This window comes from Myxine glutinosa, chromosome 2 (genome assembly GCF_964187855.1).
Source record: "Myxine glutinosa chromosome 2, kmMyxGlut1.1, whole genome shotgun sequence".
In the NCBI taxonomy this organism is placed as follows: domain Eukaryota; kingdom Metazoa; phylum Chordata; class Myxini; order Myxiniformes; family Myxinidae; genus Myxine; species Myxine glutinosa.
Window position 1 is genome coordinate 128,881,593 of NC_136262.1, and position 72,089 is coordinate 128,953,681.

Consider the following 72,089-nt stretch of genomic DNA (forward strand, 5'->3'; position numbering starts at 1 on the left):
AAATGGGGGAGGACATAAGGTGCGGGTTGAGCGAAGAGGTCGCAAAGGGACGCGACGAAGTAAAGCAGTGCGAGGAACGCAGGGAGAGTGAGGTAGAGCAGAGCGCGGCTAAAGTGACCGAGGGGATAGAAATCGCGACTCGGGGTGTGGAAAAGCCGACGGCCGCCGAATTGGACAGGGAAAATTCATGTGCGCCAGCGGTTGTCGAAGAAAAAGAAATCAAAGAAATCGTAGTTGAAATTGGGGCCGAAGAGACGGCAGAAATAGAGGAAATAGCATCGAGGGAAGAAATTAAATGCACTCAAAGTCTGGATTTGCATTGTGATGTCATGCTTCCTCACAAAAATGAAGGTTTGCAGGTGCGGTTGCTGGAGAAGAAGGTCCCGAAGGTGAGTAGGGGTGTGTATGGCGCGAAAGGTTTGGCGCGAAAAGATTTTTGGCGCGCTTGGGATCGCGACGAAACCCGGGCGCGCGTGGAACGTCTGTGGTGCGATGTGTGAAGGTGAATGGCACGTGTGTGTGAAAAAAGTGTGCGCCAGAGCGCGAGTGTGTAACAGGAGAGTGTGTTACAGAGTGCGAGGGAGAATGCACACCGGGGTGTATGTGGGAAGAGTGTGTCGGAGACGAGTGTGAGACAGAGTGTGCAATGGCTGAGGAGAGTGTGTGGGAGTGCACACCAGAGCATGTGATTGGGTGTGTACCAGGAGAGTGCACACCCGTGGACGTTATGGGGTACGTAACGGAGGGGTGTACATGAGTGTGTGCGATGGCCGAGTGTTTTACGGAGTGTGTAACAGAGAAGTGTGTGGTAAGGGTGTGTGTGAAGGAAAAGTGTGTAACGGAGTGTGTGGAAGGTTTGAGTGTGCCTAGGTGTACAGGTGCGAGTGCGGTGTGCGAGAGAGAATGCACACCAGAGGGCGCGAGAGGAGAGCATGCTGTAATAGAGTGCAGGGAGTTTATGGGAGGCGCTGGAGCGCCTCGTTGTGCGAGTGAGGAATGGGTCGCGTGTGTTGAGAACGCGGCCCGAGCATCGACGCAGACCGGGGCAGGGTTTAGCGCGACGTATAGCCGACACGAGCCCTCGGTGCATGGTGTGCTTTGTGTGCAGCGGCGGGGATCGTTGCCGCGGTGGCGTGCACGATTCATGCCGGGCCCCGCCCTGTATGGTCGGTGCCGAGCCTTGGCGGGAAAGGCGATCGGCACAGTTCGAGGGGAGTAAGGAGAGGTCGGAGCGGCGCCCCCTGGCGGCCACGGTGCTCCGACCATGGGCAATTGGGCCATCGCGCATGGGACCGCAAGGCATCGCGCAGAGATGGAGCCTTGAACCTTGGCCCAAGCATGCCTCCTCCCCTGAATCGAAATGCCGGACGGACCCAACCAACAGGCGACCAACCACCCGCATGCATTGTTTGGCTTTTTGAAGCCGAGCTGTGATGCCGAAAATGTATTGCCGCACGGAGAGGCTCGAGTACAGTGGACGATTAGCCATCGTGTTGGCGAATGGTACCCTGTGTGGGGGAGTGGTGGTTTCGCCATTCCTCACACATCTTGGGGCACATGAGCAGTAGATTATGGGGTGGCAGTGTAAACTAGCCGAGGGCGGGCTAGGTTAATTGTTAGGGGTTTAGAAGGATGACAATAGGAGACTGAGAGTTAAGTAGTGACTTTTGTACAGGTAGAGGGGACGTAGTTAGATTAGGTGGATGATAATGGCGAGGGAGTGCTTTGTGTAAGGGAAGATGGGGAAGCACAAGGTCTAGGGGAGAAGTAGTCAGTTATATGATGCTGTGTGTGTGAGGATGAGCTTGAGATTTAGGCGAAATGAGGAATTGGTTGGGGATAACCAGAGGTGGTGTATTGAGGACGAATAGAGTGTGTTGAAGTGAATTGACTTGCATGGTGTGCAAGTGGGGAACAGGTGTGTGAGCACAAGAGGTGCGCAAGAGAGCTTGCTGTGTGTGAGAATATTTGGTGTGGAATGCTTGGTGCGGGATAGAAGGTGTGGAATGCATGGTGCGAAGGAGTGAATGGGGGGAGATGGACCCTTTCACGAATACCCGGGGTGGGTAGTTTAATGTCAGGTAAAATGTCAGGTAAAAGAGGGCTTAGGTAAATTGTTTGGATATTAACATCTGTGGTGCAGGAAGTAGCAGGAAGTGCTTGGTTGGGTGCATGAGTCTGTGGAATGGCTGGGCGTGTGGGCTTTGTTGGTGTGTATGGTTATTGGAGCACTCCGCCACTGGTAGTCTGTCGGCCAGGTGAGGCCGCAGGTAGGCTCTGGGAGCCGGTTAGGGTCGTGAGTAGTGTTCAGTGGGGCCCGAGGATCCCAGGAGAGGACCCGGGTAGCCCAATGCCAGAGAGGGCATCAGAGGGGGTGAGAGAGCCAGGGGGGCCTTCCCCAATTTAGGTATTCGCAAGGAGCAAGGTAAACTCGGGTGGCAACTTCAGTGGCGGAGGTGCGCAGGTAGGTAGACCTGCTAGTGGAGCCACACGACCCAGCCCCGAAATTGTGCAAAGGCACAGTGTGAAAAATTGGGGAGTGAGACCCAAATTTGGAAGGCAACAGGTGGTCGATGGGAATCAGGTTTTTAGAACCACATAGTGTAAAGAAGGCCAATTGGCAGGGCATGACCCCGGGTTAGTTTAAAAGTTAATGTCAACTAGTGTAGCTAGGATTAGGAAAGCCCTTCGCACCATCCACATTCATTCACCAAGGTGACAAAACTCCACACCAGCACCCAGGCTTTGTAAATGATTTGAGTGAGTAAGACCCATCTCGACGTGAGAGTGACATTGTGGTTGTTCCATCTCTTCCTTCCTAGGAGGGATTGGAGACGAATTCGGTTTAGAGGGGGATATGGGAGACAGGACGTAGTGACGAATTTGTAAATACAGGGGAAGGGCAAGGGTAGGGTAAGCTGACATGGTGGGGGGGGGGGGGGGGGGAGGTACAAACGGTTAGGGAGGAGCTTGCTCTGCTCGCTCCCCCGCACCCCTCATGCTGCATTGCCTTGATTGATGTGTACCCTTGCGCCCTTTCCTTTGCTGACTGTGCTTTGTCTTCCTCCCCACCCATGGACCCACTTTGGAGGAGGAGTTGTGCAGCAACCTCGAACTGTGCCGCTGCACCTTGCTACACCTGTGCAGATGAACTGCGCAGTACTTTACTGCCGTACTCTTTATTATAACTTTGCTGCACATGTACAGCATTTGCTGCACCACATTACACATGGACCACATGTTTTGTGGCCTTACACTTTGCTGAGCAGTCATTTACTGCAAACTTACCTTGCATCTTCGGACCACTGGTTTTAAGTGGCATCAATGTCACGCAGTTGGACCACATAGGGTTGGCCCTGCTGACAAATAAAAACGAACACGGGTTCTTGTACATTTTATTCTTGGTGCCAGGAAAGAAGAACTGTAAGTTTTTTATTGCACACAGAAGAAGAAGCAAGAAGAAGATGCGGCCCAGCAGCAAATGGTGAACTGTGAACTCTTTTGATGAATGTGTTTTGTGTATTGGTGCATTGCTGTGCTTTTTCTCCCCTCGAATCTTCTTTCCACAAAAAAGAACAGGTCCTGGGTTATAGAAATGTAAATAATTAGGTTTTGTAATTGTAAATAAGATGCTGCCCACCGGCTTTATGTGTAGTTTGAGAATTATTTCCGCAATTCGGTTAGTTGTGGGTGCGAGTCTGTTAGTTAGTACACAATGCAGTAGGGGGAACATATTTAGTGTTGTAAAACTGTCGCATACATGGGTTAGAGTAAATGTAGAGGGGGAACCATATCTAAGTGTCACACATAATTAAAAGCTAGTCCCAAGTCTTGCTCAAAACCGGTCGTTCTCACTTGGGTAGGTTAGACTCGGGGACGAGTCTGACGAGGGAGGGGGGCAGTGCTGCGGTTTTGAGATTTGTACAGTAAAGTTCAATAAAGGTTAAAGGTTGCCCCCCATAGATAGTCACACAAGCAACATGTAGCCTCATTTGTAGTATTAGTTATGTCATAGTATGTGTAAGTATAGGCCATTTCCCCTAGTAATATCTGCGTTGTGTAAAGACATGAGTTAGGTCCCCTTTCATTTTTGCGTTCACCCTCCAATTCCACCTCAATGGGCATAATTGATCCCGCACCCCATTTGGCTGCCCGCAGCATTTGTTACGCTTTGGCTGCCTGCAGCATTTGTTACGCCTTGGCTGCCCGCAGCATTTTACTGCCCTTTGCTCGCTCACTAGTCGAATAACACGAGGTAGGCCTGAGAAGGAGGAGGAGTGCGGGGTCGGGGTGGGGTGGGGTCAAGGAAGCGCGTCAGAGGCGATGACGGTAAGAGCCACCAACCAACCAGGGCTCTAACGGCATGGCGTGAGGGGGCATGGAGAGGCGCATCTGGTGAGTTCTAGAGGGTTCGCGGGGCGTGCCTATATAAGTGATTGCACAAAGCCCTTGAAAGGACTGCACAGGACTGAAGCGAAGGACTTGAACGGCAGTGGTGAACAGGACTGATTGGCACGAGAGGAGTCGCAAGGGGAGAGTGCACGTGAGAAGACCTGTTGATCAAGAGGACTTTGGAGAACTTGATTCGCAGCACTCGCTTTGGAGGCATTGCACGATATCCCAAGTATAACGTACGCGCCGAAGGAAAGACAGCCAGACGCGCCGGTGGCAAGTAGCGCTTACTCCAGCCACTTGAGTAAACGCGGCAATAGCTGCCAGTGATCACCGCTAACCGCCGAAGTCCGCTCCCTACCAAATCGCCCCGTATTAACCCTTGAGCGCCAAACGACACGCGGAGAGCTCCTGCCCCTCTACTTACCATCTGCATGGGACGAGCCGGAGACCGGAGGGAGCTGCACGAGAGCCATCCCTGGACGTGGTGAACATCATCCTGCAGCTGCAAGCCCCGTGTGAGTGTGTCTGTGTGTGAGATGGGCCCGTTTGTCCTGGGGATTAAGTTAAGACTGTTTTAAGGCTGCACTGTGTCCCCTTTCTCTGGAATCCCTGTGTAGTGTAAATAAATCTTGTTATTCCTTTCTTCCCAATTCGATCGCCTTTGTGATTTCTGCATTGGCTAAGCATACGAACAAGATTGCTAGAACCGGGGTAACCATATAAACGGCACAGATCACGTGTATGCACCGCTCGGCGTCTCAGCACGCGTGATTCGTGCGGGGCTTATTTCCTCGTTTCAGGGCAGCGCAAGTAATTAGGTAATAGTGATTCTAGTCCTAAGACCCTATTTCGCGCTGTCCGGGAAGGACGTCATAGGTCCCGGGTCCCGTCGGCCAGTCAAAGACAAGGGGACTAATCCCCCCCTTGGTAAGGGGAGAAGGCCGGCGCAGAGATCCACAACAATATATATATATATATATATATATATATATATATATATATATATATATATATATATATATATATATATATTGTTGCGGATATGAGGATTGCATTTTTTTGATTGTGTGTATTGTATTGTGGTAAATTGTTGTGTAACATTGGTTGGATATGGCCCCTCCTGCCTCCAGAGTTGTGTAAAGGTAAAAAGGGCGTCCCGGTAGTTAATTCCATGAAACACCACATTGCAGGACACTATAAGACCCTTGTTCAGTAGCTTATATCTTATTATGTGTTTTAGAGTAAGGCCTTGTCTTCCAGTAACATGACACTCCATTGCACCAAGTAAAAGAGATAGATTCCCTTCATTCCCATTCCCAAAAACCTCCATTTCCCCTTTCGTCATTGCCAAGCCTCGATTGCCAATTACATCCCCTCCAAAGCCGCCATTGACCACGAGGCAGGGTTGGGGAAGAAAGGCGGGTCCCCACCTCGTCAGAGAGGGGAGGAGTGAGTCAGCCCCACTCAACCAACCACGAACAAGGGGTTGGACTTGGAGAGAAAGATCAAGGAGGTTCGCGAAGGTTGAGGGGCGGGGCCTATATAACCCGCTGCGGGACGTTCCCCAACAGATCACAGATGAGCTGAGAAAGGAGAGGAGCTTTTACACGAGAGTCGCAAACAGGGTCCAAGAGAGAGCTGGGTTGTGAGGTCCAAGAGAGTTGAGAGTTGCACCGTTATTGCGTGCGAGATACGAAAAGCCTTTGACAAAGAGCCGCTTCAACCAGCCCCGTTTCAACCAGTCGAGTGACCCTGCCGGCGTGCGCTGTAAAGCCGAATACAAGGAGCTGCCGGCGTGCGCTGTAAAGCCGAATACAGGAGCTGCCGGCTCCCCGCTTCGCGCCCGGAGTGGACCCGCTCGCTATGCCCTGTGATCCCACCTGTTCATCCCTCCAAACGATTCCTACCCTTCCATCCATTTGCGTACGTGAGTTTGTTTTGTTCGTGCTGTCCTGGGTAGGTAATTAAGTCCGTATAAGCTAGTAATTTTCACTGTGTCACCTGCGTTTTCATGTCACCTGTAAATAATCGTGACTGCTCTTTTTGCTTATGTGTGTGTAAATAATAAACCCCGTTACTCTTCTGTACGTCTTCTTCTTCTTCCTCTTTGCATTCGTCGTCTTAGTCTTTTCCACATTGAATATCTGTGGCGCGATACGGCCAACGTTTGGGTGAATCGGGTTTAGTCGGGGAACAACTGTTCGGCCGCGGTGCCTTCGCTCGGCAAACAACATCCTTATCCGCGGACCGTAACAATATATATATATATATATACACACACATATCTCTCTATATTATAAAAGAAAGTTTTTGTTTGTTTGTCTGCGCAAGCTAATCTCCTGAACGGTGAAAGATAGGAGGAAATTTCTAATACAAAAAATGTCGGGATGGGCCCCGGGAAGGTTTTAGGCTAGGTGGCGAGGCCGGTTGAGGCCGCTTCGGCCGGCCCGGGCCCATTTCGCAATTAAAAGCTGAGCTGAATTATCGTAGGTAGTCAATCTTCTACGGCCGCGAGTAAAAGCTGAATTATAGTAGTAAATTCATTCACAAAGAACCAAAAATGTCGGGACAGGCCCCGGGAAGGTTATAGGCTAGGTGGCAAGTCCGGTCGAGGCCGCGTTGGCCGAGCTGGGCCCATTTCACAATTAAAAGCTGAGCTGAATTATAGTAGTCATTCTTCTATGGCTGCGAGTAAAAGCTGAATTATAGTAGTAAATTCATTCAAAAAGAACCAAAAATGTCGGGACAGGCCCCGGGAAGGTTATAGGCTAGGTGGCGAGTCCTGTCGAGGCCGCGTTGGCCGAGCTGGGCCCATTTCACAATTAAAAGCTGAGCTGAATTACAGTAGTCATTCTTCTACGGCTGCGAGTAAAAGCTGAATTATAGTAGTAAATTCATTCAAAAAGAACCAAAAATGTCGGGACGGGCCCCGGGAAGGTTATAGGCTAGGTGGCGAGTCCGGTCGAGGCCGCATCGGCTGGGCTGGGCCCATTTCACAATTAAATGCTGAGCGGAATTATAGTAGTCAATCTTCTACGGCCACGAGTAAAAGGTGATTTATCGTAGTAAATTCATTCAAAAAGAACCCGGGCAATGCCGGGTGCTTTCGGCCAGTCTCTCTTCTCTCTTCTCTCTATATTATAAAAGTTTTTGTTTGTTTGTCTGCGCAAACGAATCTCCTCAACGGTGAAAGATAGGAGGAAACCTCTAATACAAAAAATGTCGGGACGGGCCCTGGGAAGGTTATAGGCTAGGTGGTGAGTCCGGTCGAGGCCCACCTCGGCCGGGCCGGGCCCATTTCGCAATTAAAAGCTGAGCTGAAATATAGCAGTCAATCTTCTACCGTCACGAGTAAAAGCTGAATTATGGTAGTAAATTCATTAAAAAAGAACCAAAAATGTCGGGCCGGGCCCCGAGAACGTTATAGACTAGGTGGCGAGTCCGGTCGAGGCCGCATAGGCCGGGCTGGGCCCATTTCGCAATTAAAAACTGAGCTGAATTATAGTATTCAATCTTCTACGGCTGTGAGTAAAAGCTGAATTATAGTAGTAAAATCATTCAAAAAGAACCCGGGCCACGCCGGGTGCTTTCAGCTGGTATACATATATATGCATATGACTGATATGAGCCAATGACACATCTCACTTCTCACTTTATAATGAATTGATCCCAGCTGCGGTTCCGAATCTAGGATTGTGTAATCATCACGATTATTGGCAGAAATTCAGGATGAGCTGCATATCCGGAAACCCGTCGCCATTTCTCACACAAGAGCAGATGAATGGCAATAAGTATCCATCAACGGACTGTTTGTCGGAACTCGGAAGTAAATGTTGAAGCATTTCACGACTTTCTTCCTTTTTCATGATGTGGAAATTTTGGGGGAGGAGTTGGAATTTTCTTGCTCTTCTTGAGTCTATAAATGAAGATCTTTAGTCATCACCGGTTTATTTTTTATTTTCCGAACGAGTCGAATGTATCAAAAAGGTTCTGTCGCGCCTTCAAGACTTGAGGTGTATCGCAGTGATTTGAGGACTCGTTGGCTGATTTCTCCGGCTTATCTTCTCAATTCTGTCGGTTCGGGTTCTTCTCCATAAATCTCTGAAAGCGAATTTCTCTTTCGATTGGAATTGTTTCTCGGAAGATCCTTATATTAAAAACAATCAACTTTGTGTGGAGGAAAACGTTTTAAAATCAAAAACAAGGAAGCGGCACGTAGGTGAGGATGGAGGAAAATAATACAGAAGTAATTGAGGCCGAAAATGAAGACCGGAGACCATCAGGACTGCACGCTGCGGATAAAGTGTGGTTTCGCAAGGCGGACAAGGAACCTAAGAAATGTGAAGCTGCAAGCGACGACGTGGACGACGATTTCGTGGTTCTCTCTGCTCCAGACGCCGCCGACCTGTCTCCTGGGGGACGCCTCTGCGGTTACCTGAACAAGATCGCCGGCCGGGGACCGCTCCGCGCCGCCAAGACCCGCTGGTTCTGCCTCGAGCCGCGCTCGTGCCGCCTGTACTACTACCGGACGGCGCGCGACGCGCGACCCCTCGGACACATCGACGTCGCCTCGGCGACCTTCTCCTACGAGCTGGACGCCGCACCAGGGCACTTTGTAATCCGTACGCCGTCCCGGGACTTTACTTTGCAGGCACGGCACGCACTCATGCACGTACTTGCTTCATTAACGTGGCCGTGTGTAGTGTAGAGTATTGTAGTGTGTTGATGTGTAGAGTATTGATGTGTAGAGTGTTGTGTAGTGTGTTGAAGTGTAGTGTGTTGAAGTGTAGTGTGTTGAAGTGTAGTCTGTTGAAGTGTAGTGTGTTGAAGTGTAGTGTGTTGAAGTGTAGTGTGTTGAAGTGTAGTGTGTTGATGTGTAGTGTGTTGATGTGTAGTGTGTTGAAGTGTAGTGTGTTGATGTGTAGTGTGTTGAAGTGTAGTGTGTTGAAGTGTAGTGTGTTGATGTGTAGTGTGTTGAAGTGTAGTGTGTTGAAGTGTAGTGTGTTGAAGTGTAGTGTGTTGAAGTGTAGTGTGTTGATGTGTAGTGTGTTGAAGTGTAGTGTGTTGAAGTGTAGTGTGTTGAAGTGTAGTGTGTTGGTGTAGTGTGTTGAAGTGTAGTGTGTTGAAGTGTAGTGTGTTGAAGTGTAGTGTGTTGAAGTGTAGTGTGTTGAAGTGTAGTGTGTTGATGTGTAGTGTGTTGATGTGTAGTGTGTTGAAGTGTAGAGTGTTGATGTGTAGAGTGTTGATGTGTAGATTAATTGATGTGTAGATTGTTGATGTGTAGAGTGTTGAAGTGTAGTGTGTTGAAGTGTAGAGTGTTGATGTGTAGAGTGTTGATGTGTAGATTGTTGATGTGTAGAGTATTGATGTGTAGATTGTTGATGTGTAGAGTGTTGATGTGTAGAGTGTTGATGTGTAGAGTGTTGATGTGTAGAGTGTTGAAGTGTAGAGTATTGATGTGTAGATTGTTGATGTGTAGAGTGTTGATGTGTAGATTGTTGATGTGTAGAGTGTTGATGTGTAGAGTGTTGATGTGTAGAGTGTTGATGTGTAGAGTGTTGATGTGTAGAGTGTTGATGTGTAGAGTGTTGATGTGTAGAGTGTTGATGTGTTGATGTGTAGAGTGTTGATGTGTTGATGTGTAGAGTGTTGATGTGTTGATGTGTAGATGTGTAGATGTGTAGAGTGTAGATGTGTAGAGTGTTGATGTGTAGATTGTTGATGTGTAGATGTGTAGAGTGTTGATGTGTAGACTGTTGATGTGTAGAGTGTTGATGTGTAGAGTGTTGATGTGTAGAGTATTGATGTGTAGAGTATTGATGTGTAGAGTATTGATGTGTAGAGTATTGATGTGTAGAGTATTGATGTGTAGAGTGTTGATGTGTAGATTATTGATGTGTAGAGTATTGTAGTATTGTAGTGTTGTATTGTAGTGTATTGTAGTGTATTGTGCAGTGCGTACCAGCTTTTATATTTTCGAAACTTTCAGTTTCATATTTCTCTGCTGGTAGTTTCCAAAAAATGTTGTTTTATTTTTATTTTTAATCACATAACTTATGGCGTTTTACGTGAACAAAACGAGTGATCTGTGTGTTTTCCTCCTGACCGTTGATCACGTAACACGTGTGTCTGCCCTGCTGTTTCCATCAGGCGACCAATCGAGAGATCATGATGTATTGGCTTCAGGAGCTCCAACATTTTCGGAGAGAGTACAGTCTGACTCAATCGTCTGGGTTGACTCCACATGGTGTAACAGCTTCAACCATGGATGCAGAGGGGACTGGTAGGCAAGGTCAGTGTGTTTTGTGCACACTACTTGAAAACTTTGGTAGTCTGTTGCTCAAGCTTCACCGGAGTGGACTATAGGTTTGCTCTCCCTCCGCCTGTCCGTCCCACCTGTGGTGTTCTGCACTTTTTTCCCATACCCGTTAACATATTGAATTGAAACTTGGTCCGTGGCTTTATTTTGATAAGTTACAGAACAAGGTTGAGTTTTGGGACGTTTCGTCAATTTTTTTCCGGAGTTATGCCATTTTTGGACCTTGAGAAAATATCACATTGGTAGGGGACATGTATTGCAAAGTAATTGTCGCTCTTGGTATTACTGAGCTGTGTATAATTTACAATATGGGGCTGCAGGGTGGCCTCCAGACTCTATAGGTATGCCCACTCATCTCGAAGCTGTCGTGCACGGGTTCGAATCCCGACCCAGCTATCGACCTGTAATCATGGTGTTTCACAGTTCGGGTGGTGATTCATCGATGTGTGTGCCGTCCCTCGGATGTACATTAAACATGGCGTCCCGGCTGCAGGCATTCGTTGCTGGGTGTTAAAGATCCCACGGTGTGCTTCATGAAGAGTAGGCGAGTTATCGCCAGCATGCTGAACAGATTCCCAATTCCTGCGCTATCAGTGGAGTATCCTTTGTCGGAGTGGTGATCCTTCTCGGGTTGTAACGTGTAACCCCAGCAAAGAAACTGCTTCGGAAAAACCGACACTTTGTATATCGAGCATGGTGAAATGACCTTTGACCTTTCTTTATTTAAAAAACTTTTCTGCATTTTCTGTGACATTTTAATCATCCAGCTAAATAATCACCTTGATTTTGCTGATAGGTAGGTTAATACAAATAATAAAATATACATTATCTTTATACCCCTTTAAAAATACTTTATATATATATATATACACAAGAGGTAGGGTCTTCGACATATGAGGCGACAGTAGGGGGTTAAAAGGCAACAAACTGAGAGTGGGGCCACAGTCGGATGCAAAATAAGCATCGGAATGAATGAACAAGAAGAGAGGGATGAGGGATCAGCAGAGTGGAATGAAACAGTAACCTGTGAGTAAAATGGTTGGGTAAGGTAGGGTTATTGGGGATACAAAAGGGGAAGGGGGGGGGGGGGGGTGCGTGATGTGAGACGGCGGTGTACCGCTTGATTGAAATTATGAAAGGAAGAGTGCGATTGAACCCCCGCAGGAAGCAAAAATAGTGAGAGCTTGCTTTGTATTCTTCAACATCCAGGAGATATTTGTGATGCTGGGGCCCCGGCTCATAAGAGAGAGAGCGATAGTCCATTAAAGTACAAAGAAAGGCCTTGTAGGCATTGAGTAGTTCTGATTTCTCAATAAATTATTTTGAACAACGGAAGGTGCTCAGTCTGCAGCTGCCTTTGGAGTCTGCCAATAATCGGTCGTCGATGATAGAACCGAGATTTGTATTAGATCTTGTTTAGCTAAAGTAAAAACCCTCACCATGAACCATACGTAACCAAAAGCCATGATGTCACTGCAGTCATACTGGCTGCCGATGATATGAACCAAGTGCAAGCCACAAGTTTGAAACATGTGTGATAGGAGGGAGCGTGTGGGTCTGGGTGAAGTGTTATTCAACGTTAAATTTTACGTTGTTCAACATTTGCTTTTTTTTTTTTTAAATGGTTGATAAGCGTACAATTCTACATGGCCAGCTGATTCACCCAGACCTTGAGGGGGCATCATGTGTCGAAATGTCTTCTGCATAAATTGAAACGCAACTCGATGGGTTTTTGTCATGTTTCGATGATTGGCTCGGTGAGTAGAGAATGTTCCACTCTCCTGATTATGGGTTGACATTCCCCTCCTGGTGTTGGGCTAGCGGCTAGGGTGCCGGCTTAGGATCCTAGGATCCTGGGTTCGAATCCCGGTCGATCGCTGAATTAACGCCAGGGGGGTTGACTCAGCCTGTCATCCTTCCGAGGTCGGCAAATTGAGTACCAGTTCACTGGTAATTCCCTGCTTGTCGTTAAAGGCGGCAAAAAGGGTTGGCGTCAGGAAGGGCATCCGGCCGTAAAACATTGCTTCAAAAAGGGGACCAAAAAAACAACAACAACCACGGTTCCCGAAAAAGGCCAACCCCCGCTTGCAGGGAAAAATGGCCTCTAAAGGTGGTTGTTTATTCCCCTCGCTTGAATCCTGTGCAAAAGGCACATCTGCAAGGTTAATCGGCTGCAATCTTTGTTCCTCATAAAGCCATCATCTTTGAAGGTCTTCCGTTTTTCCTCCTGAGTCCTGAGTTTGAGGTCCTGAGTTTAAGTTTGATGAAGACTTGATTATGATCTCTCTGGAGGCTCATTGGTATAAGGCTGGGAATCTAGCGAGACGATGACATACATACACCCATATGGGAGCTGATCCGCTCCCTAATTGAAGCGGCATCAACTTCTCTCAGGTTTCACCCCATGGTTTCAACTTTTTTCACAGAGCCCTCAAACTACACATTGTTTGAACCCTGATGCACAGACCTGCACGTGGACAAATACACGAGATGACACGGGGCTTGACTTCAGACAAATGTAACTGTCGACTTTGGGGGAAGCGATACAACTCACCTGGAGGCACTCTGGGTATCAGCATCGGTTGTGGTATATTTTTCTCTCAGCAGTCAGCTGGTTAATTCATGGGAAACCTCCCCTTTTCCTCCCTTCAACCCCCTCCACGGGATGCAAACCCATGGGTTTTATCTATGTTCTGGCCTCTAATTGCTGAGCGTCAAGCAAGGACGTGGGTGGCATGTACCATTTTCATACTTTGTTACAACTCGGCTACGGTCAGAATCATACTGCCGTCCTACTGGAATCAGAGTGGACACATTATAGCTATTATGCCACAGAGTGTGGATGGAATGCTCTATCTTGCTCTTCTCTTCAGAGATTTCCTTTTGTTACTTTTTCCATTCACTTTTTAGAATTTGAGCGACTCATCTTGCAGATCCCTTTTCATGGCCAACTGTTTTCCAGATGTTGCAATTACCATGCCACAAACTCTGATCTGCCATTTATACCCCACATGCATGAAGCGAAAGCGGGGTTAGGTCATTGGTTCACTTTGTCTCTATGTCTGTCTGTTTGTTTCTGTCTACAGACAGCAGTTTATGATCGAGGAACAACTTCATTTAAATTGACTGTTATATTTTGAACCTTTGGCTTGGTGTTGGCTTAGCGGTTAGGGTGCCGGCTTGGGATCCTAGGATCCTGAGTTCGAATCCCGGTCGATCACTGCATTAACACCAGGGGGGGTTGACTCAGCCTGTCATCCTTCCAAGGTCGGCAAATTGAGTACCAGCTTGCTGGGATGAATGATCCCGGTGTGTACCCCGGTTTAGAATAGGTACACCGTATCCCTGCTCATCGTAAGAGGTGACTAAGGGTTGGCGTCAGGAAGGGCATCCGGCCATAAAAACTGCCTCAAAAAGGGAACCATGAGGTCATGGGGCCCGCAAGGCTAACCCCCGCTTTAGCGGGAAAAAATGGCCTCAAAACGATCATTCATTCATTCATTCATTCATTTTGAACACAAATCAGACCATGAATCAGAAAACAAACCTATCGTGTAGCACTACTTTGGCTCTCAATTCGTCCTGATTGCGCATGTGCAAAGAAGTGAGATCAATTTTAATTGGTGAAGCCGCTTCAATACTTGGCTATGTCCTTCCGTCTGTCAAAATCCAGCAATTCTAATGGGTTCTCAAGGGTAATTCTAATGGGTTCTAAAGGGTAATTCTAATGGGTTCTAAAGGGTAATTCTAATGGGTTCGAAATGGTACTTTTAATGGGGTTTAAAGGGTAATTCTAATGGGTTATAAAGGGTCATTTTCATGGATTTTGTTCCCCTCTAGGCTTTGCCTATTTCATATTAGCAAGACCAAAAGTTTAACAGCGGCGTAGCCGGGCTTGTAGAGTATTACAAACCACAAACACATACGATTAGCTTTTTAACAGTCGCTAATGCTGTTTATAACATTAAACAAAGAAATTTGGAGGAATCCCGACATACATGAGTAAGTTTTACTTGCAGAACTGAGCGAAGAGCTACTGTAATCTTTATTCCCTCACAAGGGTTGAGGTGTGCTCATTTACCAAGCAGCTAGCTAGCGCTTGCCAAGTCAGCCGTTCCTTAACGGTTTTGAATGGAGCGCTTGCTGGAATGCTTGAACCACTTGGCGATCTCTCCACAAGAACCTTGGTAAATGAACACACACCCAATGTTCTTGAGACCTGACCATAGATCGACTGTAATCTATATACCCCCGAGGAATGACCCTTTCTGCAGCTCCCGTAGTGAGCGGGTGTAGGCCGACTAGTAAATTGAAATGTCGGTCGGTGGAGTCAGCCGTCATAGTGACGTCATAGATGTAATGATGTAACGGACACAAAACTGCCGCTACTTTAATATGTAGAAGATTAGATATTTTAACTTCCAGTACGTTTGCAGTCACTACGAAGGGATTAGTGTTACGATTAGATTTACTGTCATATTAACGTGATATTTCGAAAATGATATTACCATTTAAAAACTGAGGCTAATTCCTTACTTCTGAGATTATTAATATTGGCACCGAACACCGCTTATCACTGATTCATGAACCATACACCACTTATCACTAATTAATGAACCATACACCGCTTCAATCCTTTAACTTTGTATTTATGACATTGGGAGTAAAGTATTATGGTTATATTTACTATATTATTATTACTATTACGAAAACGATACTACTGAAATGATACACTGCTGTATTAAGAAACCTGTGCTTAATTTGTCCGAAGCGGTATGAGGATGAGGCATAACGCCTAAGGCCTATACGTACTGTATTGTTGGAACAGACGTAATGCCGATGCTTTCGATATTTGATGGTCATTTTAACAATGGGTTGTTTGTGTTTCACACTGAAAAACGTTAAGGTAGAGCATGGCGATTGTGATATATGACAGGTTCGATGATATGAACGGCATATAAATCAAAATGGCAGTGTGTGGAGAGACAGCCGCCGTACCGCCGTAATGACATCAGACGTAATCATATCACCTTGTCATGTGACCAGATCCTCAGCTCTGATTGGTATACGTTTGAGGGGACATACATACATACATACATAGAGACGGACAAACACTGTTCCAGACGGCTTTGTCCAATGGGTTGCGCCATAAAAATGGCAAACTAAAAAACTTCCTTCTGGTGTGATTTTTATTTATTTATTTTTTAGTCTGTCTGTCGGTGACAGTCAAACAAAATTGAAAATCATTCCAAGCAGGAAACCTACTGTTTTTAAGGACGTCATAAAGGACACAAATAACCGACCGAGCCTCGATTCAGTATACAACAAAAAAAAAAAAAGAAAAAAAAAAAAAGAATGAATATAACGTGTGAAATAAGGTAAAAGACCACCTGTATCGACGGAGTTTTTTTTTTTTACAACCTTCAAAATCTTTATTTTATTTTAATTTAATTATATACTTGGACACTGCAGAACACAAATTGTCTTTTTCGTACTTTGAAAACCCTTTTGTTTAGCAGTACTGTACTTATTATTTTGACATTTAGCATCATCTCGACCAATCAAAATTTGCTGCTTGTAGACCCAGTCCTTGTTCTTGTTTCTCAAGATTGCGTGGGTTAAGATGTTTTATGAACTCTCTAGTTTTGATAGTCTTAAACCAAAATTGTATACGTGTGGTGTGTGTGATTCAAATCGATCTACTTTTGGTGATTATAGATGTCATTAACATTGGAAATTTATTTCAGTCAAATTATCCACTTGTGTTTCCAGAGGAATCGATAGAGCAACTTCCTGCGCCAGAACATGAAGCCTCATCCCTTCTTACGCTGCTCCCAGAGCCGCTTGGTCTTGTCGGCGAGCATGCAGCCTGCCTTCCAGCTCCAATGACTCGCACTGCAATCTCAAATTACTCGCTTAAACACCTTGGCACGGAGATTCGGTCTGTACTACTTTTACACGTTTGCTCTCAATTCGTATTCATCACTGTCTCTCTACTTTCAAGTAGTGGTACTGTATGTACAGTGCATTCAGAAAGTATTCAGACCCCTTCACTTTTTTCACATTTTGTTATGTTGCAGCCTTATGCTGAAAGCGTTTTAGTTCATTTTTCCCCTCACCAATCTACACTCAATACCCCATAATGACAAAGAGAAAACAGGATTTTAGAAAGTTTTGCAAATTTATTAAAAAGAAAAAACTGAAATATCACATTGACATAAGTATTCAGACCCTTTGCTATGACACTTGAAATTTAGCTCAGGTGCCTCCCATTTCTGTTGATCATCTTTGAGATGTTTCTATACCTTGATTGGAGTCCACCTGTGGTAAATTCAATTAATTGGACATGATTTGGAAAGGCACACAGCTGTCTATATAAGGTCGTACAGCTGACGATGCATATCAGAGCAAAAACCAAGCCGTGAGGTCGAAGGAACTGCCTGCAGAGCTCAGACAGGATTGTGTCGAGGCACAGATCTGGGGAAGCCTACAAAAACATTCTCTGCTGCATTGAAGGTTCCCAAGAGCACAGTGGCCTCCATAATTCTTAAATGGAAGAAGTTTGGAACAACCAGGACTCTTCCTAGAGCTGGCCGTCCGGCCAAACTGAGCAATCGGGGGAGAAGGGCCTTGGTAAGAGAGGTGACCAAGAACCCGATGGTCACTCTGGCTGAGCTCCAGAGATCCTGTGTGGAGATGGGAGAAACTTCCAGAAGGACAACTATCACTGCAACACTCCACCAATCTGGGCTTTATGGCAGAGTGGCCAGACGGAAGCCTCTCCTCAGTGAAAGACACATGAATCATGTGTCAGTCTTTCAGGAGGGTATTGTAATCATGTGTCAGTCAGTCTGTCTGTCTGTCTATCCATCATGCTATCCCCTTCTAAAGAAAAGTGAAGAAACTCCCCAAACTTGTTAATGTTGATCACCACATGGCAAAAGGGTATAAGAGCAGTAGCTCTTTGCCTCTGCCCCTGGAACATTGGGGGTGGGGTCAAAAGTTAAAATACCAAAATATACAATTATGGGAACGAACGTTTTTTGAATGAAATTTTGTCTATGCAATCAACATTGGGTGACGCATGAAATATGTAACAATGTTTTGGCTTTTACCCCCAGTTCATGCCCCAGCGGTGAGGAATTAGGGTCACAGGGGTCAAAACAAGAATTTATTTTTTCCTCAAAAATTTATATTGTCATTCCTGGTCGGACTTTTTGCCATCTTTTTACTTTGCTTTAGGTGGGAAGCATGGGGATTTGCGATGGTGTGCCATGGACTTCGTTCTAATTTTTGTATTTTAAATGCCATTAGGAGTAGGAGGCTGGTGACGTAACCGACGCCTTCTTTTCTCGTTGTGCAATATTTGGAGAATATGGTGCAAGAATGAGTGATCTTCCAGTAATTCTGCACTGGTGATTGCAAGCACTTCAAATAAGGAAGTTGCACATTCTTTGCTAAGTGATACCAAAAGGTGTGATACTCGCTGCACGCCGTGACTTTCGTTATTCCACGCGTCACTCCGAACATGAAAATTGCAATCGGATCGTAACATTGCAACGCAGAGATGTCAACACCAAAATTTGCTTTTATTACCTGTGTTTCACATAAACAAATGAACGTTTCACAAATTGAATGGAACCAAATGCTGTCTTTGAGATGTACACCATTATTGCGATAACTACATATAATTACAAAGACTATTGTGATACTTTGATATAATTTGTTGCACCCCCAGTAATATGTAGCTGTGGTATCTTAAGCAAGTGCAAGTTAGCCCAGAGGTCTTTGTCATGGATTTCAGAAAGTTAATTCAGCAGGTCCAGCATTTGAGTAAATAATGTTTTTCTCCACACCAACCCTGTCAATCTTATCCATTCTACAGTACAAGTCCTTGCTTAATGCGATTTTGCTATAACGCGTTTTATTTATTTATTGGGGAACAATTTTTGCACAACACGGAAACTATCCGTTATAATACTGTTTCTGAGAGTAGGTCGTCGACCTTTCTTGCGCTGCGTGGAACGATACAACTCGAATCGTCTTGGTCCTTTGCTCCGCCATCTTGCTGTGTGACACGTCCTCGACCATCGTTACTTTTTATCGGGATTTATCGATGCCCTTCATTGAAATCACGATTGCTAAGCGACCAGCCAGTGATAATAGTGCTTCTATTTATTCCATTGGATGTTAAATTAGCAGTCGAGTGATTATGAAAAATGTGGACGCACTCTCGGTCTTGTTGAATCCACATGAAGAACAATCAGTTCAAATTCTGAAAAGAAAATCCAAGAAAGTTGCAAAAGTGTTACCCCCTTATGTATTATTCCATTAAAGTACAATATATCCATCCTCTCCTTGTTATCTCCACCACCTAAGTTGGACAGAGGTTAAGTTTTCACGTTTGTCTGTCTGTCTGTTTGTCTGTGAGACAATATTTCAAAAAGTTGTGGACAGATTTGGACGAAACTTGCTGTAGAGGTTGGGTGTGTGACATGGACGAATTGATTGGATTTTGGTGAAGATCCGAATCTGGATCTAGATTATGAGAATTTTAAAGTGATTCTTCACCATTGAGAGATGAGGCCAAAGATGGTATGTAGCATTATATCTCAAAAAGTTGTGGAACAGTTATGACAAAACCAAGGTGGATGAGTTGTTTAGGTGACAAGAACAAGCCGATTCGATTTTTGGTTCAGGTTTGGATCCAGATCCGACCTATTATTGGGATACAAAACGTGAACTGTTCAGCTTTGTGAGGATATGCACTCCACCTCTCCTGAGTGCCTCTCTCTCTCTCTCCCTCTCTCTCTCTCTCTCTCTCTCTCTCTTCCTCTCTCTCTATTTCTCTCTCTCCATCTCTCTCTCTCTCTCTCTCTCTCTCTCTCTCTCTCTATTTCTCTCTCTCTCCATCTTCATCTCTCTCTCTCTTCATCTCTCTCTCTCTCTCTCCCTCTCTCTCTCTCTCTCCCTCTCTCTCTCCCTCTCCCTCTCTCTCTCTCCCTCTCTCCATCCATCTCTCTGTCTCCATTTCTTTGTCTCTCTCTTTCGCTCTCTCTCCCTCTCTCTCTCTGTCTCTCTCTCCCCTGCTCCCTCTCAAATGCAACGCTCACCTTTTGTTATTTCCTTTGGTAAAATTGTTTTCGCGCTACGCGATTTCGCTGAACACGGTACTTTTCAGAAATGCATACACCGTATTGGATTATTCCACTGGTTTATCGTAATGTACAGTTTCCTCTTTGCTCCACAGGAACTCGGTATGCCAGCTTCGAGCAAAAAGAACCAGCAGAGAGAATAAAGATGATCGTCAATCATTGTTTTCATTTAACGAGGATCCCGAAGGCAGAATGGCTGATTCGGTGCCCGTGGAGAATGATTCTGCAGGTACAATGCATTTCATTTTCTATTCTGGCTATTTTCTACAGGTATCTGGTGGTGCTTGAAGTAAGGACATTCTGCTAGATGGATTTTCTTGAATACATACATCCCTAGATGTTTAGGTGATTCATTTGCACCAGAGGTTCAAAGAATTCCACAGCAAATGCGTCATGTTTTCATCAGAAATATTCTGTTTTGATCTAGTGCTTTATTGGAACATCCTACTCCAATCCACAAGAGGTTTGTACGTTTTGTATCCTGTTTACCTGTTTCCGTACCTGAACCGAAATCGAATGGGCTTGTTCTTCTCCCCTTCCAAACTTGACCACACCAGGCGCGAAGTGAATGGGGTGCCAAATTTCACCCTCAAAAAAAGCATTTTCATGCTGCATTTGGTTGTATTTTATATAAATCATAATACAACGAATTCGTGAGATCACGAGAAGCAACTTTCAGAATCACGTTTTAGCCTGAGAAAAATATATTTCCGGTCTCTGGTCAGCACACGCATCGATTTTGACCCTGCGTGTCAACAATTTTATTTATTTATTTATTTATTTCCAACGGTATCTACAACAGCGCGCGCCGTCTATATTTAAATATAGAGCACATCATAAATTACAGAGCACATTAAACATAAACAATGCCGTGCCGCCTCAAGTATTCACGTATACTTGAGGCGGCGCCGGGACGAGATAATTATTGCAATTAAGTGAGCCGTGACGTCACCTTCTCACCGAAAACGCGATTTCGAGCGTGAGGAGCCATATAATGTATGCATGTTGCCGGGCCGACGCGCTATCTCGGGAAATACGGGTCTGTGAGGATCGCCATTGGTATCGACGTTGGGGCACGGTTCTCCCCTACAAAACTACGTTTAGTTTGTCCAAATCCAACCAGCCGTTCCAAAGATATGAGTAGTTTTGTGTGCCGTGCCCTCATGAATCCAATCGGCTGGATATTGTCATTTATTGAAACGAAGACGTTCTTTGTCGGGTTCGTGTGAAGCAACTAGAAGGCCTAGAGAGCTGCGGGCTACACGATGAAGTTTACAGCGTCAAATAGATTCAGCGGTTCGGCAGATAAATGAATAAATGTGATCCGTTTACGCCGTGACGTCACCACGTGATTCTGAAATACGCGTCCTGCGTAAATACGTATCCATTTTTTTGAAAATGAACATCGTCTCGCGGTTCATCCAGGATATCTCTACAACCACAAGGCCCACAAAATTTGTGCATTTATTCACACTACACGAAGACCTTTACGGCGTCGAAATCCCGACCGGTGGTTCGGGAGATAAATGAAGAAATGTGATCCGTTTACGTTATGACGTCACCACGTGCATCGTGTCATCCCGTGCATGAACAGCTTTCCAGCGGGTGTAGTCATTTGCGCATGCGCAGTTTTTTCAGCAAACTAACAACTCATTCAGACCACTTGCGCATGCGCAGTGTTGACGTGATCGATGCATTGGAATGTTTGACGGTACGGCGAGGCGCTCTCGAGAACGAAATGGTAGTCGATCATATGCTTGAAGAACTTAATGATTTTCAGAATAAATACATTTTAAAATAACTTAAGCTTGTGTTCATTATTTACAAAAAGGCCTACCTGTCCCATTGGCTGTCTTTCATTTCTCCCTGGATGGTGCCACGGCAGATGAGGAGGCAGACCGCAAGGCATGAGGACATAAAAAACAACACCTTTATATGTGCAATCCATGCTTTTCAAAAAATCAAAACAAAAAAATAAACTGCATCGCCGCATCAATTCTGGAATTTTGGTCTGACCAGAGACCAGCAATATATATTTTTTGGCCTTACAATTTAAACTCCGTGCTTCGTGTCAATGTGTCAGGTTGATGTTTACAAACTCCTTTCCATCCGGATTCACTTTTTTCCTAATTCCTATTTCTATCACCTCGCACAGTAAATAAATCAGTGTTACGGTGTTGCTGCGTAGATCTCTTATCTTGTATAATGAGGTTTAATATGTGCACTCTGTAACATAGAGTTTGCCCATTGGCCCAAAGGGTGTAACTGTTGGACGTTTGTTATGCAATTGCATCGATCAAATCTAGATATCTCTCGGTGTTATGTCCCAATCAGCGAGGCCAGGATCACGTGTCAAGTGAGTTCTTTAACTTCCTTTCCTTCCTCTGCTGCTCTGTCTCATCATCTCTTTTCTCTAGGCCCTAGAAATACCACACCTTGCTGCATGCATGTTTGATGTAGTTTTTGTTAACGGCCTTGTAGCATACCTGCCTGCTGTACTGCTACAGCACTAGTTTACCTTTCACCAAGCCCAGGTCTGCTTGGACCAGGGTGGGGATTGTTCGTTCGTTTTATTATTGCCAAATGGTACGAATATTATTATTATTGTTAATATTATTAGTATTAAGAAATGCTTTGTTACAATGTTATCATTGTTTTTGTTATTTATTTGTAATAGGAATACCATGCCATGGAAGAACCTATTGAACTGAACTATACACCTTCACGTGGCACGTGTTTCGAAACATCGGAATTCTTCCGGATTCTTTGTAGTTAATAAGCCTAATCATCTCAGAAGTTCATAACTAAATCTATTGTCATTTTGAACAGGTTCCAGGGCTCTGCTGCTGAGCCCGCTAGGGAAGCTTAGAGCTCTTTCATACGGCCCCTCAATAGGAATTGCTGACTGTCAGTGCCTGCCAGGGGCGCTATTTTTGACCTTTGCCCCAAGTGCCACAAACAATCACGACGCCACCGACTTCCCACCCACATCCCACAAAATGGGAAAATGTATGTTAAACGTTGTTGTTGTGTCCTACCCCAAATTAGCTATTGGCCATACGGTTCAATATGCGATTCAATATGCCATAGGTTCGATTTAGAATAGGTACACCGTATCCCTGCGCATCGTAAGAGCGTGACCAAGTGTTGGCGTCAGGAAGGGCATCCGGCTATAAAAACATTGCCTCAAACAGGGAACCATGATTGTCATGGGGCCCGCAAGGCTAACCCCCGCTCTAGCGGGGAAAATGGCCTTAAAACGATCATTCATTCATATTCCATACGGTTCAATATGCAATATGATTTTGGAAAAAAAAAAGGTTGCTGAGAAAGTTTACTTTTGGGGGCCATCTTTGATTTTGTTAAAACATAATTTGTCCACAACAGCACCGATACAGTGCTACTAATAATATATAATATTGAAGGCAGGGGGGCAAACGTCATGGAGGTGTGCGCGTGTATCTTGACGGAAGATGAGTAATGATGTACTTTTCATTAATTAACCTTGGTGGGGATGGTAAGGAACACAACCGTCCAGAAACGAAATCGATCCGTGAAGAAGTTGAGAAAATTGCTGCATGATTTGCTCCAGAGAATAGTGTTGTGTCTGGCTATGCTCATTCCATACACATCTGTTTGTTTTGCATCATTGTGCTCTCATTCCTGCCTGGAAAATCTACTTGTAACAGAATGTGAAGGTAAGCATCCTTCACTGGAGTAACACATTGTTATCTACACGTTACCAAGATCGGCTTCTAACCACCAGCAAAGCTACTTTGTTCTGGTTCATTATATGAAAGGGACTGATCAGTTATGAGCTGTAGAAGTCTTCAGTATCTTTAAGCCAGGATGACCAAATCAGACAAAATTATGTGACGTTTGTCATGAGGATGTATGGATACCAGTGCGATTCCTCGAATATGCTGGAATGAAAGATGGCTCGAATTAAATAAAAAAACAGCAGATTGTTGGAAAGAAAGCTGTCTTTACAGAAGATAACTTTGCACTGCACAATCTACCAAGTTATGATAAAGACAAGAGGTTTTAACCCAAAATGGTGAACCATGTTGTCTGCTCCAGAAATACTCGTGAATGATATGTGTGTGAATCCACAAGACAATGCAATTATTGTGACGTCTCCAGCAGCTTGTGATTGTTGTGCCACTTTACCTTTTTTTTTCTTTTTTTTTTGTATACAAGATCGAGCCTCGTGAAAGAGCTAACATTAATCACACAAAAAGTCAACCGACACAGAAAACACAAAATAAGGGGAGCGGAACACAAGATGGGGAGAGAGGGGGAAGGACACAAACACAACATTTGAGAGCAGGGACATCGAGAGAACTGTGGGAGGGAGAGGGCTTGGGGGGAGGTGGGAGAGGTATAAAACATATGGACACTGCAAGGACTTCCAGGAAAGACGTTGGAATTTCTAAAAAGTGTATCTGGGGTGAAATAGCGGGGGTAGAAAAGATCAAGGTTTTGGATGGGGGAAGATAAGAGATGGTGGTGAACAGCTGTTTTAAAGACCTGGAGGGAGGAGTGGGAATGAAGGGAGTGGGGGAGTTTGTTCCAGAGGCGGGGAAAAAGGGGAATAAAAGAGTGAAGGTGAGCAGAGAGCCTAGATTTTGGCAGTTTAACCATAAGAGGGTTGCTGGCAGATCTTTTGTGACCTGTAGGAATATTTGGGGGACTGAGCACAGAGAGCTGAGGGAGCAAGGCCGGAGAGGAGTCGGTAGAAGACAGAAAGACCATCAACCTGCCTGTGGTGAGTGAAAGGCCCTCGGAGTTAGCTTCATCGCAGGAGATTCCAATGATTCTGAAAGTTTTGGTTTCAACAGCGTGAAGTCGAGCTAGGTGTGAGGCAGGAGCACCGGTCCAGAGCGGGGAACAGTATTCCATTGAGCTGCGGATGAAAGCCTTGTATGTGGTGAGGAGCTCAGGTGTGCCAAGGAAGGACTTCGCACGACGGAGGATGCCCAGTCGGCGACTGGCTTTGGAGGCCAGCTTGGAAATGTGGTTATCCCAAGAAAGATCATGGCAGATAGTGAGACCCAAAAGCTTGAGCGAGAGAACTTCTTGGAGAGGATTGTTGAGAAAGTAGATGGGAGGGTTTTCCAGTCGGTCTTTTCAGAGAGACATTGTAAGAGTGTGAGATTTGTCAGGATTGAAAGACATGTTCCACTTGTTTGACCAGTCTGTGATTTTGTCCAGGTCTGCAGTGAGTGAGGAGGCTGCAGACTGCCGATCTGAGGGATGAGGAATGGAGCGGCAGAGAGTGGAGTCATCAGCAAAGAGATGGAGACGATTTTCCAGGGAGTCAGAGAGATCATTGATGAAGACCAGAAAAAGCACAGGGCCCAGAACACTACCTTGGGGAACTCCAGTCAGAACAGGAAGGGGCGATGAGAGAAATCCATTCAGGGCCACACGTTGACTTCGACCAGAGAGGAAGTCCGCAAGCAAAGCGTGGAGATTTCCATGGATACCACAGGAGGAGAGTTTGGTAAGTAGAGCTGGGTGCCAGACCGTATCAAAGGCACGTGATATGTCAAGGGAGACAGCTCTGATTTCCTGTTTGGCATTGAGGACCTCCTTCCATTGTTGAGACGGCAGAAGCAACATGTCCAGAGTACAATGACCTGGTCTGAATCCAAATTGATGATCGGAGATCAAGCCATTGGAGAAGAGGAAAGATTTGATATCCGAAGCAATGATGGATTCCATGACTTTGCTGGTAATTGGGAGCAGGCTCATTGGTCTGTAGTTGCAAGGATCTGTTTTTGCACCTTTTTGTGTAAAGTGGTAATGTTTACTGATTTCCAAGATGCTGGCAGATGACCATGAGCAAAAGAGAGGGTGAAAAGAACAGAGAGAGGGTGAGAACAGAGAGAGCAGGACCCGTGGGCTGATGCCGTCTGGTCCAATTGCAGAATCAGATTCGAGGTTTGACAAAAACTTCTCCACCTTGTCAGGAGAGAAGGACACAGAGTCCAGGAGCAGTTGGGATCGATTGGGTAAGGTGGGAGCAGAGAGAGATGGGTTTGGGACACAAGATTTTGAGGCAAACACAGAGTTGAGGCATCCGGCTTTGTCACGTGCGGTGTCAACTGTGTAGCCATTTGAGGTGAGGGGGGGGGGGGGGGGGTGGATGGAAGGGAAACAAACACCAGAAACAGATTTGACCAGATGCCACCAGGATTTGGAGGAAGGAGACAGGTTTGAGAGTTCATTCTAGAGTGTGGAGAGAAAATGCTTAATGGCATTCCTGAGGGTATACACACACTTGTTCCAAGCTTGGTGGAAGGAACTGCGATTTCCTTCAGTTGGATTTGCCTTCCAAGAGGCAATGGCAAGTTGTTTCAGCGCAACTGCCTCACCACAAGATTCAGTGTACCATGGACGGGAGGAAGGGTAAGACAACTGAAGACGAGATGGGATAAATCTGTGCATGAGAGAGAGCAGTTTGCTTTGGAAGAATTCCCAGGAAGAATTGATGTCAGAGGCAGTTGAGATGGGAGACCAGTCCAGATAATTGATGGCTGCTTGCAGACCGTGTCAGTCAGCCTGAGTGGAATGCCAGACTCGTCGGCGCTGAGGAGGCTCTCTGAGAATGGCCAGAGAGATGTCCACTTTAACAAGCACATGATCAGAAGAACCGATTGGAGCAGAAGAAGAGTAGCAGACATTTGCAGGGAAGTTTGTCATAACCAAGTCCAGAAGAGAAGATACTCCATTGACTGAGATCCGGGTCGGGAAATTGACAGATTGTGTCAATCCCAGTGAGTCACAGAAGTCCTTTGCTGAGGTGCCATGGCTGGTGAGAGAGGAACCCACACCCAGCCAGCTGGCATGATGACAGTTGAAGTCACCACATATGAGGAAGAGAGAGTTGGGATGAGTTGATAGAAGTTGGTCATGTTGTCAGACAGCGACATGTAAATGGAGTCATCACTGTTTGGAGGACGGTACAGAACACATATGAACAAAAGGTGGGAGCGGAGAGGAAGCCGTAGCCAGAGGTATTCCTGGGGGTGGGGTTGAGAGAGGACAGTGCAAGGACAGTGAGGAAGAGATTTTTTTGATAAAGATAGCAACCCCACCACCAGGACGAGGCTCAGGTCTATCATACCGGAGGAGGGAGTAACCAGGAAGAGATATTAAGGAATCGGAGACATCTTGAAGGAGGAAAGTTTCTGTTTCGCAGATCAAGTCTGGATTGTCAGAAGCAACCTGAATGGAGAGATCAATCAGGTTTGAGCGAAGGCCACGGATGTTTGAGGTCAATATCGTTAATGAGGAGAGAGGGGGAGCATCGGGTGCAGGAGAGGGGGAGGGGTAGGGTCAGATGAAGGATGAGAGGGGGAGGTAGGAAGAGCAGTTGATAGTGTGTCAGAGAATGCAGAAGAGTTACAAGAAAGGGAAGGATGAGGAGGACAAAGGGTTTGATGGTGATGGGATGAGGCACAGTGAGGGGTTCTTTGAGGGGGGGCAGAGGAAAGTAGAAGGTTGGGGGAGGTGGAGGTATGAGATAGAATGGAGATGAAGTGGGGAGGAGGCAGCTTTGAGAAGGAGGTGGGAGGGGGGAGAATTGGAGAGGGGATGGTAGGGGGGGAGATTTGAAGGGGAGGGGTGGGGGGGGGCGAGTTTTTAAAGGGAGGAGTTAGGGGGGAGTTTTGAAGGGGAGGAGTTAGGGGGGAGTTTTGGAGGGGAGGGGCAAGGGGGGAGTTTAGGAGGGGAGGGGCAAGGGGGGAGTTTAGGACGGGAGGGGCAAGGGGGGATTTGGAGGGGAGGGGCAAGAGGGGAGTTTAGAAAGTGGATGATTAATGAAAGACGAACATTGATGACAAATTGGGTTAATTGTGATTTTCAAGTTAGAGATCCGTTTAAGAATGATGGCGGAAGCATGGAATGAATTTAGATTTTAGAGCATGTAGTGATTTAGAATTATAAGAGATTGAATTGTTTTTTGAAGTGAAATGAGTTGGAGAGGAAATTGAAAAAAGCCTTTTAAATAGGAAGAAAAACAGCCTGTTGTAATATACCACTGAATAAAACACTGCAGGGGAAAGTTTAAACACATTTAAACAGAACCGTGATGAAAAATCTTATATTCACAAAAATACCAACGGGGAGAGGGCCTCGAGGGACAACCACTAGTCTCGTGAGCAGGGCAAAAGGTGTCAGCAAAAGGAACAGGGCAAAACAGATCTGGGGGATTGCGTGAAAATGGGGGTGAAATGGGGGTGAAACACATGGTCGCAGAACGAACGAACGAATGAAAAGAAGGAAATGTTTTTTTTTTGTTTTTTTTTTCTTCGTTAAGAATTTAAACAAGGAAGTATGGGGTGAAAAGACTGGGAAAAGACTGAGAGGACGAGAGTAGAAGGACCACAATCGACCACTGGGAGAAAACAAGCCTCAAGGTCGGAATCTTCAAGAACAAGGCCGCAAATCCCGCGGCACAAAATACTCGACTATTATATGCAGTTATATACAGGTATGAAAGATTAACACCGATAATCTTCCAAGGTACGCACTTTAGGTACACACACGTAAGATAAATACAGTTTCAACAAAAATACAATTGTGAACAATTGCTTAAAAATCGTGACATCCCCCGCAAGATCTCGCGAGATCTGAAGATGAGAGACCTCCCCTGTGACCTCCCCCGCAAGATATCGTGAGATCTGACGAGACCATACTTGGATATGAAGATGCTTGCTTCTTCAATTGTATGCAGCACCTGGCTGAGGATGTGGTTGTGCCGCTGATGCAATAAGTGCTTGTTAAGGCAGGAAGTTTTAATTTGCTCATGGTGCCGGTGATAGATCACCTACTCTTCACGAAGGATACCATGGGAAGTCTGGCGTCCACCAACGAATGCTGGCAGACATGACGCCCAATTTAACGTCCATCCGAGGAACGGCACAAACACTGATGAATCATTCTGCATATGAAACATCGTGCTGACAGTTTATAACTGTGTCGACATTCGAACTCGGGCTGGACAGCTTAAAGACAAATGTGATGAAGATGCTGAAATATTTTTCTTTCAAAACTGCATTGTGGTTTTCCTGAATCCTGAGACCCATGACTACAATTTGAGATGAGATGGTTGTTACGTGTTCCTCCCCGACCTCCTGGTCTCGGTATACCTCCGAACCCCAGGAGGAATCACGGCAGAAAAATATATATTTCCGTGTCGAAATCAATAAGGAAACAACACCAATGATTACGAACAAACCAATAATATTGTTACGGAACCCAACGTCGGCCTCTGTTCCCCTTATCGAGGGGGATTAATCCCCTCGTTTGTGACTGACCGACATGGTCCCTGACGCTGCCCAGCTACCTCCGAAAAGGCAGGTGCACAGCCCCGTTCGTACCGCGGACAGATGTTAATTGCCGAGCGGTTTTAGCAACCGCGGCATGAACTATTAACAAGGACTAGACCCGATCCTTGAACGTTAGCCAAATCGTGCCACAGGTTGTCAATGGGGAAAAGACAAAGACGACGGATGTGAAGAAGAGGAAGACAGCAAGGTAGGAGATACAAATATGATTTATTTCTACCTATTATGTACACCCAAAAGAAACCAAGGAGGAGGAAAGATAAGAAAATAAAGGCAGAAAGAAGAAGACACAGTGCAATATTAACTTATTCTAAACAGGCTTCACTTATACCCCAGGACAAGACACACGGAACAAACTCACGTACACAAAAGGATGGAATGGCAGGAATGGGTGGAGGGATGAGAAGGTTCAGGTCCGTGCAAACGGCAGGGCTGGAGGTGACAGCTCCGACTCCTCGCACTCTGGTTTACAGAACGGGCGACAGGGAGATCCGAAGACCGCGGCACGTCGAGGTTCGCGTGCCCGCCCTGGTTGGTCTTCAGGGTGCTGGTTGGTATCGCGAGCAGGGCGTGCCGATTCTTATTCGCTTTCCCCTCCAGAGCTCACTCTCTCCTCCTCAACTGAACTCTTACGCACTTCCACTCTGCTGCTTCTCCTCCACTGGGCTCAACTCCACTCTCGGTGGACTGCTCTTCCTCCACTGAACTTTCAACAACAACCACCGGTGGACTTCTTACGCACTTCTCTCTCTGACGCATCTCCCGCGAAAAGGCTTCACGCGCGCTTTTATATCGCCTGGGGCGATCAAGCCGCCGGCCTCCAGGACACGCCTACCGGGCCGCTCACTGCAGTGCCGGTTGGCGGGCACGGGCTCTTTTTCTCCACACCTGATGACGATGATGACGCCCTTCTTCTCCGAGTTTACCTCGTGGCTAATGGAGTCTTGCGGCGAAAACCGCAACCCCAAAGCAGCAGCGGCGAATGCAGTTGGCAATAGCTGACAAAAGGGGAATTGGAAGGGAATCTACTTCATTTGAATTCGGTGCAATGCAGTGTTAACTAGTGGGAACAAAGCCTTAACCTACATAGAATAAGGAGATAACTGTATAGAAGGATATATGATTGGCTACGTGATTGTATATGGAATAACTATGGGAACGACCTTTGACCTTTATACACAACAAATGGAGGAAGGAGGGTGATATTTTACAACAATTAAACACAATTCTCATATCCATAACAATATATTATAAATCACACAGGAATAACATTACCACAAATGACAATTAAGAGTGCACTCTCTATTCCATCAGCTAGCATGCATAAGGTAACTCAGTGTTCCAAGTGAGTGGAAAGAACCTTCCCCAATGTCTCTATATTCCCGTCTTCGAGCTCAGTTGGTCCCCTCCAGTGATCAACGGAACGATGTCGACTCTAAACCACAATCTCGTTCAGAGGGCAGGCACAGACACGTCGCCCAAAACGGCACCAAGGCGCACGCGACCCAAAGCGGAGAAAAGGGTCACGTGGTTAAAGTGGCACAAAGGCGCACTCTCGGCGACTGGGAAATCCAAAGGCCCCCTCCAGGTACGAACTTTCACTGTTCACGGTCGGCGAGCCGCAATGTAATCGTCAGAAGCCTCGGTGCACACACACACCACAGATACGTCTGAACGTGGGGGAAACGGTTGAGGAAGCAAGGAAAGTTTGCTCGACGCGCGAAGCGCATGAGTCAAAATGGCGGACAGCTCGTACCTGAGACGTAATCACACGACGATGGTTCCTCCGAATCCAACGCCAACCTGACACGCAGGTTTGATCAGTCACAGCGATAACAACTCTATCGCGGAATCCCTTTCCAGGAAACCCCAAAGTTCACTCGTGTCTCTTGCTCGACAACGGTCGATCCAGAACGCAAAGCAACCAGCTTCTTCTCCGACTTTTCTCACCGCCTCCTCCTCTTCCTCATTGTCTTCCGGTTCGGGTTCCTGTATCATTTTAAGTTAACCTTTTTAACTTTTAATAACTGTTCATAAACAATAAACCTTTGGAAGACAATAATAGTACATAGAATCAGGAATCTTTCAAGTGGAGGAAAACCACAACAGCGGAAGTGACGAATCCGTAACATGGTCTTTATTAACATTTCATTGAGGGTTACTTGTAAAAGATTAGGTCCAGTCTCTATTTCCTTATCTTTATTAACCAGAACACATTAAAGGATCAGCATGTTTATTATGCGACTATAACAGGCCTTTGGACTGGTAATCTTACTATAATTCACCAAATGTCCATCCGTCCATTCAAAGGTACCGCAAAAACGGCTGAACCGATCGCAACGATATTTTGGGTGGGTATTCCAGGGACCCCTTGGAGTAAAATAGGCTATATCGTTTTTCCAATTTTTTTCCCCAATTTTCCAAGTTTTCAAATTTTCCAGTTTTTCCAAACACGATGGAATAATATTTAACGACATGAACAGTGATGTAGCTTTTGTTGAAATTCTACGTACCAGGAGAGAATAGATCGACTCCTGACGAACTCTTCCGATAATAAACGTGCGGCTCCGAAGTAACATGGCAGCGTGTGCAAAGCGACTGAGAAACAGGTGTAGCGGCCGCTTCCGTGTTACAGATTCGGCATGCACTCTTCACACATAAACGTGCGATTGAGAAAGACGTGTAGCGGCCGCTTCCGTGTTACAGATTCGGCACGCACTCTTCACACATAAACGTGCGATTGAGAAAGACGACGTGTCGCGGCCGCTTCCGTTTTGCAGAATTTAATCCTTTTTCAAAATGGGTGCCATGTACTGTTTAGATTTTGATGATTTGCGTGTGATATGATTCAACGGATGTTTATATGAATCGTTTAAAATAAAAAAGCCTTCAATTTCTGATATTTTGCCTTTTCATTTGGGCCTCCCAATTGAAGCCTCGCCCATAGGGCGGGTACCGTTGCTAGTTATTCAAATTGATGATGGTCATGGCTGTGACATGAAAAATAAATATTTGAAAAGGATTTTTTTGCTGACTGTACCCACATAATATGACATCTCACAACCTTCTGGACTCTTATATCGCATCTTCCCTTCCAAATTGTCTTATCTTGAAACGCAGACCGAGGAGTCTGACACAAGTGTGAGTCATCGGAAGTCTGTGAGGGCGAACTGCTTGGATTAGGGTTGCTTCGGAATGCAGCCTGAAAATAGTAGTAAGCTCAAATGAAGGCAAATATGGAGATTCGGCCTACAACAGACAAGTACAGTACGGTGACCAAAAATTGCAAAGTACTCTGAAGAGAGAGTGAAAAGCACTTGTAAAAACAGCTGGAAAATCTGAACATGTGACATTGATGGTCAGGTGATTCCTGCCAGCTGCAAGTGATGCCCCCCCCCCCCCCCACCCATCTACCATGCATAAAATAAGGATTAAAAATTATTATTTTGTTGTTATAATATGGAATGCATACTGCAAAATTGTTATTTAGAATTTGGTCAGGGTGCTCGGCCAAAAGTTTTCTATCATTTCTTCACTCAGCGAGCACACAATGATTTGAATGAGACTCAGAAAGTCCTTGAGCTGTTAATGGAATCTTTAATTTCCATCATGCATATATTGTAATACAGTTGTAATGCCTCCGATGAAAGTGAGCATGATTTTCAATGCAGTGCCCCTTCGGCCACTCTAACGGCTATTCCACAATTTATTGCACTTTCATGCTTGCCTTCTTCCTTCATCTCTTTCTCTCTCCCTCCACCCCCCTCTTCCTCTTTCTCTCTCTCTTTCTCTTTCTATCCTTCCCTGTCTCTCTCTCTCTCTCTCTCTCTCTCTCTCTCTCTCTCTCTCTCTTTCTTTCTCTCTTTCTTTACCCCCCCTCCCCTCTATCTCTTTCTTTACCCCCCTCCCCTCTATCTCTATCTCTTTCTTTACCCCCCCCTCCCCTCTCTCTCTATCTCTTTCTTTACCCCCCCCTCCCCTCTATCTCTTTCTTTACCCCCCCTCCCCTCTATCTCTTTCTTTACCCCCCCTCCCCTCTATCTCTTTCTTTACCCCGCTCTCTCTGTCTCCCCCCACCCCCTCTTTGTCACCCCCCCTTCTCTGTCTCCCATTCTCTTCTTCCCTCTCGCTCCTCAAACTATCCCCTCCCTCTCTCTTTCTTTACCCCACTCTCTCTCTGTCTTCCCTTCCCCTCCCCACCCCCCCCCACCTCGCTCTCACATTCTCTTATCCCCTCTCTCCTCAAAGTCCCCCCTCTCTCTCTCTTTCTATCAACCCCCCTCTCTCTCTCTTTCTATCAACCCCCCTTTTTCTCTCCTGCTCTCCCTCCCCCTCTGTCTTTTTCTATCCCTCCCCCTCTCTCCTTCCTCCTCTGACTTTGGTTTTCTACCCCCACGCCCCTCTCTCTTTACCCTCCCCATCTCTCTCTCTGTCTCCCCCTCCTGCTCTCTCTCTCTCATTCTTACGCCCCTCTCTCTCTTCCCGTCACCCCCCCCCCCTCTCTCTCTCTCTCTCTCTCTCTCTCTCTCTTACCTCCCCCCCTCTCTCTTTATCCCCGTCCCCTCCCTCACTTTCTCCCTGTCCCCCCTCCCCACTTTCTCTCCCCCTCCCCCACCCCGCTCTCGCTCTCAACTTGCTCTCTTATAATCATAGTTTGTATTGAGTATTTATTTCATTGTTTATTCTCACCCACATTGAAAGTCACCGATTAAACTATGCACGTTGTGCAACATATATTGGGTAACTTTCTCCACTACGACAGCTTTATTGGCTTTCCCCTTTCCTTTTCCTAAAAGGCAGAATTCTCGTTTTGTTGGTGTTCGAGATGCTGCTGTATGATCATGTTGTTTGGGCGATGAGCAAGAGGGATACGAGAGTAATCACTTATCCCACCCTTGTGTGCCAGTGTAAAACAAATGTGAATGCCCTTGGTGTCGAGAAAAGCACTGTATGATTTATTTGGCAGAGGAGGAGGAGGAGGTACTACATGTTTTTTTTTTTTTCTTCGAATTTTGTAACAAAATGTACATCATTACAAAATTCCTGTACTAATTATACATGTCATCAGCTTTGAGATGTTTGGACCAACACTACATCGATCTCGTTTCCTCAGCTTGAACGTGTGCTCTTCCCTTTCAAATACTGCTAGATGCTGATCTGGGGACGGTGTGGTTGCGGATGTCTCTGGGAAACCTCAAAGAGAAATTGGGTGCAGTGCGGCTGCGAGGGCCTCTTCGTGGATCTACGCCCTTGAGTAAAGATGGGTCTGCAAGGCCTCTCTCTTGCTCGGACCTCGAAGGAAATGAGGAAGATCTCTTGGAGGAGATTTCGAGGCTAAAAATGGAGTTGGAAATGCACAAGGTTTGTTTTCACAACTCTATTAAACTTTTCCCATTCACGGTGTACGAGATTTTTTATGTTTCTGTTTAAAGACCATTGTTTAAGCTTAGAACTGTTATTGCTAGTCGGACAACCTCACTGTTGTGCAGGAGGTTGTGCGCTTGCTCAAGCAGGCCTTGCAGTCAGAGAAATGTGGCAGTCAGTTGTGCAAATCCAAGACCAACCTCAGCCAGCGCACACTGAATGAGGCTCAGAAGAACGTCGTTAAGCTGTCAACTCGGATCCACTCGAATATGCCCATTGCAAGGTGGCTTTCTACCTCACCTATCTTTGAATGATGACATTTGATCATGATGTTGTACCACATGACTACGGGCTCTTTCCTTTTCCTGTCCCTGACTTTCATTCCCCCATTCTTCCAATCACTATTCATTTTGTTCTCCCATTACCTTTGTCTGCAAAACTTTCTCGTTTCCTTTTATCCCCAAAGTAAACTCGATAGTAGGCTGGCAGGATGGCCTTGAGGTACGCACACTCTCCTCAAAACTGTCTAGCCTAGGTTTGAATCCTGTCTCGGTTATAAACTGTCTTCCTGGTGTTTCGCAGGCATGGTGATTCATCAATGTCTGTGCCGTCCCTCGGATGAACGTTAAACTTTGTGTCCCATCTGCCGGCATTGATATTTGTGGACGTCAAATATCCCATAGTGTCCTTTGTGAAGAGTAGGCCAGTTATCACCAATACCCTCAACAAATTCCTGCCCTAACTCCTGCCTGGAAGGCAATGGCAAACTATTCGGTTATAACTCCTGCTCAGAAAGCTGCTTTGCAGCTCTGTGAAAAGTATGGTAAATGAGAGAGAGAGAGAGAGAGAGAGAGAGAGAGACAGACAGACAGACAGACAGACAGACAGACAGACAGACAGACAGACAGACTGACTGACTCTATTGTACATCTACTGACATGAGAGTTGTCAAACCCTGTTTCATATTTTTGAAGAGCTTCTTTGAACCTTTAATGATGGTGTAAAAAATATATATATTTAAATAATGTGACTTTTTTTTCGGTCTGAGTTAGGACGGGAAGCCACTCTGAGGAGGAGGAGGAGGAGGAATTGGAGAAGGGCAACATTTTGGCTGAAGAAACCGAGTGCAGTACCGAGGTAGAGAAACTGAAGCTGCAGGTAACCAAACTCACTGAACTCAACAGCACGTACACTGCAGTCATTCATGCCAAGGATGATGTGGTGATGAAGCTGACAAGCAAGCTTGAGGATATGGAGCGGCGTGCAGCTGAAATGCCCAGGAGCCCACCGCACTCTCCCAGTGGCGAGGACCTGAAAATGCAATTGGCCAAGCTTCAGGTAGGGCAGCTTTGGTGTGGTGTAGTTGTGTTCATTCCTTGTTCTTTGTCTGCCTCTTCTCATTACAAAGTGTAGAGAAACCCAGCATTATAGCTATCTACATATTGAGCACACAACCATGGCACCAATTTACGGCCCCTTTATTCGCCTTTCCACGGAGCGAGACAGGGAACCGTTTCAAAACATCAGGGCTTTTAAGTTTTTCACAGTGGATAACCTAAGCTTTTATTCTTTTGTTTTTGTTCCTGTGCCGCCAATGCAGACCGCCAGTTCTGCGCTATAATTAGCAACTATCTTCAGATTATGGGAAAGGTATTTTCTGTCGGTATGCGTCAATCGCTGGGCTTTGGCTTTTACAGATAACTCTCAATTCGTGTATTTGGCCTTGTACAAAGTAATGAATGAGAAAATACGAGATGGGTCTGTGTGTGGAAAACATGGATGTTTTTATTTTGATGAACATTACACTTTTTTTGTATTACCACCCTGACCCTAATCTCTTACTGAAAGCTTGTAAATCTAGGAGATACTTTTTATTTTATCTTTGTATCCAGAATCGAGGCTCGTGTAAGAGCTAACATATTGAACATGAAAACATGCACAGACACATAAAGCATACAATGAAGGGAGCGGGAGACAAGAGGGAGCTGGGGGGCGAGGGAAGCACACAAGCACAGCAATAGTGTAGAACAGGGACGTCAATAAATCTGTGGAAGGGCGAGGGCTTGGGGGGGGGGGGGGGGGGTGTGAGGAGGCGTGGGAAGGGGGGGGGTGTGAGGAGGCGTGGGAAGGGGGGGGGGGGGGGGAGTATAAAACACAAGGACACTGCAAAGACTTCCAGGAAAGAAGTTGGTATTTCAAAAAAGTGGATATGGGGTGAAATTAGCGGGGGTAGAAAAGATCAAGGTTTTGGGTGGGGGAAGATGAGAGATGGTGGTAAACAGCTGTTTTAAAGACCTGGACAGAGGAGTGGGATTGAAGAGAGTGAGGGAGTTTGTTCCAGAGGTGGGAGTAAAGTGGAGTGAAGGTGAGCAGAGAGTCTTGATATTTGGCAGTTTAACCATAAGAGGGTTGCTGGCAAATATTGTGCGACCTGTTGGAATATTTGGGGGACAGGGCCCAGAGAGAGCTGGGGGAGCTCGGCCCGAGAGGAGTTTTTTTAAATTTAATTGTATACATAATCGAGGCTCGTGAAAGAGCTAACATTTATCACACACACAAATCAAACAGACAAACAACCAAAGTATATAAAAAGGGGAGCGGTAGACAAGATGGGGATAGAAGGGGAAGCACATAAACACAACATTTGTGAGGGACATCGGGAATGTGTGGGGGGAGGCGGCGTGGGAAGGGGGGGGGGGGGTGGTGGGATAAGTATAAACACAAGGACACCAAGGACTTCCAGGAAAGAAGTTGGTATTTAAAAAAAGAGGATTTGGGGTGAAATTAGCGGGGGTAGAAAAGATCAAGGTTTTGGATGGTGGAAGATAAGAGATGGTGGTGAACAGCTGTTTTAAAGACCTGGAGGGAGGAGTGGGATTGAAGGGAGTGGGGGAGTTTGTTCCAGAGGCGGGAGAAAAGAGGAATGAAAGAGTGAAGGTGAGCAGAGAGTCTTGATTTTGGCAGTTTAACCATAAGAGGGTTGCAGGCAGATCTTGTGCGACCTTCAGGAATATTTGGGGGACAGAGCCCAGAGAGAGCTGGAGGAGCAAGGCTGGAGAGGAGTCGGTAGACGACAGAAAGACCACCAACCTGCCTGCGATGAGTAAGTGAAAGGCCCTCGGACGTAGCTTTATCATGGGAGATTCCAATGATTCTGAACGCTTTAGTTTCAACAGCATGAAGACGAGCTAGGTGTGAGGCAGGAGCACCAGCCCAGAGGGGAGAGCAGTATTCCATTGAGCTGCGGATGAAAGCTTTGTATGTGGTGAGGAGCTCAGGTGTGCCAAGGAAGGACTTCGCACGACGGAGGATGCCCAGTCGGCGACTGGCTTTGGAGGCCAGATTTGAAATGTGGTTTTCCCAGGAAAGATCATGGCAGATAGTGAGACTCAAAAGCTTGAGTGACAGAACTTCTTGGAGAGGATTATTCAGAAAGTGGATGGGAGGGTTGTTCAGTCGGTCTTTTCGGACAGACATTGTAAGAGTGTGAGATTTGTCAGGATTGAAAGACGTGTTCCCCTTGTTTGCCCAATCAGTGATTTTGTCCAGGTCTGCAGAGTGAGGAGGCTGCAGACTGCCAATCTGAGGGATGAGGAGGCTGCAGACTGCCAATCTGAGGGATGAGGAATGGAGCAGCAGAGAGTGGAGTCATCAGCAAAGAGATAGAGAGGATTTTCAAGAGAGTCGGAGAGATCATTGATGAAGACCAGAAAAAGCACAGGGCCCCTGTGCTTTTTCTGGTCTTCATCAATGATCTCTCCGACTGCCGTGGGGAACTCCAGCCTAAACAGGAAGATGAGATGAGAGAACCCCATTCAGGGCCACACGTTGACTATGACTAGAGAGGAAGTCTGCCAGCCATGCGTGGAGATTTCCATGGATACCAAAGGAGGAGAGTTTGGTGAGCAGAGCGGGGTGCCAGACCGTATCGAAGGCACATGATATGTCGAGGGAGAAGCTCTAGTTTCCTGTTTGGCATTGAGGACCTCCATCCATTGTTGAGACAGCAGAAGGAGCATGTCCAGAGTAGAGTGACCTGGTCTGAAACCAAATTGATGATCAGAGATCAAGCCATTGGAGAAGAGGAAGGATTTCATATCCGAAGCAATGATGGATTCCTGACCTTGCTGATAATTGGGAGAAGGCTGTTTGGTCTGTAGTTGCTAGGATCTGTTTTTGCACATTTTTTGTGTAAAGTGGTGATGTTGGCTAATTTCCAAGCAGATGGCAGTTGACCTTGAGCAAAAGAGAGGGTGAAGAGAACAGAGAGTGAGAGAGAGAGAGAGAGTGAAAGAGCGGAAGAATAGGATTTTAGGACCCGTGGGCTGATGCCGTCAGGTCCAGTTGCAGAATCAGAGTCAAGGGTTGACAGAAACGTTTCCACCTTGTCAGGAGGAAAGGACACGGAGTCCAGGAGCAGCAAGGTACGACTGGGTACGGTGGGTACAGAGAGGGATGGGTTTGGGACACAAGATTTAGAGGCAAACACAGAGTTGAGGCATTCAGCTTTTTCACGTGCGGAGTCAGCTGTGTAGCCATTTGAGGTAAGGGAGGGGATGGAGGGGGAACAAACACCAGAAACAGATTTGACCAGACGCCACCAGGATTTGGAAGAGGGAGACGGATAAGAGAGTTCGGTCTTGAGAACGGAGAGATATTGTTTCCTGGCTCTCCTGAGGGTGGGCACACACTTGTTTCGGGTTTTGTGAAAGGAAATGAGATTTCCTTCCGTTGGATTTGCTTCCCAGGAGACGAAGGCAAGTTGTTTCTGGGCAACAGCCTCACCACAAGATTCCGTGTACCATGGACGGGAGGAAGGGCATGACAACTGAAGACGAGATGGGATAAATCTGCGCATGAGAGAGAGCAATTTACTTTGGAAGAATTCCCAGGATGAGTTGATGTCAGAGGTGGTAGAGATGGGAGAGCAGTCCAGATGATTGATGGCTGCTTGAAGACCGTGCCAGTTGGCTTGAGTGAAATGCCAGACTCGTCGACACTGAGGAGGCTCCCTGAGGTGACGGAGGCTCCCTGACGAAGTCCGCAAGCCATGCATGCATAATCTATTTAGCCATATTGTCAAGTATTTTCAGAAGCAAACAGGAACTGCAGCACAGTGCTGTAAGTAGGATTTCTTTTTTATGGCGGTTGGGGTGAGCAGGGGGTGGGGGGCATCATTTCCTCATTAATTTGAACTCCATATCTATATTTGCATTCCATACAGCATAACTCCAATCGCAAATTAAATAGCATTAATATAAAAAAATTAACTTTTACCAACACTCGTTACATAAACAAATATTTAAATCCGTGTCGATGTTTCATCCGGATATGGAGCAGTTCCGTATGGTTGGAAATTCAAAATTATAATTTCATTCATTCAATTCCAAACATCATTCCAATCATAAATTGATACTATAACAAAATACTGTGTTAAATGACGATTGTATTGAGATATTATCAAACCAGCTCATTATCGGCATGTGTTCACTTCTGCATTCAGGACAGCTCGGTATTGTCAATTTCAAAATCAGAATTTTATTGAGGAACTTATGAAACCTCCTATACCTACCTTACAACATCCGCTGGGAGCCCAAAACGTTCGACAGAAGGTTTGGCGGGGCTAGCCCCAAAACTGAAGGAGTAGTTTGGGGACAGACAGACGGACAGACGGACAGACGGATAGACAGACAGACAGACACTCCTGTTTTATAATATATATATATATAAAAAAAACGTAAAAATTTTTTTTTAAGATATATATATCAACAATCTTTGCCTTGATTTGTTTTCCTCCGGTTCATGATGGCACTTTCAGGATGATGTTCAAGCATACAAAACACAGAACCATTTTCTAAACAAGGAGATAATGGAGCTGAGTGACCTGTGGAAGGGTGCACAGCAACGTGATAAAGCGCTCCATGAACAGGTAAATTGTTACACCATATAACACCAACTTGATGACGTGTCAAATTAACCAACCCTACTGTTTTTATTACCAAACTGCTCATCTCATTTATTTTCCCTGCCCACCCCTACTGTTCCCCCATCATTACTTGTCTTAATTTATATTGTTGTCGAAGTGTGTATTTTTCTCTTGATACAGGTACTGCGGCTCATGAAAGAGCTTCTGGCTGTCTGTCTGTCCGTCTGTCCGTCACCTTTATTGAGCATTTTATGATTGATGTGTAGCAGAGATTGAAAATCACCAAATCCAGGAAACCATCCAAGAAAATGCACAGAAGTTGAGATAGAGGATGTATTTGTACATGAGGTGGACATCACCTTGAAAGGACCAGAACAGTTGATTTTAGTGTTTTCCAGGTTAGAGAAATGTGGCATCAAAGAATTAGGATGACGATGCAGATTCCATTTGAAAATAGTCGCTGAAGGATTTGAAGTGGAATATTTGTTGAGAAACGCATGATTTAGAGGGCAGATGAATCGAACCCCAAAACAAGCCTCCACGAGGTAGATCAACAACGCTGTATATATTGGCATGCCCCCTCCATTCCAACCCAAGGTAAGAGATTTGAAGTTTCGTTTAAGATTTGTGGATTTAAGATTTGTTTAAAATTGAAGATTTGTGGGTTGCGTTTAAGGCATTGTAAATTGTGTTAACAGGAAATGGCAGGTGGGAAATTGAGGCTTCAATCTACATGAGTGTAGTGGAATTGGGAAGCTTGCATTTTCGGAGTTTAACCAGGAGGGGTTAACCGAAAGAATACACGTATCTTTGAGAAGCTAGGAAGGGCTGCACAAGGAGCAGAGGTAGCTCGACCAGAAGAGAGGCGGTTGAAAAAGAGAGGCAACCAACCTTTGTGTGATGTCAGGGCAACAGCCTTTGTGCTTTGGCCTTATCACGGAAGATGCATTATATTGTTGAGAACTTTATTTTGCGCTGAATCAAAATCAAGGAGAGAGATTGTGGAGCTCCAGCCCATAAGTGAGAGCAGTGGTCCCTTGAGCTATGAACAATGGCCTTGTAGGCTATGATTAGTTTTGAGTTTTTAAGAAATAACTTATAATGATTAACGGTGCCCAATCTTTAGGTGGTCAGCTTTGCAATATCAAAACTTTGCGATGGTCCAGAAAAGCTCATGTCTGATAGTGAGGCCTGGAGGTTTGTGAGATTGTTCCAGTGGTTGACCAATAAAATTTATGGTGAGTTTGTTTGATGATGCTTCAGGAATGACAGGGTTAGACTGAGGTTTTTTTTTGTCCTCCCTACCATTACCCTACCTTATGCCCCCTCTTTGCATTTTCTTTTTGTTAATATATAGAACATACAGCTGGAAGCCCGTTTGTGCCAAATGGAAAGCAAACACCTCATCTTGCTGCAAGAGGTGGCACAGCCAGTTCGGTTTGGCCACGTGAGTTCTTCACAGGAAGTTGTCAGTCAGCTCATTGAAGAGGCGATGGAGCCAAATGCAGACAAAGATCCAGGAAATAACATCGAAATGCTCAGGTGAGAAATTCTCAATTGTACCTTTTGTATGACCGCATTTCTTTACCAAGCTGTGTAGTAAACTACTACAGCCCACTGTGTTGGGAAAAAGAAATTTGCCGGAATTCTCATTACAATTGATAAATTAGAATGATCACTCAAAGATTGTATACCCTCGCTCAGACTAGTTTTGTGTGGTTTTATAGTACGTATTATATAGATGTACTCACATTCTAATTGTACATACTTTATAGAGGTACAAGTACTTCTCATTTTATGTGTGGGTTGTGTTCTTGAAAACCAGTGGGTAATTCAAAATCGCGTGAATTAAACCTAATTTCCCCATAAGAAATGGAGGAAATGGTTGGGGTTATGGAGAGCACGCGATCGAACCTTACTCTTACGTCTACATATTTCACTGTTTGCAGTACACACACATTATAATTACAATATGTACTACCATACATGAACACAAATAAATAAACAATTTTTAAAAAAGTAAAAAAAAAAAAACATTTGCATAGTGAGATGTTTGAGTGTGGCATATCATTTTTTCTTTTTGGATCTCCCTATAACACTCCATGGTGAAAGAAACACATCTGGCTACTTTCGAGCTACCCTCCGTGTTTGGATTATCCTCATCTAAAATAGCCATGGCTTCTTCGATGAGGCTGAACACCTTGGCCAATTGCTTGCTTGTGAGAGAACACACCTCCTCTTCACTATCTTCCTTCTGCCGTTCCTTCTCCAGTTGGAGATCACGTGTGCACGAGCAGCTATGGCATGCCGGGTAGCGCAGATATCGTGTGAGTGCAAGCCTCGCGAGAGCACTCTGCGCAGCTATGGCTGGGTCGCATAGCTATCGTTTAAGAGCACGCCATGAAGCCAGCGCTGGCAGGAGCGCATTATTTCAAATATAGTGCATGCAAAGCAAAAACAAGTGTTGATTATTGTCACGCACTATTTAAAAATCCCATTATGCAAACGCGTAAAATGCGAGGAGGCTACCGTAGTTTGAAAAAAAAGAGCGTACTACTGGTGACCACTAGGTGGCATTTGTGGCCTACACCAGCCCATTCTGTGCATATAAAAATAAGCAAACCGACCCAAATGCAAAACCCTCTCCTCTGTGAGTGTAATTATACTGTGACTCCAAAAACTTGGCTTACATAATAAATATATAACCTCTTTTGTTGACAGACATAGACAGACAGACGGAGAGAGCGACAGGCACATGCCAGTGTAAATATTGATCAATGTAAAATGCAATAAGGATTGATGCTTTGCTTCATTTTATAATTGATGGAAAAAAAATCTCGTTTGTCTGAGTAAATTATAGTGCCTTCTGGATACGAAACCATATTATAACGAGCAATTTTCTTCGGGGAGGGATTTCTTCAAGTTTGGAGTGAGAAGATAAAAGATGATGAAGTTGGTAGAGGAGAAGAGAGAAGAAGCCAGTCACCTCTTGCTTTGTTAACATCTCTCTTTTTGTATTCGAGTGTCACTCATGCAATCGTGTGTTTCCCCTGTTAATAAAATTAAGTGTGGACCACATTAGACTGACTCCTGTTTCGACGTCGATACAGAACATTGGTTTGTGACGTTAAACAATTTTGAGTGCATTACATTCTTTCCAGGTGCACAGTATAAATGTAAAAGCATATTGGTCAACAATCGAATACCTGCCCTCCCAGCTTGTAACATTGTTACCTGGTGTTGCACCACTGATTTTCCTTTTTTGAATTGAACATAATTCTGATACATATTGCTCTGCATGTACCAACAGCAAATATGATCAGTATGGCTTCTGCATTGAGCCCGAGGATGGCGGGACAGAAGAACGGCTGGAATTGCGTGCACGTGCGCTTGAACTGCGCAATCTGGCGATTACACAGACTGAACTAAACATCTCGACGCTTGTGAAATGGGACAACCTGTTGGGAACTCCGGTCGGTAGCAGAGGTATAAGGCCGGCCTTGGCCCGCTCACCCGAGCTCAAGGCCTTGATAAGGGCCGGCGTGCCCCACGAGTGGCGACCTCACGTCTGGGCCTGGACCGTGCATCAGTCTATTTACTCTCTGGGACGGAAGCATGGCCCGGGTTACTACTCACAGCTAATTGAGGGCTCGTGTGATCGGCCAAATCCAGCTACACGACAGATTGACCTAGACCTACCTCGCACTCTGCCCAACAACAAGCATTTTTGTGGTCTCACCGCTGACTGCATGCCAAAGCTTCGGCGTGTGCTGCTTGCATACTCCTGGCACAACCCCGAGATTGGTTACTGCCAAGGTCTCAACAGGCATGTGTGCTATCATGAAATGTGTTGGAGCTAAGTAATGAAAGGCAGGGGGGTTTTGGCAGGGTTTTTCTTCGTTTATAATCCACTTCATATTTTATATGCTCTGGCCTTTGTTCAGGCAACCCATTATACTGGCCCTGTAAAGTTCAAATTATGTCTTAACTCTCCAGGATTTTGAAGTACTGTAACAGTTTTCTCAAGTTTGAAACAATTTAATCACCTTATTTGTGTATTATTGTGTAAATCTCGCTCTGGTTATTTCTATCTGAATATTTCTTGAAATCAGCTGTATATTGATGGGTATCTCTTTTTGTTGTAGGCTAGCTGCCATTGCTTTGTTGTACTTGGAAGAAGAAGATGCATTTTGGTGCCTGGTGGTGATTACAGAAGCCATTATGCCAGCAGACTACTATAACAAAACCCTGCTGGCCTCTCAGGTATGAACGTTTTTAAATCGCTGCTCCTCTGGTAGTCCGGCAGCTAAGCTAAATATAGCATAACAATTGTACATTTTGTGAGGAAAGCACCAAATTTGGCACACTAGTAGACTATCATATTATGAAAAGATCTGGATATTGGGCCATCTCAGATTCAGAGATTTGATTTTTGCAAGATTTGCAGATTTTGCAGATTTGCAAGCTGAGATTGCAACGCCAGGGACGGCCAACTCCTTCCTGCGAGCTGCCCACGTCACCCGCACAAGAAGAGCTCATCAAATCACTGCAGCGGCACTGCACATCCTGCAACACCGTGCGTATGAACGCCACTATGACATATGCTGATGATGCAGAAGACCTGCCTGAGTTCGAAGACTGGTGTTACCAGAGAGGAGAAGACATTCCCAACTTTCAGTGCTGGGCAACTGTGCTGGAACTAGAGATGTTGGCACTGGTCTACGTGCGTTCTCTGCGGCAGGCTTCATTCACGATGTACCTCGATGCCCTGACGGAACTGTTCCCATGGTTCCATGCCTTAGACCACACACACTATGCCAGTTGGGTCCCTGTTCACCTGAGGGACATGGTTGCACTCCCAATGAAGCACCCAGATGTAGCCAGAGAATTCAGGGCTGGCATCTTCACTGTACAGAAGACGAAGAAGGTGTTCTCTTCGATCCCAATCGACCAGGCACATGAACAGAATAACGCCTGCATCAAAGGAGATGGTGGAGCAGTCGGCCTCACTGACAACCCAAGTGCCCTGCGGCATTGGATGATTACCGGGCCAGAAGTTGCCAGGGCCATAGAAGAGTTCCAAGATGGCCATCAACACTGGGGGAGGCGAGAGGACACACGTCATCACGACCAGACACGAAGTGTGCAGACCTCTTTAGCCAAGGATGTCCGCGCCCTTGTCAGCGTCATAGAAGAGCTTGGCAACCCCTTTGAGGAAGAGAGCATGGATCTGGTTGTCCTTGACACAAAGGAAATTATAGGTCCTGCTGCAGTTGAGACTGTCAGGAATGTGAAGAAGATTGGCCAAGAGCAGTTCCAGGCTTTCACCAGAGAATGCCTGGTGGAAAGGACCAAGCCAATTGATGATGCAATTCGTCGGAACAAGCTGAAGGTGTCATTTTGGAAAATGGCTGCCACAGCCATCAGGGGTTGAATTTGAGATGGCCCAATATCCAAATCTGTTCATAATAGGATAGTCTACTAGTCTGCCAAATTTGGTGCTTTCCTCACAAAATGCACAATTGTTATGCTAAGTTGCCCCACTATGGTGGACATCTCCCTCCATCCTCCACCACCCCAAAATGATTATTATCATTGCTGACTGCATGTGCGGAGTTTTATTTTTTTAGCCCTTTTTATTTTTATGCCTCATGCGACAAAGTCGTCGGACGCAATATGTTTTCGGGTTGTCCTTCCATCTGTGATAAGTTCTCGTTGCTGTGACAACTTAAGAATAGCTGAAGGGATCTAATACAAACTTTATAATGATGTCTGTCGATGTCGAAGAGTGCGGTTCTAGTTTATTATTGTAAAGAAGTGCAAAATCTCACCACAAAATCTGCTGATGACATCTTGTAATCTGTGAAATGCTTCAAGCCATCAATAAATAGTGATGCAAAGATGAACGGATTAGATTATGGGGTCAAGAAGTCAAAGTGCAGAGGTAAACATTAGGTAAACATTCTGTTATTGCGCCAACTTGTGAATCAGTGATGGGATTTTGACCAAACTTGGTACAGGCATATGTTCTGATGAAAGGATGAACTGATGAACTGATTAGATTTCGGAGTCAAAGGTCAAAGGTGAGAGGTCAAGTCAGATAAAAATGTGATGCTTGAGAACAGCTGAAGGGATTTCAGTCAAACTTTGTACAAGTATGTATAATGATGTAATAATGTGGGCGGAGACATGTCTGTCGATGTCGAAGAGTGTGGTTCTAGTTTATTATTGTAAAGAAGTGCAAAATCTCACCACAAAATCTGCTGATGACATCTTGTAATCTGTGAAATGCTTCAAGCCATCGATAAATAGATAAAAAGTTAACACTATCATTGTCACAATCATGTCATCATTAGGGTGGGTTGATCAAAAAATGATTGTTTTTATCCATTTCATTTGTTGTTATTTATTTAATGGCAGAAGACTAAAACTGCACTCGGTAGAGCGCATACGTCCACCAGGCTGAACAGTTTATGTTTTGTATCCCATCTGATAGGCTGGATCTGGATTCGGACCTGAACCAAAATCTAACCAGCTTGCTCTAGTCACCTAACCAACTTGTCCACCAAGTTTAGTCATAACTCGTCCATAACATTTTTAAAATATCATGTTATATGTCACTTTTCGCCTGATCTCTCAATGGTGAAGAATCACTTACAAAATTTTTGACATTCACACGGTGAACATTGCTTCGCGGGATATCCCACCATTCACAATGTAAACATAGCTTCGCTCGCGGGATATCCTATCATTCACAATGTGAACATAGCTTTGCGGGATATCCCACCATTCACAATGTGAACATAGCTTTGCGGGATATCCCACCATTCACAATGTGAACATAGCTTCGTGGGATATCCCATCATTCACAATGTGAACATAGCTTTGCGGGATATCCCACCATTCACAATGTGAACATTGCTTCGCGGGATATCCCATCATTCACAATGTGAACATAGCTTTGCGGGATATCCCATCATTCACAATGTGAACATTGCTTCGCGGGATATCCCACCATTCACAATGTGAACATAGCTTCACAAGATATCCCACTAGCTGTGTAACACGCCATCCCTTGCGAGTTACTGTACAGTATGAAAACACTCCACCCCATGTATTAATGCAATTAGCTGCCTCACTTTTCTCCAATGAAACAATGCCCCGGCATTTGCGGATTTGCCTCGACATTCGCGGGATTTTCCATGAATCGGGAACCGCCAGGAACCTATCCCCTCTTTTACCATTCAAACGATGCCCCCACATTCGCGGTTCTGATACTTGCGGCATTTTACAGGAACGTATCCCCTGTGAATGTCGGGGTCCGACTGTACATGTATGTCTTTATCAAGACCTCAAAGTGGCTCTTTACCTCTGTCACCAAAGGTGGATGGGAGTTGTGTTTTCATGCCTGTCAGTCTATCTGTCTGTTTGTTTGTGAGCAGGATATCTCAAGAGGTTATGGATGGATTCGGACAAACTTTGGTGGACAGGTTGGGTGTTTGACAAGGAAGGAATGATTCAATCTTGATGAAAACCACATCCAGATATAAGGATATAAAATGATGCAGATATCCCGCATCCGGGATATAAAACGTGAAGTGTTCAGCCTGGTGGAGGTATGTGTTCCACCGAGTGCCATTCTAGCTCTTCATGTGAGGTGGGGTTTTTTATGCATGATGGAGGCTCGTATAAGAGCTAGAGCAGAATGGAAGATAACAAAATGGAAAGGGGGAAACACCAACAGCAGAGTTCAAGTGAGAATGAGATTGAGGGGAGGGAGAGAAGGACACATGTGAGTGAAGAAGCTGCACACAAGCTGAATGAAACAGAGGAAGGGCAAAGAAGAGGAGGAGGAAGGGGAAAGCAGGAATGAAACAGGAGGAACAAATCAACTGATAACCAACAAATGAAACGTGTGTAAATCACAATAACCTGGAAAAAGGGAGTGTTTAGGAATGGGGCCATTTGGGGTAGAAGAGATAATGAGTATGGGTGGGAGATGGTTGACGTGTGGTGGTAGTTGGCAGCTGTCTTGAAGTCCTGGAGGGAAGACCAGATGCTTCTTTATTGTTGATACTTGTTTAACTGTTCTTGCATAGGAGTTATATTTATATGACATTATCCCATTTGAAACCACCTTGAGACCCTTCTGTTGACCCCCTCACCACCTCCTTCAATCGCCTTAATTTGTCGTTTTAAACCAGAATTTTGAGAATATAAGATTTTTTTTTTCCATTTTAATTCCCATACTGTTTGAAAGTTACTTGGTGAGTTCATTTAACAATTATCAAATTCCTATTACTCATAATAAATCATAAATTATCAAGCCAATCTGAGATTAATTTTGAAGGGGTAATTGGTGGATTTGAAAAGCAAACTATACTCATTTTGATGCTTTATTATTATTATTTTTTTCATGAAAATTAATCTCCATGGGTGTTTATTTTAATGAGACTCCATTGAACGATCACTGACTCTGGTTTATGAAACATGAAGTGCACTCTTCAACAGCTAACCATACTTTTACCAGGTTGACCAACGAGTCCTAAAAGACTTGCTTTCGGAGAAGCTGCCACGTTTGACTTCACATTTTGAGCAACACCACGTGGACCTGTCACTCATCACTTTCAACTGGTTCCTTGTACTCTTCGTGGACTGTGTTCTTCCTGACCTTTTGTTTCGCATCTGGGATGCGTGTCTGTATGAGGGCTCCAAGGTAGTATTCATATGAAGTTTTATTTCCAATTATCGAAGGCTCGTCAAAGAACGTCAAATCAATTATATATATATCCTCAGAACATAAAATTGGTTGTTTGTCCATCTACGATTAATTTATTGAAACAAAGGAGCACAATTTGTGTACGTACATTGATTCTTATGATATGTGATGAGTTTAATAAGACCTGTTGCTTCGCTGATGGGTTTAATCAAAAGACAGCACGTTGTATGTACTTCACAGACATATGTCTGAGGGTCTCGATGAGGATGTAAAATGAAGTGATATGAATGTAAAATGAACGATATATATTTTTGTGTGCGCCTCCAATGTCCTTTTAAATGTTTGCTGCTATTGTGGAATAATAAACGTTACCGTTGGAAGCGCCGCATTAAAGCTCGTGGTCCTGCTTCTTCTTCCTCAATCCCGGAAACATGGACTTTTAAAGCCAGCATATTTATTATTAAATGAACACAATTTTTTGTTCCAATTAAATGAATTATTAGCTTTCCAACCAAGTAAATAGATTATTTGCTTTCCAACAGTGCCATATATATATATATATATACTTCTATGGCAACAGGAACCCTTTAGAATGAAGCGACACATATACACACACACCTACTTTGAGTAATAAATTGTTATTGTTCACCTACAAAGCATTGCTATGAATGTTTTGTTCTCCCCATTAATCAATGAGTTTCCCTGTTCGTGGAGGGGGTGGTGTCACGTTGAATATTAGTGTATAATCAATTTTGTTCCCTCCCCCTGAAGGTAATATTCCGGTATACACTGGCCTTTTTCAAATACAAGGAGGAAGACATCCTCAAGTTGGAAAACCAAGGATCCATTTTGATTTACTTACGTTACTTCACACGCACTTTTGTGGATGCCAGGTGGGGAATCCGACAGAGTAAAGTACAAATCAGATAACCAAATTTGAGCTTTTTTTTCACCCTTTCGCTCTCCATTCCCCGCACCCTCCTTGACCCAGGATCTTAACAGATTGTATGCGTTATGGAGATGTTTCTCCTCTGTGTTAATAACAGGTTAATTTGTTCCACCTGTTTAGTTGAATGTTTGAATAGGTGCCAATTGCCTTTTCTTTCCAACCTCTGACCCCACCACTCTCATCCTTCCTTATAGGCAGCTAGCAACAATTGCATTTGGAGACATGAATCCATTTCCTTTGAAGCAAATCACTCAGCGCCGTGCATTCCACTTGGAGAAAGTCCGAACAGAACTGGGCGAGCTTGAGCGCATCAGGCAAGCCTTCGTGCGCGACCGTGTGGACTGTCACACAGATCAAGGTTTCCTCTCCGACGAGGACGATGACGTGTGAGCTCCGTGGTGCAGCGCCACATTGAACGAAGACCACCGTTGATGTTGATGACGATTGATGTTGCCCTAACCAAAAATGCCTTTCATCACTACACTTGCCTTCCTGCAGACGTATCCATCCCTCCATCCTGACTTCATTATTACCGAATATATTCTTGATGCAAGCTATCTTTCTAATCCAGCATTATTCTCAAATCTTCCACAAACTACCTCGACTGTTAAATATAACGTTTTGTTTTGACGATTCACTTTTGTAATCGACATGAGCAAGACATTCCAAGATCATGAAAACTTTTGTAATTCCGTTTAACATCACCAATTGCCTCGCATCAGCCATTCTTTAAAAGATTTGTACGTCTATTTCTTCTCTTCTGCACAAATATTCCAATGTAGCAGCACGGAGCACCTTATTTAATCCCTAATAATGTTTACCATCCACTGGGATTAAAGGGTTAAAACCCCTCGTTATTCAACAATTATTTACCTGTAAGCTGCATTGTTTTTCTATTGTGCTGTTGTGTTCAGTGCAAGTCCCTGGATGTGCAATTTCGGTCTTGGATGTTGGGAAGTGGGAGGGAGTGACCTCGAGGGGAGGTGGGATGGTACGGAACAGGTTTGGAGTTCTTCCTTATGATGGAATTGTGTTTATTATCTGCATTGGGCATCTTGACGCATCTCAATATTAACCTTATTTGTAATTGAAGGAATGTTTCTTCCAGAGCTAATTGTAGATGAACTCCCTCGACACCATGTGTCGATCCTCAATCGCTTGAAATGGCGTCCTATTCCGACGTTGCGTTTACATTTTGTGTCGGGGAATGTTTCACTCCTTCATATCCCACTTTATGTTATCCTGCATTTCTTTATTTACGTGTTTGCTTTTAATGCGTTGAATTGCTGCCCGTGGTAACGTTTGGGTCATCTTCACATCTAAGAACTAGTTCAACTTTTGAAAACTATCTGAGCCAAAAGGCATGTTTCATCTTTTTATTTTTATGTTGATTGTAAGGGGAAGGTGAACTCTTTACAGTTAATTTCTCTTTGTCTTTTATTTTACTATTATTTTTGCAACCTTTTGCTTAATACTTTTCACCCTCGTAGAGGCACTGCCAACGTCTTTCTAACCAAACGGAACAATATTGACGTTTATTTAATTAGACTAGTGTGTTGCACTACCAAATTGCATTGCCTGGTTCTGTCACTTTGTCATTGGCTTACTTTTCGATGAATGTGATCAAAACCCTGAGGGACCTTCTTGTTGCACTCCAAGGATTTGATTGAATTGTCCTCATTTCTGGGACTAGTTTGTGGTATTCGTAATTACACCATCTTTGTCATTTCAAATATTTTCTCCGAACAGTTTGAATTGAGACATTTAGCAGTTTAGCCATAAATCTTTCTTTATCTTTTTCTTTTTTATTTCAACGTCATGCATTATAGATAGTTATTTGCTGTACTATTGTAATATGAATAAGTTTAACTTGTATAATTCTCTGCCAAATTTGCACTTCTTCACTTACTGTTTCCTTCCTTCATTTCCTGATGAAGGAAGGCCTTCATTTCCTGATTCCTCATTGAGCTGCGCATTCATTAAAGGGTCACTTTCATTTGGTACAAACTTATGAGCTTGTGGTTGTTTTGATTGTGAACATTAATTATCCTGTGAGTCAAAAATCTATATTTTCCTCTGCCACCGAATGTTGACGGAGGTTACCTTTTCACTCATGTCTGTCTATCTGTTTGTGAACAGGATATCTCAAAAGGTTGTGGATGGATTCAGATGAAATTTAGTGGACAGGTTGTTTGTGTGATGAGGACGAAATGATTAGATTTTGATGAAGATCCGAATTCAGATCTGTTTTTTTTTTTCGTTTTTGTTTTTTTTGTATACAAGATGGAGGCTCGTGTAAGAGCTAACATTAATCACACAAAAAACAACTGACACATACAACATAAGATAAAGGGAGCAAGATACAAGATGGGGGACAGAGAGGGAAGCATTCAAGCACAACAGTAGAGAACAGGGACATCGGGAGATCTATGGGAGGGAGAGGGCTTGGGGTGAGGAGGTGTGGGAAGGGGGGTGGGAGAGGTAAAAACCACATGGACACTGCAAGGACTTCCAGGAAAGAAGTCGGAATTTCAAAAAAGTGGATCTGGGGTGAATTAACGGGGGTAGAAAAGATCAAGGTTTTGGATGGGGGAAGAAAAGAGATGGTGGTGAACAACCTTTTTAAAGACCTGGAGGGAGGAGAGGGATTGAATGGAGTGAGGGAGTTTGTTCCAGAGGCGGGAGTAAAGAGGAGTGAAGGTGAGCAGAGAGTCCTGCTTTTGGCAGTTTAACCATAAGAGGGTTGCTGGCAGATCTTGTGCGACCTGTAGGAATATTTGGGGGACAGAGCACAAATAGAGCTGGGGGGGCAAGGCCAGAGAGGAGTCGGTAGAAAACAGAAAGACCACCAACCTGCCTGCGGTGAGTGAGGATGCTGCAGACTTCCGATCTGAGGGATGAGGTATGGATCGGCAGAGAGTGACGTCATCAGCAAAGAGATGGAGAGGATTTTCCAGAGTCGGTTACGAGATCTTTTAAAGTGATTCTTCACCATTTGAGAGACTGCACACGTGAACTTGCGAACAATATTAATACCGTGTCACATCAGAACAACATACGTGCCGCCGGTGCACTCTCGGACCATCACCGTTGGAATTACTAGGTGTAAAGTCCGTATATGAACTGTAGTTCCAAAACGAATGAGCCACGCTGAGATGACTCGGCCATAGTGCGCGTGCACGAAGTTTATGATAAAGTTGTTTACGATAACAAAGTCGATGGTGCCCAGATGTAATTTTATAAGTTAGATATTTTAACTTAGCTTAGAATCTTAGCATTATCTCTCAAAAAGTTGTGGATTGATTCGGATGAAACTTGATGTACAGGTTGGTTGTGTGACGAGGGTGAATTGTTGCGACTTGGAAGATCCGGATCTGGGAATTTTTAGTGATTGTTAACCATCGAGATATGGCCATAAAAAAAAGATATGCCCCGATATCTCAAAAATTTCTGGACGGATTTGGATAAAACATGGTGGATGAGTTGGGGAGGTGACAAGAACAAGCCGAACCGATTTTGGTTCAGGTCTGAATCCAGATCCAGCATATCGGTGGGATAGAAAAAGGTAAACCAACTGCTCTGTCCGGCGGAGGAATGCGCTCTCCCAAGTGCCATTCTTCTTTTAGTGACCAATCTTGTTGAATTTAGTTTTTTGCTTTATCCATCGACTTCTCATCCTGTCTCGATTGGTTATGCCGACATCTCTGCATCTCTGGTTGTAATTGTCTTTGGATGGAAAGGTGGAACGGAGCCCTCCTATACCTGAAGGTGTCCGTGGCTTCGAGCATGCTCTGTTCTCATATCCTTGCTCGATTTGCTTTTTATACAATAATTGTCACTAAATTCCGGAGTTTTTTTTTTTATTTTTGTAAAATTTTCAAAATCGGGGGGGGGGGGGGGGGGGGGGATTCTCCTTTATCACTCCAGTTGCTCCAACTCACCGGCACGCACATCCTTCGAACTTCTTGGCTTCGAGTATCTCTTCGCTTCATTTTTCAGGTCCTTGTACTTGAATTCTTTTCCCCCCCTAATTGTAAAAGTTCTCTGTGGCTGTAGGAAAAGTGGGAGCAACGTGATGGTGAATTTGCTGTGCAACCGATGTAAGAAATTTGTAACAAATTGATGTTAAAATCTCAGGTTCATCAAAAGCATTTAAAAACAGGGATGCAGTGTATTTGTGCATCATCTCTTCCAAATATTCCCTCCATTTCGGGAGTCTGAGAACATCCAAAATAACATTCTTATTGGAAACTCTCGTGGATTCCTTTCCTTCCCGTTTTTGCTTTTGCAGTTTCTTCTGATCAACTCATTTATTAAATAATCCCAGTAAACCACATTTTCCCATCATAAGTTAAAACCTATACAATATACATGCCATGAATCTTTTGTAGCAGGTACAAGTACAGAGATGTTGAAGACACTTTGAACAAAAGCTTTTGCCAAATTACTTCCTGGACATTTTGTGTTGCTCGACATTTAATTTGTCTGATTTGCTGTCATTTTTAACATTGTAAGTATCTCTCTCTTTTGTGCACGTCTCCAAGGATTTTGTTCGTTCATTTAAATTTCCATCACCAGTGGCTAAATATATATGATCTCTCATTGAGCAGGAAGGTTTCTTTCAAAAAATTCTTTCACTCACTCACTCACCGCAGGCAGGTAGGTGGTCTTTCTGTCTTCTTCCGACTCCTCTCCGGCCTTGCACCCCCAGCTCTCTCTGTGCTCTGTCCCCCAAATATTCTTACAGGTCGCACAAGATCTGCCAGCAACCCTCTGATGGTTAAAGTGCCGAAATCTCGGCTCTCTGCTCACCTTCACTCTTTCATTCCTCTTTTCTCTCACCTCTGGAACAAACTCCCTCACTTCCTTCAATCCCACTCCTCCCTCCAGGTCTTCAAAACAGCTGTTCACCACCATCTCTTATCTTCCCCCATCCAAAACCTTGATCTTTTCTACCCCCGCTAATTCACCCCAGATCCACCTTGTTTGAAATTCCAACTTCTTTCCTGGAAGTCCTGGCAGTGTCTATATGTTTTATACCTCTCCCACCCCCCCCCCTTCCCATGCCCTCTCCTTCCCATGCCCCCCCCCCCCCCCAAAGGCCTCTCCCTCTCACAGATCTCTCGATGTCTCCATGTCTCTCGGTCCCTGCTCTCAAATGTTGTGTTTGTGTCCTTCCCCCTCTCTCCCCATCTTGTCTACCGCTCCCGATGTTATATGTTTTATGTGTCGGTTTGTCTTTCTGTGTGATTAATGTTCGCTCTTTCACGAGCCTCGATCTTGTATACAAAAAAAAAAAAAAAAAATCTCAGCCTTGTGGGCCCAAGTATGATGTCGATTTATTGGCCATGGCCATAATCCATTTATACCAGCAATATAGTCATGCGGTATGTGGGCAGATTTCACGACGAGGGACACACCTGATTGATTCATTAGAGATGTGCTTAACTTTGGCCTGTCCAGCCTGGGTTTCATTCTCTGCTCAACTCAAAATTGTCTGGTGTTTCTCAGACAGGTTGCATTGCAAAATGTACCTTCCCTTCGATGGGCATTAAGTTTGTAGATTTTGAGAATTTTTTTTTGAGAAAGATGAGAGTTACCACTAGTTTCCTGTCCACACTTCTGCTCTAACCTACAAGGGTCGTATGGTCGGTCATTCACCCTGGACATGATTACCTGCGGGCTAAGCTCTTCATTACCCCCATGATATGATCACAAACAATACTATGTGCATCAAAGAACAAATTGGAGAATTCATAGCACACCTTGCACCACACAGTCTTAACCAAGAGGCCATTGGAAGGATCTTTTAAACTGTTGTTGTTTTTGCATTTCCGACCAAAATCGATATTTCCTATGAGCCGCCATTTTGGCTGTATATATATGAGAGAGAGAGAGAAGAAAAGAAAAGAAAAGAAAAGAAAAGTCAGCAAATTAGATTGGTCATGGTGATGAAATATTTTGAGGTTTTTGGAAGTTCCAATAAGGAGATTTGTGTGCTGCAGTGCCCAAGAATATAATTCAGTTGTAATTTAAAATAAAAACAAGTACAATGACCTGTGGACAGACAGAGTGAACCAATACCGGTCTTTCAAAATGACGTCTGAATGGGCTAAATGAGGCCGTGTGTGTGTGTGTGTGTGTGTAGGGGGGGGGGGGGATTTGAAGGGGAGGTGTGAGGGGGGGTTTCGGAGGGGAGGGGCAAGGGGGGAGAATTCAAAGGGAGGGGGGAGGAGGGAGTTTAGGAGGGGAGGTGTGAGGGGGGGAGGGGAGGTGTGAGGGTGGGGGGGGGGGGGGGTTAGAAAGTGGATGATTAATGAAAGACGAACATTTATAACAAATTGGGTTTTTTGTGATTTTCAAGTTAGAAATCCGTTTAAGAACGATAGACGAGGGGGTGGAAGAAGGTGAATTTAGAGCATGTCGGGAGGAAGAATTGTAAGAGATTGAATATTTTTTTGAAGTGGCATGAGTTGAAGAGGAAATTGAAAAGAGCCTTTTAAATAGGAAGAAAAACAGCTTGTTGTAATATACCACTGAATAAAACACTGCAGGGGAAAGTTTAAACATTTAAATAATATTTAAACAGAACCATGAAGAACAATCATATTCACAAAATACCAATGGGGAGAGGGACAACCACGAGTCACGTGAACAGGGCAAAAGGTGGAAGTTAACAAGCCCCGCCCCCTTTGACGGGGACAAATATACACTTAATCCGACATCCGGGCTAAACAGGTCCTCTACTTATTACATGGGGTGATTATTTTTCTTCACGACAGTCGGGGCATGATACCTACACATATCTACCTGATCTATATATCACTCTACCCCAAAATTCACAACATATTTTTTGTCTTTAACAGTATGCAGGGTCTTCTGGATCCTTGAGGTCTTTTGGGTCTTACCTAAATTTTGGGTCTTTGGGGTCCATTGGGTCTTCAGGGTCTTTTCCGTCTTTTGGGTCTTTGGCGTATTTTGGGTCTTTGGGGTATTTTGGGTGTTTTGGGTCTTTGGGGTATTTTCGATCTTCAGAGTATTTGGGTTCTTCTGGGTCCTTGGGGTCTTTTTGGTCTTCATTACCTTCGCAAAAGCGGAAGGTTATGTTTTGATCGCTGTGTATTTATTTGTATGTCTGTGTGTGTGTGTGTATGTTATTCGCATAACTCAAAAAGTATTCAACCGAATTGCATGAAATTTGGTGGGATGATTGGTTATTATACGGGACACATTTGATTAGATTTTGGGAGCAATCGGGTCAAAGGTCAAGGTCAAGGTCACGAAAAGGTCAAAATCGTATTTTTACCAAGTACAGAACAGTAGCTGCGGTGAAGGTATGCGCTCTACCGAGTGCCCGTTCTAGTTATCTTTTGTGTCTAACAGTCTACACTCGACAGGGTATTTTGGGTCTTTGGGTATTTTGAGTGTTTGGGGTCCATTGGGTCTTTTGGGTCCTCAGAGTCTTTTAGATCTTTTAACCGGTGGACACACAGTCGTGTTCAAAGATTTCCCCTTAAACCCCCCTCCCCAAATCCCTCCTAAAGCACTACTCAAAGCCTTTAAAACCTAGCCTTATGAATGGGGACAGACACACACACACACACACACACACACACACACACACACACACACACACACACACACACACACACACACACACACACACACACACACACTGTTTTAAATGGTCGATTATTTTAAAGAATATAAATTTATGATGTCATCGCTCACGTGGTCTGGCAGCCATATTGGATCAAAGAAAAAACCCTTCAAAAACAGAAGAGTTGGCTCACACCAAGTTGATTGCGCAGGGTAAATATTCGATGAATACCATCTAGTTTTGATTCAATGTCTGCAAATCCTGACGTCATTTGTCACATAATGGAGGGACTAAGAGGGAACCCCGAGCACAAAGCCAAACTTAATCTGTCTTCAAACAATAATTTCAAGAAAATCTTGAAAGAACGTCCTGAGAAATGTCTTTCCACGTCCTTTTCTCGAACGATTGGTACACGAAATGGCGACATAGTTGGGCATTTTGCAGCCAGAACAGTAAAATGAGAGGTTTAAATTCATCAAAGTTGAGGTAAATACAGCACGGGAGTCGAAATGTGTCACGAATGGGCTTCCCAATATGGCGACTGCGCGGGGTGGCGACACATTCGCACCACACATAATCTTTTCCAGTGATAATATATATATATATAATATAATATATATATATATATATATATATATATATATATAAATAATATAATATAATACACAGTTCAAGGGGCTAGACTTGCCAGGTATTATCACTAGTGGCTTCGCGATTTGCACTTGCAATATCTCGCCACCATTTTTAAGTAGCGTTCGACGCCCATGATGGTGGTGGTCGAGGCTTTAAATAAGTAAATAATTAAGTCTCGAACACCTCGGCCTGCTCGCTTGGGGGCGCTGAGAGCCTCGTGTGTGCCCACAATAAAGGCAGAATTTGATGGTGGGAGGTGAATGACGATGAGGGTGAGGGATGGGTCGTACGAGCTGTGCGGCAGGTACGCGAAGCCATCCGAGGAGGCGGGAAGAAGAAGGAGGAGGCAGGTTTTGCGTCCGGTGGTTGCTCGCAGGTTCCGGTTTATGCTGAAAGACGGGAAGTTCGTGCGGGTCGGCATTGTGTGTGAAGGGCAGGAGGAGGGAGAGGTAGCGGTGAGGGTGCGGTGTCGAGAGTGTGACGCCGGCGACCCTTGTGGGTTGTGTCCGTGAGGCTGACGGCATGATCGCGCTGTGAGCGGGCCCCGCCGGAATGGCGATCTTCAAACAGGCCAACGTGGAGGATTTCTACGATATCAAGGAAGAGTTGGGAAGGTAAGGAAGGTTTGGGTCTGGGGTCCGATGGAGGTTGCTGCGTGGTCAGACTCAGAGGTTAGGTGTCAGATGTGAGATGGTGGTTGGAGTGGTCTCGGTGGGGTCGTTGCCTTCACCTGGGATGTACACACACCTTCATCATGAATATCAGTTAATTACATGCATTCAGTTGTATTTATTAATCATAACCTGTAAGGAATTGACGTGACGTGTACGTATTAAATAGATAGAATGCTGATTGTGTATTATTTATTTGTTGTGGGTCTCGGTCGGTAACAAATCATGTGAATCCACCTATCTAACATTGATGTGTACGTATTAAATAGATAGCATGCTGATTGTGTATTATTTATTTATTGTGGGTCTCGGTAGGTAACAAATCATGTGAACCCACCTAGCGAACATTGATGTGTACGTGTTAAATAGATAGCATGCTGATTGTGTATTATTTATTTATTGTGGGTCTCGGTAGGTAACAAATCATGTGAACCCACCTAGCGAACATTGATGTGTACGTGTTAAATAGATGGCATGCTGATTGTGTATTATTTATTTGTTGTGGGTCTCGGTAGGTAACAAATCATGTGAATCCACCTATCGACCATTGACGTTTCTCTTTCTTTGAATGATGATTACGACAGCAGTAGTATACAGATTGGAATGTTTTTCGGTTTTGCACATTCTTTCTCCAACCTCCACCAGCAATGGTCATGGTGGCAAAAGCCAATGCAGTGCATCTAAACCGCACAAACCACCATCATGGTGGAAATTTTGTCTTCAGGAACGACCAAGGTCCGTGCACTTTTTGGTTGTTTCTCGCTCTCGTGATAAACTCACCTTTGAGAACAGGTGGTGTCGTTCCGTGGATCAAGTGGCTGGAAGGAGGACCTCCCGTCGAAGGCCCTGTTGGGAGTTTGGAACCGATGGAATTGTTTGATGGTGCAAGGCCAGTTGTTGGAGGTTTATTCAAGTCGGGGTGATTTATTGCACGAGGTGCTGGTTGTTTTGTTATTGTAAAGTGTTGCTCGGTCGGTCAAGGATCTCGCTTTGCTTTTGTGTTCCGCGAGCAGACACCGTTTTCGGACGGACGTGGAGCTCACTGCACGGGAGTGGTGGCCCAGACGGGGAGTGGTTTTTATTTTGGTTTTTTTTTCGATGGGCAGGGTTGGCCCTGCAGCACAAGACTCATTGTGGAATTAACTCCCACAGCACGACACTGGCATTCCTTGGCAGCCTCTCCCGAATCCATGGTTGAGTATCATCCTTGGGTTAAACGAGAGCGAAAGGCCGTCAAATGCGGGCAAGCTTCTTGTATGTCGGAGACGTCAGTCATGCACGTTCTCCTGGAGATCCCGTGCGCCGTTTTGCGTGCATCTGAGTTGAACTCGCCTGTCTGTTGCGTGCCAAGCCCCGGGCACTTATTTCATTGTCGAACCAGTTTTGTATTTTTATATTTTAAATTGCATACCATCCTACAAACCCATTGCATCCATTTTTCATTTGCAATTGTTGCTCGATTAATCTGGACTTTTTGTTTTGTTTTTCATGCCACTGATATCCTTCAAATAGCTATGTGCATCTCATCAAAAATTGTTTTGCCCTCATTGTGTGAAATACACTCATTAAGCCTTATTATTATTATTATTATTATTATTATTATTATTATTCTACTGATTAGTCTATTTATTTGAACCTTTATCTCCACAAATTTGGAAGACCTGGGATCTAATTATCCCACGCGCTCGAAGTAAAAAGTGGGGTTAAGCAGTTAATTCACTTTGTCTACCTGTGTCTGTGTATAAACGTCAGTTTATAATCGAGCAACAACTTGATTTCAATTGAATATTATATTTTGAACATTAATCGGAAAATGAACCTGCAGTTTACCTGTTCTTGGGCTCCAAATTCAACAAAATCACACACAGAGGATTGAGAACTTTTTTTTTTTTTTTTTTTTTTTTTTTTAACTCTGTCTACCTGTATGGCAGTCGAACAGAATTGAAATTCATTCTAAGCAGGAATCTTAGTCTTTAAGGACGTCATGAAGGACACAAACAGGCACAAAACTGTCACATGTTAAATAAGGTGGTGTAAAAGATGCTGCATCAACGGCGGTAAACTTCTGAATTTTTTTTTCTTTCTGCGAACCTTTTCAAAAATTTACTTAATTTCAATTGAATTATACACTTGAACAATGTAGAACACAAATCACCTTTTTCACACCTTCAAAACCCTTTAGTTTAACAGGACTGTAATGGTATTTTACATCTCGACCAATCAAACCCGCCCGTGTCATTTCTCGTCTTCTCAAGCTTTTGTGGGGTAAGGTATTCTATGAATTCTCTAGTTTGATGAAATCGGAGCGGAGCATTTGCATAAATTTCAACGTTGCCATCAAAGGCTTCGGCTTTTGAGTTGCTTTAAATATCTTCAAGGTGGAAAGCACTAAGGAAGTGGGTTTCATATATTTCTGTGGACTCGTATTTTTTTTTCCTATTGCACCTGAATTGATATTCATCTCCTTATGTTACTCCACGTCGATTGATTTATTTTAGAGCGCTTTTAATTTGGAGGCAAAATCTCTTTTTGGAGGAAGGAACAGGTGAGGAAAGGGAGGTTTTAGGAAAAGCAGCTGTAAAAATAAATAATTAGCTTTTTAATGCATGCGTTTGTCCTTTTTGACAATTGTTCGAGCTGTATGTATGATAAGCTTTCTTTCACATGTTCGTTCTGGGGTTCCCAAGTTTTGGTCGAGGAGCGTCAATTAATGGGCACGACATGGGGTGGTAGGCCGCACCGTGCTATTAACCCGTGAGTCAACACCTTTATGTCCAATAAATATCACCTGCCTTGTATATATTCCCAATGTTAACCCTAGATAGGTGTACCCCTGGGTAAACCAATCAGTACTGAATGGGTATACCCAGGGGTACACCTATGGAGGGTTAACCAGACCCGGTTTTTATTTTTAAGCAGACTTGCTGGTGTAATGGATGGAGTGTCAGCTCTGAATATGGGAGGTCGGTGATTCAAACCCTGGTTGAGTCACTACAATGACTAAAAATGGTGCGTGCTGCTTCCTTGCTTGACATTCAGCATTTAAACGTTTAAGAGCATGGACAATCCCTGTCGGATGGCATCCATGGGGAGGAGAAAATTCCTTCTCAAGAAATAACCCCGCTAAGTGTGGTGAGAAAGGCGGTGCCATTGTTGTGGCGGCGCTGGTACCCAGACACCCCGGGAAGTAACGGCACTTTCCCCCAAACGTGGTGGCTGTGTTTCTCTCATCTACCAGTCCTGTGGTACTTTGCGGCAACATGAGTATGGAAGTTGTCACAATGTGAAGTGTTAGGTGAAGGTGATCATCAGTCAGCTCAGCTCTGGCCCCTGAAAGGCTCAGCTCTGGCTCTTGATCTTGACTTTGGCTTGTTGTTGATCAGGGAAGACGCCATTTGATCACGAGTTTACAAATCTGATTGCAATGGGCGAATCCTACGATTGGCTGGGTAAATCGACAGTGAAAGGCCTTTAAAGAACTGTGCCAGGCTTTGTTCTTTCTATAATACATTTGCCTCCGTCCGCACTGTCCTGCAACTCGACGAGTTCTAATTACACGTGTCTGAGCATTTACCAGGTCTCATGTGAAGGGATGTTGGGAAAGTGGCAAGAGCTTTTTGATGGCATTGTAAATCCAAAACGTGCCTGCTGAATTCTTCCTGTAAACGTTCCGTGATCTGAAAGTACTTGGCCAAGCATGAAAGGAGCGAGTCTGAGGTTCCCTCTTTCAGGTGCCATCAGCATGTTGGGAAAGGGGATGCATTGCCTTCCATCAAGCTATGTCGTACAACCGCTCACACCTTTCAATTTTATTTTTCTTTCCCTTTTGATTTCCTTTTTTGATTCAACAGCTTCTGGAATTTTTTCGAAGTATATCTACCTGACTATGACCTTCAAACCTTCTCCATCTTGAGGATGTGCCAAAATAGCTTCCTGATGAATCATAAATGTCCCTACCTCCATCTTCAACAATGTTGTTTAAGAGTGCCACAACACTTGTTACCACGTGCACGCAAAGCGAAAAGCGGGGTTAAGCAATTGCTTCACTTTCTCTGTCTTTCTATCTTCAAACGTCAGTTTATGATTAAGAAACATCTTTATTTTCATTTAATGTTGTATTTTGAACATGGCACAACATAAATCGACATCACTTTCAGAACCTTTCTGTTAGCAGTACTTGGACAAAATATTACGTCATCATGACCAATCAAGTTTGTCACTCGCAGACCTCGGCCATGTCCTTGCTTGCCAAGACTGCAGTGTTAGGTGTTCTATGAACCCTCTAGTTCGTCTTCTTGGACAACAAAGTGAGCATCAATCCACGTTTCCTGAATTTCTCTTTTGCTGTCAACAATACATCTCTAGTGTACAAGCTCCATGCTTTAATCTTAACACAAGTCACTGTTGCTCAGCTCTGGCAGTTCCCTATTGCACGGCCTACATGAGCGCCATGCTGCGATGACATCCTCGAAGCAGAAGATGAACTCCAAATGATCCCCATGGTTCTGGTGGTGGTTGCTATTTTTGTTCAATCTCCCTTCCATAACTATGCCCCGGTTCTATTCTTTCCCAGAGGATGTAGGACGACGTTTAGAAACGTATCGGATAAGGACCGGGCCGCGCACAATTACTTTGCTGGCGACCTTTACTCTCGGGACACACTTTAGGAACCTCATCTTCGTTCTTATTTTATCAAAACCTACTTTTATTTTCTCAATTTTCCACCACTGTGTGTATAATGTATTGATGGATCCAATATATTAAAAATTCCTTCTTGTGGTCAATTCCACATCATTTCATTTGGACCCTTGTTCATATTTAACTACCGCTCTAGCAGGGAAAATGGCCTTTAAAATGCATGTTGTTGTTGTTGTTGCCATTCTTAAAGCCTGCTGACCCTAAAGCCAACCACACACTTGAGAGGTTCATCCATGTGACTCCTGCGCGATTCACCTCGTTGTTGCTCCGGTGGCACCCAAGAGGAGCCTCGTGATCACCTGACCCAGTACTAATAACTTTTTGCCTGAAAATTGCACTGTGGTTGCTGCCGAGTAGGACATGCTCTACTTAGTGAATCGGTGGCAATTCGGCAAAATTGTCTTTCTCATCTCGTCTCACATTTGTTCGATTCCACTCATGTTTGACAATTCCACTTTCTCTTCTCACTGTATGGCCGTGTTTGCAATGCTTCCGGTTCTTCACAGCACCTACTTATCGCTTCACAGTTTGCCCTTTTGTCCCATGGTGTCGGAGTGGATGAAAGGGAATGTGCATGGTCCATGAGTTTGGAAATGCAAGGTCTCCAACAAGTCTTGCATGTTGATTTGATGAGAAAACCATCATAATGAAATACCATTCTAATAATTGTCAGGTGCTGGACAATGGTTTGAAAAGGACTTGTATCTCTCAGGTAATTGTCAACCTTTTTGATAATATTGAGAATTGATCAGCAATATAAAATCTCTGGTTTGAGACGCATTTTCTGCAGCCAACGAGGGCTGTCCTGTTTGACTTTTTCATTTGAGCACTCATGATGCTGGGGCCCCAAGGTAGTCCCATTCACCTGGTGTTTATTTGTCCATTGTCTCCTAATGTCATTGCAATATTATGTTTCGTCTCTAAGCTGTCTCGCCTGGGTTTGAATCCCAACTGAGCTATAAACCCTCATCCTGGTGTTTCACAGGCAGGGCAATTCATCAAATGTGTACGTGCCATCCCTCGAATAGCCGTTAAACTCGCCGTCTCATCTGCCAGCATTGGTCGGATGTTGAAGACCCACAGTGTCCTTCGTGAAGAGTTGGCGAGCTGTCGCCATCACCCTGAAGAAATTCCAAGTTCGTCCCATAACTACTGCTGGGAAGGCAATGGCAAACCACCCAGTATAATCCTTGCTCGGGAAGCTGGTTCGGTGGCACAACGCTTTGAAGAGTATGGTACATGAGAGGGAGAAACGGAGACAAAGAGAGAGAGACTGAGACAAAGAGAGATGGACACAAAGATAGAGAGGGAGAGAGACGGAGTATAGACAGAGACACAACAATGATGTGCTTGTCCTGCATGTACTATACATACAAGCACCAACATGAGACCTAAAAGGAGAAAAGAGAGAAGCCTTGTAAGACTGCCTTATAGATTTTGGAAGAGGACTGAGTGCTTTGTTTTGAGGTCGTCAGTCATTTGCTTGATCTGGCACAACATTTTAGATTGTGAGAATTCGGTTAGCGCCCCACACCGCAGGTATACGCTCAGATTTGTCTGGAATGAAACGGTCGCTTCGTTATCCATGCTCACAAAGTCATTATTCACTTGTATGTACAAATGTACAAGGACTGTTCATGTTTGATATGGACTTTGTATGCCAGTAAAATCAAAAGGTACAATGAAGTTGTTAACTTTATATTTCTCAAAGTATTTGTCTCCGACACCTACACACTTGTCCCATTGACGTGGTAGTGCTTTGATGTTATTTGCTTAGCATCTTGGTGATGACTTGATGAGATAATAATTGAGATAGACTTACGTCGTTCAGTTTGTATGACGTAATGCATCATGGAAACAGGTATTTCAGTGCTTTTGGCTGGACAGTGTTTGACGTTTTAATTTGGTCGCTCAAATAAAACGTCAAACACTGTCTCGCCAAAAGCACTGAAATACCTGTTTCCATGATGCATTACGTCATACAAACTGAACGACATAAGTCTCCATCCGACCCTGCACTCTGCTCCCTCCGAGCGATAGCTTCAGTGTCTCACGCAATTATGTTACCCGGCACGGATCCACCCGCGACCTGTGTCAAACCTCAGGCTGCACAGATTTTTAAACGGAGCGCACTGAACACAGCTGCACAGTTCAGAGGCTACACAGCTTGGAGGCGAGCAGGCACACTCATCCAGCTAGCCGATATGCCGCATTCTGGAGCATGCGAATCGCACATCATCCCGAGCATTCATTCCATCCTGCCTGTGAAACGCCAGGACGGCTCAATCCAGCACAGTGCAATCAATTTGTTCACCAAAATACAAGATGCAGTGCATCACTGCCTGACTTTTTCATTTTCACCTTGATTATAAAATCATACAAGTCTAAAATATTTCAGAATGCCTCAATTTAACTCACGCTGATCTTATTTTACAGCAGTTGAATGATGACACTTCTTTTCAACTTTCTCCTGACTCATTCTCTCATTGAAGCGTGATGTGGACAACTTCATGAATAAGAACTACCGAACTTTACCTGATCAACATTATGTTGTTTCCCCACATCAATCCGATTCTCCTGCGTCCTCTCCATACACCTGTTACGACGCCTGTTGTAACACTACAACACCTGTAACAAATGCGACAATACCAATATAACAATACGACAACAAAAAGTAAAATGAAGTATATAATCCTGTAAATACAGTCACGTGAAAAAGTAAGTACACCCCATGTAAAGTTTTGACTTTTTCAACATACAGCTATTTGATCTTCATTTCAACAATATTGATAGATAAAGGTGATATAACATAACAAATATCATGAAACATTTACATTTTGTAGACCATTGTATAATTTAAATAAACATGAATGCAAATTCCCATGTGGAAAAAGTAAGTACACCCCTACATTTATCACTACTTAAAATACCTAAAATTAGAATCAGGTGCACCAGCTCAGGTGCAAATGATTAGAACATCGTTAGAGAGGATCTTGGAGGAACCTGTCTTATTTAAACCTCAGACATTTAGTTTGGTTTGCTCTTTGTTGTTGAAGTGCGCAGCATCACCATGCCAAGATCAAAAGAGCTCTCTGAGGCCTTCAGGAAGAAGGTTATAGATGCCTACGAGTCTGGGAAGGGATTTAAAAAGATCTCCAAACAATTTGAAATCAATCATTCGACTGTCCAGAAGATCATCTGCAAGTGGAGAAGATTCCAAACAACTGCCAACTTGTTCAAGCCAGGCCGCCCCAGCAAGTTCAGCCCGAGAGCAGACCACAAGATGCTGAAAGAAGTCTCTAAGAACCCCAGAATGTCATCACGGGACCTACAGGTAGCTCTTGCCACTGTTGATGTCAAAGTGCACGAGTCTGCGATTAGAAAGAGGCTGCACAAATTTGATCTACATGGGAGGTGTGCCAGGAGGAAACCTTTGCTGTCCAGAAAGAACATCAGGGCAAGACTAAAGTTTGCCAATGAACACCAAGGCAAAGACCAGCACTTCTTGAACAATGTGCTCTGGACAGATGAGTCAAAGGTAGAGCTATTTGGCCACAGTACCAGAAGACATGTTTGGCAAAAACCAAAGACAGCATTTGACCACAAGAACCTGATCCCAACTGTAAAGCATGGTGGTGGAAATATTATGGTTTGGGGCAGCTTTGCTGCATCAGGGCCTAGGCAGCTCACCTTCATAGAATCCACTATGAATTCTTCATTGTACCAGAGGGTGCTTGAGGATAATGTGAGGCCAGCTGTCGGAAAGTTGAAGCTCAACCGAAGGTGGACTTTGCAACATGACAATGACCCTAAACAAACCAGTAAATCCACCAAGGAATGGCTGAGAAGAAAGCTATGGAGGGTTCTGGAATGGCCAAGTCAAAGCCCGGATCTAAATCCCATCGAGATGTTGTGGGGGGATTTGAAACGAGCTGTGCATGCAAGAAACCCCTCAAACATCGCACAGCTGAAATAATTCTGCATGGAGGAGTGGGCAAAAATTTCTCCCAGTCGATGTCAGAGACTGGTAGACAGTTATAAGAAACACCTACTTGAGGTTGTTTCTGTCAAAGGGGGCAATACCACCTATTAGAGCCAAGGATGTCCTTACTTTTTCCACATGTGAAATCTGCATTTATGTTTATTTAAATTATACAATGGACTACAAAATGTAAATGTTTCATGATATTTGTTATATTATATTGTAGCGACCCATGGGTCCCCCAAGCAAGACCAGCATCAGAATCTCCTTGCTCCAGCCGCCGGTGACGTCACCGGCGGGGAACCACGGCGCCAGAGTGGCTGGTCACGTGACCACCAAAGCGTGCCGCGCGTGCGGGTATAAACAGCTACACCTGTTGATCGCGTGACCACCGAAGCACACCTCGCTTGAGAGGCGTGGCTTTCGGTTTCGGTTTCTAGTTGTGCTTTATAATGCAGCCCGATAAACGGGCTTTTCAGAGTTCCCGAGTTGGTTTTGAGAATAAATATCTTCTCGGACGAGTTTGTGTCTTGCCCGTCATTTCGTCCGTATCAAGCAAGAGCCGCGGCTCTTCAATATCACCTTTATCTGTCAATATTGTTGAAATGAAGATCAAATAGCTGTATGTTGAAATATGTTGAAAAAGTCAAAACTTTACATGGGGTGTACTTACTTTTTCACGTGACTGTATATATACACTTCGACAGTACTCAGCCATTTTGAGTCGTCTCCATCATTTGGGAAAATTGATGCAACTGAGATGTTTTATGTGGTTTTAAAAGTGATGGAAATGGTAACAAATCTGGACTACAGAAGCGAAGAGGGAAAGGGAGTAGGATCGGTCATATTTTGCATGTTGGAGTTGTGTCCTGAGACTGCATATATCTGGGCATCGTCTGCGTATTGTTTTTCGTTGCGTCAAGCTGGATGGAGGTTATGTTTTCACCCCTGTTTGTCTGTTTGTCTGTCTGTCTGTCCTTTTGTTTGTCTGTGAGTGGGATATCTCTGGAATTATTTGGACGAAACTTAGTGGACAGGTTGTGTGTGTGACAAGGCTGGATTCATTGGAATTTGGTGAAGGTCTGGATACGAGAATTTTTAAGTGATTCGTCACCATTGAGAGATATGGCCAACAACAACATATGATATCTCGATGTTGTGGATGGATTATGCCAAAACTTTGTGGATGAGTTGGGCAGGTGACACAAACAAGGGAATATATTTTGGTTCAGGTCCTGATGCAGATCTGGCCTATCGGTGGATGCAAAAGGTCAACTGTTCGGCCTGGCGGAGATGTCCGCTCTCCCGAGTGCTGTTCTATTTTTTAAAATGTGAACCGATTGCTTGCATGCTTCCAACATTGACATTTAATTATACTGCAATTCCACATTATAATTGGGAAATTCTCCAATATTAGTCGTTTAACACGTTTTATGTCCATTTCCGTGACAGCATTTGGTTGCAAGTGAGAATTTGCTCACGATTGCTCACCAATTAAGTTTATTTACTATTAATTTTTTTCGATGTTGAACTCATTGGACTGTTTAAATACAACTTCCTGAAATACATGCTTCCTTCATTAAATTGCGCTGACAGTCTCTTGTGAATCTTATCTGGTGGGATGGTCACCTTCTCGATGAACTTCCGCATACCCCTATATCCCAACAGGGCTCAAAATTAACCTTGTATGTTTTCAAGCCGGTCCACGGAACTGTTTGGTTTTTTTTTTTGTTTTTTTTTTGTTTTAAACTAAGCCAGCAACCACTCACTGTACCTGTCCAACTCTGCTTCTTATCAGGTATGCAGCTTTCAATCTGGTTCACTAATCTACCATAAGCCTGCCGTTGGCTTAACGGTAAAGCTGGCTGGCTTGAGTTTGAGCCCTTATCGTGCCATTAAAATAACATCAGGTGGGTTGATTTTAGCCTGCCATCCTTCCGAGGTTGGCAAAATGAGTACCAGCCTACTGGAAACAGGGGGCACTGCATCAGTGGCACAACTGTGCCCCCAAAAATGATGCAACTAGCAAAACCTTTTTCTACCCCCATGAACCCTTTCTAAGCCCACATCCCACCAGATTTCCAGTCTTTCCTTCATGACAGTTTCCTTCTGTATCCATATTGTCCACGTCTGGCATTCTGCCATAGCCCTCATTTCCCCCCACATCCCTTATTTCTCCTCGTCTCCCTCTATTTTGTTCCTCAGACCTTGTCAGTGGTTTGTCCTCCATCCCTCCCCTTTCTATTGTTCCTTTTGTTCTGTTACGTCCTAAACACTCTATGTAATATAGCTCCTCCATGAGCCTCAACTTCGTATCCAAATGTTTTTCCCCCCTGAAACTTAATTTAATTCTCGAATCTCGACCTAGTCTCACCTGGCCAACCTTTAAACCAGGTGTCACACGGACTGGTGAATGATGACAATTTAGACTCCTGAATAATAATAATAATAATAACACAATACTTACTGTGTGATGTTTTGCAGATTCTAATACACAAAGTAACTTTAAGAAAAAACAAAACAAACGTCGATAACAAAAAGGATCAGCCACCTTGGAGTCGGTTGCTGAAAGACGTGTTCATTTCCCTTGTCTGAATACAATTCCCTGTCCCGTACAGAAAGACCACCATCGATGTTAAGCCCTGACCACAACATGCATGACTATGTTGGCCTCCATTTTGGTTTTGCTCAAACTTAAGCTTTGACTGCAGTTGATGTCATTTGCCGCACAACTTGTCCAGGATAGACAATTGGAAAATTTCAGAATTGAACAATTATTTTTACCCTCGCCAGAGAAGAGGGTATTTCATGTACGGTACAAGCACGTCTATAAAGTATGTACGGTATAATTAGAATGTGAGTAGTTTTATAGTACGTATTTCATGTATGGTACAAGTACGTCTATAAAGTATGTACAGTATAATTAAAATGTGAGTAGTTTTATAGTACGTATTTTTTTTTTTTTTTTTTTTTTTTTTTTTAAATACAAGATCGAGGCTCGTGAAAGAGCGAACATTAATCACACAAAAAGACAAACCGATACATAAAACAAAGAAAACATGAACATAAAAAACATAAAAAACCGATACATAAAACATAAAGACAAACCGATACATAAAACATCGGGAGCGGTAGACAAGATGGGGAGAGAGGGGTAAGGACACAAACAACATTTGAGAGCAGGGACCGAGAGACATGGAGACATCGAGAGATCTGAGAGAGGGCGAGGGCTTTGGGGGGGGGGGGGCATGGGAAGGGGGCGGTGGGAGAGGTATAAAACATATGGACACTGCCAGGACTTCCAGGAAAGAAGTTGGAATTTCAAACAAGGTGGATCTGGGGTGAATTAGCGAGGGTAGAAAAGATCAAGGTTTTGGATGGGGGAAGATAAGAGATGGTGGTGAACAGCTGTTTTAAAGACCTGGAGGGAGGAGTGGGATTGAAGGGAGTGAGGGAGTTTGTTCCAGAGGCGGGAGAAAAGAGGAATGAAAGAGTGAAGGTGAGCAGAGAGCCGAGATTTCGGCAGTTTAACCATCAGAGGGTTGCTGGCAGATCTTGTGCGACCTGTAGGAATATTTGGGGGACAGAGCACAGAGAGAGCTGGGGGTGCAAGGCCGGAGAGGAGTCGGTAGAAGACAGAAAGACCACCTACCTGCCTGCGGTGAGTGAGTGAAAGGCCCTCAGAGATAGCTTCATCGCGGGAGATTCCAATAATTCTGAAAGCTTTGGTTTCAACAGCGTGAAGCCGAGCTAGGTGTGAGGCAGGAGCACCGGCCCATAGGGGAGAACAGTATTCCATTGAGCTGCGGATGAAAGCCTTGTATGTGGTGAGGAGCTCAGGTGTGCCGAGGAAGGACTTCGCACGACGGAGGATGCCCAGTCGGCGACTGGCTTTGGAGGCCAGCTTGGAAATGTGGTTTTCCCAAGAAAGATCATGGCAGATAGTGAGACCCAAAAGCTTGAGCGACAGAACTTCTTGGAGAGGATTGTTGAGAAAGTAGATGGGAGGGTTGTCCAGTCGATCTTTTCGGAGAGACATAGTAAGAGTGTCAGATTTGTCAGGATTGAAAGACATGTTCCACTTGTTTGACCAGTCTGTGATTTTGTCCAAGTCTTCAGAGAGTGAGGAGGCTGCAGACTGCCGATCTGAGGGAAGAGGGATGGAGCGGCAGAGAGTGGAGTCATCAGCAAAGAGATAGAGAGGATTTTCAAGAGAGTCAGAGAGATCATTGATGAAGACCAGAAAAAGCACGGGGCCCAGAACACTGCCTTGGGGAACTCCAGCCTGAACAGGAAGAGGAGATGAGAGAAACCCATTCAGG

At 44.5% G+C, this 72,089-nt stretch overlaps 2 protein-coding genes across 6 annotated transcripts in view; both read left to right on the plus strand.

Moving 5' to 3' along the window:
• The first annotated feature begins 8,307 nt into the window (after window positions 1-8,307).
• Window positions 8,308-52,194, plus strand: TBC1D2B (TBC1 domain family member 2B). Of its 2 annotated transcripts, none has more exons than XM_078771650.1 (14): window positions 8,308-9,046; window positions 10,546-10,687; window positions 16,487-16,655; window positions 19,965-20,098; window positions 34,375-34,586; window positions 34,715-34,872; window positions 35,642-35,927; window positions 40,408-40,518; window positions 41,873-42,057; window positions 43,826-44,341; window positions 44,661-44,778; window positions 49,046-49,231; window positions 50,006-50,127; window positions 50,378-52,194. In XM_078771650.1, the coding sequence occupies exons 1-14, from the start codon at window positions 8,621-8,623 to the stop codon at window positions 50,571-50,573; spliced, it is 2,961 nt and encodes a 986-aa protein (XP_078627776.1). In that variant the 5' UTR covers window positions 8,308-8,620; the 3' UTR covers window positions 50,574-52,194. The 2 variants fall into 2 exon arrangements, with proteins under 2 accessions (XP_078627776.1, XP_078627775.1); XM_078771649.1 differs by having other exon boundaries at window positions 8,485-9,046; window positions 34,691-34,872.
• A 6,538-nt stretch (window positions 52,195-58,732) lies between these two features.
• LOC137412398 (death-associated protein kinase 1-like) overlaps window positions 58,733-72,089 on the plus strand; it is a 290,813-nt gene continuing 277,456 nt past the window's right edge. For 3 of the 4 annotated variants that reach the window (XR_013622362.1, XM_078771644.1, XM_078771646.1), the window contains exon 1: window positions 58,733-59,030. Coding sequence is in view for 3 of the 4 variants with exons in the window: in XM_078771644.1 (XP_078627770.1) it covers window positions 58,969-59,030 (62 nt within the window). In the remaining variant the exon portion in view is untranslated. The remainder of the gene's footprint in view (window positions 59,031-72,089) is intronic. The other variant, XM_078771645.1, reaches the window with a different exon arrangement.

Excerpts from the sequence above, each read along its gene's own strand:
- TBC1D2B (XM_078771649.1), top strand. The coding sequence starts at position 8,621 with ATGGAGGAAAATAATACAGAAGTAATTGAGGCCGAAAATGAAGACCGG. Across the intron at positions 34,587-34,690 it reads TGGAGTTGGAAATGCACAAG|TCGGACAACCTCACTGTTGT; the intron begins GTTTGTTTTCAC and ends TGTTATTGCTAG. Across the intron at positions 50,128-50,377 it reads CGCACTTTTGTGGATGCCAG|GCAGCTAGCAACAATTGCAT; the intron begins GTGGGGAATCCG and ends CCTTCCTTATAG.